At 39.4% G+C, this 72089-nt stretch overlaps 1 protein-coding gene and 1 non-coding gene across 5 annotated transcripts; both read right to left on the bottom strand.

Annotated features, from left to right (window-relative positions):
* Window positions 1-18902: 18902 nt before the first annotated feature.
* OSTM1 (osteoclastogenesis associated transmembrane protein 1) lies at window positions 18903-71845 on the bottom strand. Of its 4 annotated transcripts, XR_007470524.1 has the most exons (8): window positions 71346-71845; window positions 57180-57294; window positions 45598-45695; window positions 40658-40825; window positions 38435-38600; window positions 34471-34707; window positions 30499-30741; window positions 18903-23931 (listed from the first exon to the last, which is right to left on the bottom strand). XR_007470524.1 is itself a non-coding variant. In XM_004264753.3 (6 exons), the coding sequence occupies exons 1-6, from the start codon at window positions 71748-71750 to the stop codon at window positions 34652-34654; spliced, it is 1008 nt and encodes a 335-aa protein (XP_004264801.1). In that variant the 5' UTR covers window positions 71751-71845; the 3' UTR covers window positions 32615-34651. The 4 variants fall into 4 exon arrangements, 2 of the variants coding, with proteins under 2 accessions (XP_004264801.1, XP_049551272.1); XR_007470523.1 differs by lacking the exon at window positions 18903-23931 and having other exon boundaries at window positions 27471-30741; XM_004264753.3 differs by lacking the exons at window positions 18903-23931; window positions 30499-30741 and having other exon boundaries at window positions 32615-34707.
* LOC117199409 (U6 spliceosomal RNA) lies at window positions 52723-52829 on the bottom strand. The gene has a single exon (XR_004480642.1). It is a non-coding gene; the product is annotated as a U6 spliceosomal RNA (small nuclear RNA).
* Window positions 71846-72089: the final 244 nt, after the last annotated feature.

Genomic DNA, 72089 nt, shown 5'->3' with positions numbered 1-72089 from the left:
GTGAGCAGGGGCAACTCTTCATTGTGGTGCACAGCCTTCTCACTGCAGTGGCTTCTCTTGCTGCAGAGCATGGGCTCTAGGTGTGGGCTTCAGTAGTTGCAGCACTGTGGGCTCAGTAGTCGTGGCTCATGGGCTCTAGAGCGCAGGCTCAGTAGTTGTGGCGCATGGGCTTAGTTGCTCCGCGGCATGTGGGATCTTCCCGGACCAGGGATCGAACATGTGTCCCCTGCATTGGCAGGCGGATTCTTAACCACTGCACCACCAGGGAAGCCCCCTACTAGTTGCGGTTTTGATTTGCATGTTCCCGATGACTAATGATGTCGATCATCTTGTCATATGCTTATAGGCCATATGTATGCCCTCTTTAGAGACAAGTTGATCCAGATCTTTTGCCCTTTTTAAAATGGAGTTATTTGTCTTATTATTGTTAAGTTGTAAAATGTCTTTACTCTGGTACAAGTCCCATATTAGATATAGGATTTACAAATATTTTCTCCCTTTCTGTGGGTTGTCTTTTCACTTTTTTGATGGTGTCCTTTGAAACACAAAGGTTTATAGCTTTGATGAAGTCTGGTTTATCTATTTTGAATTCACTTTTGAAATTTCTTCTCTTTAAGACCAAAGACGATTGATCTTTGTCCTATTGCCCCAAGAGCTGGCATGTCATTCTTGTCAGGAGCTGCTGTGATATAGGCAGTATGACTATATATTCAGCCTATTTCTTATGTTCTGTGCCATGACATGTGCTGCTTTCTTACTTGAAATTCCATCTCTGCCTCTATCTTCTCTGCCTAGCCAGGTCTTTATTGCCCTTGAAGACTTAGCTCAGACATTTTCTCCTCCTCTTTGGGGATCCCCGGTCCCCCCACTTCAGCAGAGGGAGCCATGTCCCATTCCTCACCGCAGATGGTGTGCAGCTCTGTCTTCCCTCATAGAAGTCATCAAAGGCAGGAATTTGGGTTTATTGTTTTTGTTATTTGGGAGTGGAGTCTAAGCGGGTCTGCATTTGAATTTCAGCCCCATAATTAGCTGTATAAATCTGGGCAATGCAATATTTCTGATCCTTGGTCATTTTTATAAAATGAAAATAATTTCTAAAATAGGATAATTGTAAGATTATAGATATAGTAATAAAGTTAAACTATTTAGTTTGCTGGATTCTTAATAAGTCCCAGCTACTGTTTTTAGCATTATTATTATTATTTCTTTTTAATGTGGGAGCTAACAGTATCAGGCACATGGTAAGTTCTCAAGAAATGTTAGTTTTCTTATTTTCTAATTCCAGCTCCAATAATGGACGTCTGGTGGCAAAGAGAACCACTATAGGCCTGTCATATCTCCTGTGTGGGCACCTCAGCTACACTCCTTTCAAAGTTTCCAGGGAGCTGTTTCCTGATGCATCTTGGAGTATGTGATGAAAACAATGAACCATACCCCCATAAAATGCACGTTACCCAATAGTTTGTGTATTATTTTGGTGGGATTTCTGAATGCCTGAAGCCCATCATGGGTCCAGGGACTAAAGGTTAAGTAGATTTTAACAGATTTTACAGCCAGTACTGCTCACTTAGTCCTCTTAAAAATGAGCAACCTTTACCATACCATCCAACAATGGCACTCCTTGGTATTTACACAAATAAGTTGAAAACTTATGTCTACACAAAAACCTGAACACGAATGTTTAGAGCAGCTTTATTCATAATTGTCAAAACTTGGAAGCAACCAAGATTTACTAGATGAATGGATAAATAAACTGTGCTACATCCGCACAATGGAATATTATCCAATGTTAAAAAGAAATGAGCTAGCAAGACATGAAAAGACAAAGAGGAAACTCAGATGCATACTACTAAGTGAAAGAAGCTAACCTGGAAAGGTTACATACTGTGTGATTCCAACTAAATGACATTCTGGAAAAGGCAAAACTATGGAGACGGTAAAACAATCAGTGGTTGCCAGGGGTTAGGGAGGGATGAACAGATGGAGCACAGGGGATTTTTAGGGCAGTGAAACTATTCTGTATGATACTACAGTGGTGGATACATGTCATTATACATTTGCCAGAATCCATAGATCTTACAACACAAAGAGTGAACCCGAATGTAAACTATTTATCTCTTTGGGTGACGAAGATGCGTCAATATAAGTTCATTGATTGTAACAATACTACTCTGGTGCCAGATGTTGGCAGCGGGGGAAGCTGTGCACGTGTGAGGGCAGGAAGCACATAGGAACTCTCTGTAAACTCCACTCGATCACTCAGTTTTGCTGTGAACCTAAAATTACTCTAAACAATAAAGTCTTTTTTGTTTTTTAAACAAGCGCCTGGCCCTGTAGAGTGATGCCCGGTAGCTGTGCAACCATCTTCCCAGGAAACAACAACACAACGTACAAATATATTTTTTTGAGAGATACATTCTCTGGAACTTTGGCATGACTCTCTGGTCTCACCGTGGGCATGAAAAATACCGTTCTCTTTGGGGTTTCGAGAACTACTTAAACCAAGCAATAACCAGATTGTTGCAATCTTCCTGGGAATTTTTATTTTCTAGTACAGAGGATTACCAGCAGATGGCAATCAAAGAATATGAAACCTGAGTTTATCCTATTCAAGATATTTGACAAGTGGTTGAAGAATGATAAGATGATAGATTGAAGGTGGGCAGACCACTGCATTCGACCGGTTTTGTTTGTTTGTTTGTTTGCGGTACGTGGGCCTCTCACTGTCGTGGCCTTTCCCGTCGCGGAGCACAGGCTCCGGACACGCAGGCTCAGCGGCCATGGCTCACGGGCCCAGCCGCTCCGCGGCATGTGGGATCTTCCCGGACCGGGGCACGAACCCGTGTCCCCTGCATCGGCAGGCAGACTCTCAACCACTGCGCCACCAGGGAAGCCCTGCATTCGACCTCTTGAATACCAGTTCTCCATAGAGCCACAGTTTCTTATGCTCCAAACAAACAAGTCTTCTTCCACCAGGAATTGAAATAATGTCTAGCCACAGAAGAGACACCAGGGACAAACTCCTAGATTTTTTTAGTTAATCAAATGGGGACTCTGTGTGAAAATGAATTAGAAGAGCTTGTTGTTTTTATTTAGACATTGCATTTCCTTTAGATTTCCTGCTTACATTGTGAGCCAGGGTAAATGTTCTTTGGTATAAAACTGAACATTTGTGTAAATGAGTTCCTAATGATAGAAAATAGACAGCTGTAGTAGAATAGAGCTGCAAAATCACCAGAGGGAAGGAATTTGCTCAAAACCGTCCGGTGTGTGTGCGTGGGAATGGGAGTGAGAAGGGTTCGTGAGGGTGTTCTTACCAAACTTAGGATTTTACAACCGATTTTACAAAAATAGGAATTTCTTCTTTCCTCCTTTTGCTTCTGGAGATGTACTAGTAAGTAGATTCTCAATTAAATCAAGCATTCTCAATAATGTGTCTATTAAGCATGGAAGACTTTGTCCCTGTTGGGTAAATTCTGGTATTTATGCTTTCCATTTGCTAAACTCACCGTGAGTCCAGAGAGAGAGCTGCAGTATAGCAGAGCCTACAGAATATGAATATTGCTAATTTGTCTATTGAGACAAAGAAAATTTTGGTTTATAGTTTACAGTTCGGGCATATTTGATGGCATAAGAGAACCCCGTTATACATGGCATGTGGATCATCGCAGAAAATGATTGATCTGTTTTGTTTTGTTTATTGACAATATCTTTATGAAAAAAGCCTCATAAAGCACTTGAAAAAAATAGACCTGGAGAGTTTGGGGAATATTCAATGTTTAAGAGAAGCAATGAACAGTAAATAATATTTTTTGGACTCCTACTATGTATTAGGCAATATTATCTCAAGACAGATAAATTATTTAGCCACATATTTACAGATTACGAAACTAAGGTTCAAAGAGATTCATAATTTGCCAAAGTTACATAGCTAGGAAGTAGCTGAGCTGGCATTTGAACCCAGGCCTGTTTAGGTAAATGTAAGTACTTCCCTACATTGTAATTTTTTATCTTATTCTGACAGGTGATGTTAAGCGTTTGAAACCTAGCTAATTCAGAAATTTAACCAAATCAGCTGGGTAACTGTGAAAGAATCAGAGTCCCAGGTCATTCCCACAGAGGTTCTAATTCAGAAGATTCAGATGGGGCCCAGGAATCTGAGTTTTTAACACGCTTCCCCTGCCCTCCCAGTGGTTCTGCAGCAGGTAATCTTCTGACCTCAAACAATTGAAGAAAACACAGGCCCGACTCAGTGGACCAACTTTTCATGATCAAAGAATCCTCTGAGGACCTGATGAAAGCCCTGAACGATTTTTTGAGAAAAATGCACATTTTACACCCAAAACTTTGCATACAACTTTAGGGAGTTCACAGATACTCTGAAGCCATGGACCCTTGGTCTCCTACATGTCCCAATTAAAAGTGGCCTAATAAGAAGCCCCTTCCATCTCCCCACCGAAAGATGTCACTCTTCAGCCTCAAACAGCCTCAAACAGCCGCCTCAAACAGCCTCAAAAAGCCACCCCAAAAGTTGCCAGTGTTTTTATTTTTTTCCTTTCTCATCAACTACAAAGGGAAGAGTTTCCCAGGAAAATGAGTTTACTGTTTGTAAAGGAGCTTCCCCTGTAAATAGAGCAGACTCTGGTTCGGTGCTTCAAAAAATTAGGTTGAAACAAATGATAATATTTTCTGCAATCACGATGAAAGCTGATCTGGAAATTAAGGTGTTGCGATTAAAACCAACAGTAGGGACCACAGATTAATATGGGCACAACCAGAATGAAGGATCATGAAGTTTACTTTCCCAAAAGCCCCTTCTCTAACTTCTTTTCAATCTCTAGGTTTTCTCTTAGGTCTCCGCCTTAAAGCTAGCTTTTGCATCATTAAGTAACTAAAGGCTTATGCAGCATATCTTTTGAAACATGTACATAAAAGACAGAGTCCTCAAAAATTTTTACCACTAATAGGTTCTGGATTCTGTAAAATAGGAAAAGCATAAGGAGAACATGTAGTTCTCTGTGTAGGACTGGCATCTTGATAAACCTATGGCTAGAAGTAAGAGGGGAAGTGTCTGCAAACACCCTGATTTGTACATAAATGTCATATGTTTACTATCTTTTCTGGGGAAAGAGTCCATGGCTCTCATCAAATTCTTAAAGGAATCTTGAACTAAAATTTAAAATGTAATCATTTGTAGGAGGAGTCTTGTCTCACAAGACCAAGACAAGCAAACAGGGTGACAGAGCCACGTGGTATGGGCTTGGTGACCATCTTCTTCAAACATAAAGCAATAGTCAACACTGTATATGAAGTATGGACACAGCATTGTCAGAGCACGTGTCCTGATTTTGGTGCCCTTCTTCACCACTCTACCGGAAGGTCCACTTTTCCAGAAACATGTTTTCCTTGGTATGAGAACAGAAGCATGTATTTTGGATCAGGAAGACTTTTATCAGTGACAACGCAGATTATACGTACCTCTCTGACACCGAATGTACTTGTAAATCAAGAATAATCATTCCTAATTCATCAGGTTACTGGGAGGCAGAAATGAAATAGCATATGTAAAGCTCCCGGCACAGTGTCTGCACAGAGGAGGCACTCAGAAATGTTTGTTTTTGTCCCTCTTGCCCACCACCACACTAAGATTTCCCCCATGACAGGAACGCTGAGCTCACACTATCTACTGCTCAGCTAGGGCTGCACCTAACGGCCTGAAGGAAATCAGGTTTCCTTAGGAATTCCCACTTTCCAGTCTCCCCTCTGTCACTATTGTAAAGGTAAGCGAGGACCTCAGGCACAGAACATGCCTGAGGCTAACAGGAAGTCACAAGGGATGAAAAGACATCATCCCTCTCCTTGGAGTTGCCAGACCCTAATAGGGCAGACAGTGCCAAAAATTAGTTAGCAGAAGCCACAGGGCATGGAATGCTAACAACACACATATAAGCACCAATATTCTACACACATGAAAACAAGTTGTCATAGAAAGGACAAAGCCATGTGGAGTTGATTTAGGAAACTGTCACAAAGAAAATAATTATTGAGCAATATTTTTTAAAGTAGGGGAAGGGATATAATTTGAGACAAAGAAAGAGGAGGGGAAAAAGCTAAGAAAGGAGGCTAGAGTGCCATAGGGGCGGGCTTAGGAAGGAGGTGGGCATGGAGCAGATTTGCGGGGCAGCAGGAGAAGCCAGACTTGAGGGCCTGTGAAAAGCTGACAGCAGTTCTGTGTGGGGGAAGGCAGGCAGCTAATTGGTAGAGACCCTTGAAACCCATGATTAGGAGTTTTAATTTAATTCAAGAGGCAATTGGAGCTATTGTAGGCTTCTAAGAAGGGGAGTGATATGATCAAAACGATGCTTGAGGACAATGGTTCTTGCCGCTGTGAGCAGGGTGGATTAGATGAAGGAGACTCTCAGGCCGGGAGGCTGATCTGAGGTTATTCCAGGAATGCAGGGTTACAGGCACATGGCCTAGAGCAGGGCTCTGGGCGTGGGATGGAAGGAGCAGAACCGAAATATATTACGGAGGGTAAACATTCATTCTTTCTTTTTAGAACCACACACTGGGTTAGGTGCTGTGATAATATGGGGAACAGGCACAGAAGCTGGGATGGGGAGAGACAATTAGGCAATTATAATATGGTGAGAAAAGTGCTGTGACCATTGAACCAGAGACATATAAGAGTGCATAGCAGGAGCAGCACTTAACAGTCACGGGGAGGGATACAGGTGGTCAGGGAAGCCTTCCCTGAGGAAGTAGAGTTTACCCTGGCAATTTAATGAAGGATCGGAAATTAACTGACTGAAAAATCACTGGGGGAAATGTTCTAGGCAGGAAGCCTCAAGATGAAAGGGTAGGAGTGGAGCCATGAAGGAAAGGAAAGAATGCTTTCTAGAAAGGCTCAAAGGAGCAAGAAGGGTGGGACCAGACCAGGAAGGGCCTTGGGTCTGCAATATGAACTGTGGACTTTGTCCTTAGGGCAGTGAAAGGCCAGGAGAGAGACATGGTTCATTTTTCATCTTAGAAAAATCTCTCCGGCAATTGTGGGAGAAAAGGATTGGTGATGATTAGGATAGGAGACTTGCATAGTCTAGGCAGAGATGATTGGGAAATAGAGACGGAGACGTAGATATTTAGGATAGAGAATTTATGGGATGAGAAAGAGATTGAGAGGAAGAGAGTATTAGCAGGATGTCATTAGCCCAGTGAGGGAAGGTCATTCACTAGGGTCATACAGCCAACCTGTGGAAGCATCAATGTTAGAATCCAAGTCTCCCATTCTTTTTGGTTTTTTGATTGTTTGTTTGTTTGTTTGTTTTTTGGCCACACCGCAAGGCTTGTGGGATCTTAGTTCCCCCACCAGGGATCAAACCCTGGGCCCCCTGCAGTGGAAGCATGGAGTCCTAACCACTGGACTGCCAGGGAATTCCCACCTGATTCTTTTTAAAATAAGTATCTTTCATACCTCTCCTCATCATGCTCATGTTTTCCTTTACATTGTCCAATACACCTGTATGATTTGTAATGGATGTTTTAAGCTCTTTGTCTGCTAATTCCATTACCTCTGTCATTTCTGGATCTGTCTCTACTGGTTGATTTTTCTCCTTGGTGTGGGTCATATTTTCCTGCTTCTTTGTATGGCTGGTAATTTTTATCAGATGCCAGACATTGTGCATTTTACATTGTTGGACACTAGATTTTGTTGTATTCTCAAGGAGTCTGGGACTTTGTTCTGACGTGCAGCTAAGTTATTTGAGTTTGATCCTGTCAATGCTTTCTTTTAAGCTTCTTTAGGGCAAATTTAGAGGAGACTTTAGGACTTCTGCTTCCAGCCATGATGGAGTAAACAGGGACTGGATCTACTCTCCCACCTGAAACAATAATAATGAACCAGATTAAATGTATGAAACATTGGTCATCAGGCAATGAAGGACAGTGATCCCTGAGAGACAGATGAGGTGAGTCCTATGACTGCCCCAGCTTTCTGCCTTGAAACGTTCCCAGGCCATAGCACAGAAAAGTCGAACTCGTGTGGATCCTGCTGGACTCGTGAATCGAGGAGATGGAGCTGAGAGTCTGGGGAGATAAAGGCAGCTAAAGTTCACAGGACAGAGTGCCAGAGAAGAGAGAGCTGAACAAAGAAAGAACTCCAGAGATTTTCAGAAAATCACCTTCAAATATTCAAGAGTATTTGTCAGCACAAGCATGTGGAAAAATGATCCAAGGCTGAAGAAAGAACGATCTAACAGGATCAGAGAGAATACTACCTGGCACTTGCTCAGGGCTAAGAATAATGTCTGTTCCCCACCAGCCAGCATAGAAAACCTCATAATTCATGGAGCATTGGTAGAGTCCTCAGAAGGTCTTGCCTCAATAATGGGGAATGATTATTAGTCCTGGACTAAACACTGCTCTAGTTTACTCTAAAATATCATAAATGCGAGGGCCCAAAAGAGCAAATGATTTCTAAGTAACTCAACTGCATTTCAGAACAATGTTGAAGAATATTTATAAAAATTCAAAAATACCCATCATCCAACAAGGTAAAATTTCTAATGCCGGTCATCCAATCAAAGATTACCAGGTATGTAAAGAAACAAGAAAATATGCTCTATTTTGACGAGAAAAAAAATCAATTAATTGAAACCAATCCAGAACTAGAGGAAATGTTAGAATTAACAGAAAATATTAAAACTGTATTTTCCGTATGTTCAAAAAGTTACATAGAGACATGGAAGGTATTTTAAAAGACCCAAATCTAGAGATTAAACCTGAGATAAATTATACACTGCATGAGATTAGTAGCAGATTAGACATCACAAATTAGTGAGATCAAAGAAAATATTCAAAATGAAATATAGAGAGAAAAAAGAAATTAAAAAAATGAACAGAGCATCAGTGATCTGTGGCACAACTTCAAGCAGACTATATGCACATAATTAAAGCCTCCAAAGAAAGGGAATGGGTACAGAAAAATATTTGGAGAAATAATTTCCAAACTTTGATGAAAACCACAAGCTCACAGATCCAAGGAGCTCTAAAAACAAAACAAAACAAAACAAAAAAACCCAAGCATGAGAAACATAAAGAAAACTACTCCAAGGCATACCATCATCAAATTGCTGAAAATCAGTGATAAAGAGAAAATCATAGAAGCAGGAGAGGAGAAAAAATATACATTATATACAAAGGAACAATTAAAATGACAGCAGATTTTTCATTGGCAGTTAAACAATGGAACAACACTTTAAAGTACCGAGAAAAAAAAAAACCCAACAAACTGTCAGCCTAGAATTCTACATGCAGCAAAAATATCTTTGAGCAAACCACAAAAAAAAATGTTTTCAGACAGACAAAAGCTGGAAAAATTCATTACCAGCAGAACTGCACTACATAGGACTCATTATTGTAGAGTTAATTTTGCCCCTCTACAAGAGCAAGCACTCTATCTAAGGTCTCTATTCTGACTGGATGAAATACAGCTACTCCTAACCCTGTGTGGGCTTTGAGCATTGATCATCCTTACCGTTTTCGCAAGGCCGTTATTCCCAGGCCTTGCGGGGTTTCCTCTTAATACATGTTCAGATCAGTACTCAGCCAAACACTCAAAGGGGGCTCCCCTGGAGCTCTCTTTTTGTTTACCTCCCTCCACTCTGGTACTGTATGCCACAAATTCCCCAGACTCTGATCTCTGTCTTTCAACTTGGCAAGACTATCAGGTTGTTTAGATTCCTTCTTCTTGCATGCAGACAATGAGCTAGAGTGCTGATAAGGCATTCCTTGTTTCGTTCCCTTTTCTCAGGGATTACAGTTCATAACCCGTTGTCCAATGTCAGGAAACTGTTTCAAATATCTTGTCTGGTTTTCCAGTTGTTTATGGTAAAAGGAAATTCCTGTAGTATTTAATCCTTCATAGACTGCAACAAAAATCTTTCAGGTTAATTTTAACTCTTTCAATTGTCACTGAGCTCACTGTCTTTGGGATTCAAACTCTGCCAAGTAAAAGGCGGCTCCAGTCCAGATTATAGGGGAAATTTGGGGTGGGTGGGGGGAATGTTTACCTGGAGGGGGACCTGAATGAATGAGGGGCAGAAAGAAAGCAGAGAAAGAAGTCAGGATGATGTCCAAGCCTCTGACTTGGGTGTTGAGGGGGTGGTGGTGCTATTAAAATAGCATGAGTAGAATCTGGGCATGTTGACATTGAAGTTTTGATAGACGATAACTGAAATCTTGGGAAAAGAGATCTGGGCTGGGCTGGAAAAACAGATTCCAGTGTTATCATTGTACAGGTGACCATTCAAGCTTGGGAATAAATGTAATTAGGAAGAGAGATATAAAGGAAAAGAAAAGTAAGTCAAGGGCAGAATCTTGAGTAATGACATTTTGGAGGATAACAGATAAAGAGAGAGGTGTACAAAAAAGAGACTGAGAAAGAGCTTTGGGAGAATTGGAAGAAAACCTGGAAGAGAAAAGGATGATCAGCTCTATGAATGAAACAAAGATAGTACTGAAAATTGACCATTTGCCTTGGCAGTTATGAGTTCAGTGGGTTCAGGGGGTTACAATCAGGTGAGTCATGGGCACAAGAGAGGTTTGGTGCAAATGCTGGGAGAGTGGAAGAGGGAAATATTTGATTTTCATGAGTGGGGGAAGTTAGAGAAGATGTTGTGCAAGAGGAAGTCTTCAAGTTGGGTCTCAAAAAATGGGTAGAATTTTGAAGGCAAAGACTGGAAAGGGCACTGAGATGATAGCTTTTCAATTTCACCATCTCTACCATCACTTACACAACTTTTGATGGAGTTGCTAATGAGTTGAGAAATAGTTCTTTCTATACCGAAAAATAAAATTTTTAAAAAGAGAGTGTGGGACACAGAAAAGCAGAAAGGAAGAGTCAGGATAATTCACTATCTGGATAATTTGGAGAACAAGTGAATCACGCCAATAAGATTTTAAGAAAACAGGGACAAATCACTTCCTTGATCAGATGTGTCACAAAGGGAACAAAAACAAAAATCATCCAAGCGAGTAACTCTGCTGACTCCTGGACTTCGACCTGGGATTTGAAGATCCTGGATAAGCAGGATTCCTACATAAAGGCTGGCAGTCATGCTGGCTTGCAGAGCTTGCCTACATTTTAAATAAAACTGTCAGATTAAGCAATGCCTGGCTGAAGTATATTATTAATACAAATTCTTAACTGTCAATTAGTTAACTCGCTAGTAAAAAGAACCTGGTTTATAAGATTGCTGCTAATGAATATAATGCTTTGTTCTCAGGCAAAACATCTGCTTTGGATATGTAATTAGAGGAAAGGCCCCCTCCCACACTCCCCATAGGGAGAACATGTGCCGCTTTATTCAAAGGAGCTTATTATACCTGTGAGGGGTCAAAGTCTGTGGATTTGTGGCTTATGGTATTATGACAGATTACAAAATCACTCCATTATGCTAGTCAATCTGTTTCCAAGCACCTAGCGGGGAGCTAGCCGGCGGCACTGGATGCTCTGAAACAAGATTCCCATTGGTTTACTTCCTAAGGTCTTATGATAGGTCAGCTGTTGTTGACATCACCCGACAGCTCACATGTCAGAGCCTTTCTGTCTGACTTCTGCCACTGTTACTGCCAAGCTCTCCTCTGAGAGCCGGCCTGTGCCTCAGGCCACAACCAGGCCCTAAGAAGAGCTTAAGTGGATTTGAAATCCACGGGTAGCCCGATCATTTGCGCTAATGACAAGGAAAAGGAAGCAGAACACTTAAACCCTATGTGTCCTTTGTTTCTGACTCTTCCTCTCTCCTACCCTTCCCCCATCCCCCCTCTTTTTATTTTCTATTATTTCCCTAGTTCCTCATCCCACTCCTCCCATAGGCATATGCCTTCTTATGAAACATATTTAGAGAGGAGAGCAGCTAGTTCCAAAAGCCTTTGTTTCGAAGTCAATTGTCACATGTACCTACAAAACCATTTCAAACTCAAGAGGTTGAAAGATATTTGATATTTGCCTGATACTCCAAAGAAGTGGTTTGAAGGAAAGTCAATGTTATTTCCTCAGCAGAGTAATAATTACTTTTAAAGGGTTTTCTCCCTCATAGTCTACTTTTCCAGCAGTGCCTTGCTATGGGCTGGATAGTGTGTGCAGGAAGGGAGGGGGTGACTGTCTTCATTCCTGCCAACTATGCCCTCCCTGTCTAATTTCTGCAATTGTCCAAAGAACCCAGAGTTTACGAAGGTGAAATTGACTGGGGCATGTGACATGCCAAATCATAATATTTATAAGACTTAATAAGCTGGAATAAAACCACAATTTTCAAGTAGTAACATCTGAAAGAAAAAAATAAAAACCATATCCACAGGGGCTAGGAGGAATGGAACTGCTTCCCTGAGATGGAGGAAGAGTTTGGCTCCAGTGGGAAACCAGCACTCACTGTTGCCAGCCGTTGGGGAAGTCACACCCCTTGGAAGACACAGCTGCTTTTCATCAATGAATACTATTTAGGTGACCATTAGGAACTGAAAATACCTATGCTAAGACAAGACATGAGAGAAACCTGAATGGACCTAGGGGATAAATGGTGTCACCCAGAAGGGCTCTGCAGTTATCAAAGTGGGAACAGAAGCTGAGCCGATTAAGGGTCTTGTATCAGTCACGTCTGTAATTAATAGTTTAGTGTTATTTTTGCCCCGTGTCTTCTACGTATCCTTAGAGCTCCTGCAGCCTTATTCAATGGTTCCATTAGTACAGTGTGCCATTGGACTGCACCCTCTTTGTAAGGAAGACTGCCTGGATCTACAGGGCTTTTACCTGGTGTGTATAAGATGTTCTCTAACACGTATAGAGAAGGGAAGTTAGGAAGAGATCCACTGTAGGTGAAAAATGGAGGAACTGGGTCCTGGAATATTTGAAACAAGAGCCTGTGGTATAGTGCAAGGAACATGGGCTCTGGCACTAGAAACACTGGGATCTGATTCATGGCTTTCACTTACTAGTTGTGTAACCTCGAACCAGCTACTGAATTTTCCTGAGTCTCGGTCTCATCATACGTAAAAATGAGTTTAATATAATTGGAACTACCTTGGGAGAAAAACAATGTAAAAAATGCCCAGGGGGGGCTTCCCTGGTGGTGCAGTGGTTGAGAGTCCGCCTGCCGATGCAGGGGACACAGGTTCGTGCCCCGGTCCGGGAAGATCCCACATGCCGCGGAGCAGCTGGTCTCGTGAGCCACGGCCGCTGAGCCTGCGCGTCCGGAGCCTGTGCTCCGCAACGGGAGAGGCCACAACAGTGAGAGGCCCGCGTACCGCAAAAAAAAAAAAAAAAAAAAGCCCAGGGTAGGGTCTAGCACATAACAGGAGCTCAGTAATGGGTAGCATTTTTTTTTCAAAAAATCATTATTTGTTTTGAAACACTGGGCACTTTTGTGGAGTCCAAAGGATCCTAGGCTTTGAAAGGTGAAGGATTCAGGAACCATTTCAAAATCTCATATTGTAGAAGAACACTCCTGAGACTGCTTCATGTACTAATGAAAATTCTGTGGTCTGGGCAATTTACAAAAGACAAAGCCCCTTATGTCTTTACTCCCTTAGAGTACAAGATCTCTCAGGAAAGGGATGGAGGCTTTCTCATCTCTGTGTCTCTAGAACCTCCCAATACTGCTTGGATATTCTCTTATTGAGGAATTCAGACTGATATGTCTTGGGAAACATTACAAGGGACTGTTAGAATGCAGCCTAGTTTTAGGAAAATTCCAATTAGAAGAAATTGCCTTGGGGGTGGGGGGCAGGATGAATTGGCAGACTGGGATTGACATAAACATACTACTATGTATAAATAGATAACTAATGAGAACCTGCTGTATAGCCCAGGGAACTCTACTCAGTGATCTGTGGTGACCTAAATGGGAAGGAAATCCAAAAAAGAGGAGATATATGTATACATATAGCTGATTCACTTTGCTGTACGGCAGAAACTAACACAACATTGTAAAGCAACTATACTCCAATAAAAATTAATAAAATAAATAAATGAAGTTGGATAGAAGAATGCCAAAAAAAAAGAAAAGAAAGAAATTGCCTTGGGCCGATGAGTCTGTGTTTTCCTGTCCACATCGATATTCTTGGAGACTTCATTCCTGGCAGGCAATTCTGGATCCAGTTGACATCATAATTGCACAGCTCATCGCTATTTGAACAATAATCTACTATCCTCCAGCTTGTTTTATTTGTTACTTCGTATATTCAACAAATACTTATCAAGCATCTACACTGTGCCAGGTAGAGATGCTGGGGCTATGTACGGTGAACAAGACAAGAAAATTCTTACAGAATTTACCTTCTGGGGAGAGAGGAGAGGGCAGACAAACAGTAAAAAATTAACTCAATTTCAGATTACGGCAGGTCTATGAAGGAAACAAATAGGATCATGGCCTGGAGACTGAGTGGATAGAGGTGGTGCCTGCTTCAGGTAAAGTGCCTCAGAAAGGCTTCCCTTGGGATGAGCAGCCAGTCCTAGGAAGGAAAAGCGTTCTAGGTCAAGGTATCAGGTGAGGACAGGGGCAGGGCCTGGAAGTGTGGAACAGCAGCTGGAATTTCAGGAACACAATAGAAAACAGCTGGGCTGGAGCATGGTGAACAAGGGGAGAGCGGTCAGCAATGAGCCTGGGCGAAGCAGGTGGGGTCAGTTCACGAGGACAATGCAGGCTAAACAAAGTGAGGGGTTTGGGTTGACTGCGTGATTCTCTCATAGACGGTTTGGAGGATGCTTTCCATTTGCGTACACTGGCTCCTCTGCAGGCTACCAAGAGGGCAGTCTGGATCTCTATAAACCCCAGTATACTATAAGCATTATTAAGTCAGTCTTTGTCTACCCCATGAGCCACAGATCCTAATGAATTGGGAGCAGCCCTCCCTAGGAATATTTTTATTAAGGATAATCTATTTGATATTTTATTTTTGTTTCAACTTTAATTTTTAATGGTGCACCTGAATAAAGAGACATTGAATAGGTACCTTTCAAACATTTGGGAAGTAGTCAACAAAATCCATGAAAAGAAAGTAAAGAAACAAGTAAGGCATGTGAGAGAGTTCTAAGCCTCTTGCATTAGTCTAGGGCTAAGCGTCCCCGTGGCTCAATAGAGTATGATTAGAAGGACATTATCAGAGTTTTGAACTTAAGAACTACTGGGCAGCTAACTAGTGAACTGGAGAAACAAATCAGAGCTCTAATGATAAACTTCTACTCAAAGTATTTTTATTTTCTCATTTAATGAGGATTTCTCTTTTGTTTTGTGACCTGAGTTTAACTCTTTAACTCAGGAAATTAATATTTTGAAAGCACAAATTCATGTTATATTATTTTTTTTCAAATAAAAGAAAAATAAACTTTTTTTTTCCTGCCAGTACTGGAGACTTCTTTCTTCTTGCTATTCTCTTAGAGAAAGAAGCAAGGCAGCAGTACATAGTGGGACAAATTAGCGGTCATCAATGAAAAACTGGTCTCCAACTTCTGTGGGCAAATCATTTCAAGTCTCTGAGCCTAGGTTTTCGCCTCAGGGGATGTTAAGCCAGATACTAGAGAGTCTATTGAGTCCCTTCCAGCTCTAAGAGCTGTGATTTTAGAAAGCAAGATGTTTCTGAGGAAGGATGAAGAAAATATAATGAAAGATGAGGGAGGCAAGAAGAGACAGAATATGAGAAAAATAAAGTGAAGGTAGCTTTCCCTCCTTACCCGACAAATTGACCCTGAAGTCCAAAAGATTAAAAGGGATCTCTACTCTGCCTGGGCTTCTCCCAACAACCTTAATTCAAAAGTATCCTGGTTGCTTAAATTATCCAGAATCGCCTCTTAAGCCCTTTGCAGTGCACTTCATCAAGGATTTCGACATGACAAAAAAGCCCTGAAGATTCTTTGATAGGTGAAGCTTAGAAAAGTTTCTTGGTTCTAAATCAAGTCTTATATTTTACTGTCTAAACTGATTAGGATTCATTCCAGGTCAAGTTGTCCTTCGAAATATATCTGTGGGTTTTTTTTCTGTTTGTTTTTAGCATCCAGAGGCCAGCCCTAGGGAAAGAATATTCTCGTTGAGTATACTAAGTAAAATTCCCAACTTCCTGTCTCCAGCAGTGACTTAGAAAATAGTGTCACTCAGATTCACTCATCTATTCGATACACCAGGCCCTGAGCTTGTGTGAGAGGAGGCAGGTGAGTAAACAGCAATTACAGCTCATGGCCAGGGGACGGTACAGGTGCTGAGGGGCTCATAGGAGGGCATTGCCAATGAGCTATGAGGGAGGCTTGCGCTAGGATGGTGCAGGCGAAAGGGAGAGAAGTAGATAGACTTGAGATACGTTGGAGGAAAAACTGACAAGAAGTGGCGATGGACTGCATGAGGAATACAGGGAAAGGGTGTGATTTTAATTTAAGCAACCGTGTGGGCATTGGTACTCGTTTACCAAGATGGGAAATCATCTCAGTTTTTGACATGTTATCTGATAAACTATAACTCCTAAATTAAGCTATAACTCCTCCAAGGAGTATACGATTTTACAAAAGAAAGCTCTCAAGAATCAAAAACGGTGGGGACTTCCCAGGTGGCACAGTGTTTAAGAATCCGCCTGCCAACGCGGGGGACATGGGTTCGACCCCTGGTCCGGGAAAATCCCACATGCCGTGGAGCAGCTAAGCCCGTTACACCACAACTACTCAGTCTGCACTCTAGAGCCAGTGGGCCACAACTACTGAAGCCTATGCACCTAGAGCCCGTGCCCCGAAACAAAGAGAAGCCATCACAATGAGAAGCCTGTGCACCGCGACGAAGAGTAGCCCCGGTTCTCTGTAACTAGAGAAAGCCCGCGTGCAGCAACAAAGACCCAATGCAGCCAAAAATAAATAAATAAATTTATAAAAAACAAACAATCAAAAAGGGTGAAGCTAGAGTGGTAGATGGGTGGGCAGTTGCATTGACTGTTGTTTGTTTTTTGTTTGGGGGATGTTTTTGTTTTTTAATTTAGATATAATTGACATATTACATTAGTTTTTTAGGTGTATGACATAATATTCCAATATTTATATATATTACAAAATGATCCCCACAATAAGTCTAGTTAACATCACCATCACCATACATAGTTAAAATTTTTTTTCTTGTGATGAGCACTTTTTTTTTTTTTCGCGGTACGTGGGCCTCTCACTGTTGTGGCCTCTCCCATTGCAGAGCACAGGCTCCGGACGTGCAGGTTCAGCGGCCATGGCTCACGGGCCTAGCCGCTCCGCGGCATGTGGGATCTTCCCAGACCGGGGCACGAACCCGTGTCCCCTGCATCGGCAGGCGGACTCTCAACCACTGCACCACCAGGGAAGCCCTGATGAGTACTTTTGAGATCTACTTTCTTAGCAAGTGTCAAATATGCAATACAGTACTATTATCTATAGTCACTGTGCTGTACATTACATCCCAGGACTTATTCATGGGCTGTCATTTTTGAATCAAGGGCCTATGGGTAAGGGTACTTGGGGCATAATGACCATATTTTATGGAGGTGAGCACTTCCTCCTCTAAGTCCTCTAGTCTAGACACACACCCTCCTTTAAAAAAAAAAAAAAAAAAAGGGCTTCCCTGGTGGCGCAGTGGTTGAGAGTCCGCCTGCTGATGCAGGGGACACGGGTTCGTGCCCTGGTCCGGGAAGATCCCACATGCCGTGGAGCGGCTGGGCCCATGAGCCATGGTCACTGAGCCTGCGCGTCCGGAGCCTGTGCTCTGCAACGGGAGAGGCCACAACGGTGAGAGGCCCGCGTACCGCAAAAAAACAAAACAAAACAAAAAGATTTTGTTCTGGTGCTAGGAACCTGAGGTTTGGTGGAGAATTTTCCCTGAGTTGCTCCTGACTATATCTTGACCTAAAAGCCTGTATAAAATCTGTCTCACACAAAATGGCTTGTGGAAATGACCACCATTCCCCCCTCAAAAGCAGCACCTCACCTCCAGCCCCTAAGCCCACCACCTTGAGGGAGGGAACAGCTGAAGCTTCCAAAAAGCTGCCAGTCCCTGTGTCTGGAAAAGGAGAAGTTGGGATAGGTAGAATTTCATATTCACAGAGAGCAAGGAAGAGAAAGAGACCATTGTCTGCCTGAAGCCAGGTTTTCTGATCCGATTCCCAGAAACCTCACTCTTCTCCAAATACCCAAGCCCAGCAGTTCCTTCCAAACCCATCCTGAGGAGCACCTTTAAAAAAATCACAATCATCAGTTCAAAAGAATTTGTACCTAAAAATGTTCTTCATAAAAAATTTTTGTCTTGGGCTTCCCTGGTGGCGCAGTGGTTAAGAATCCGCCTGCCAATGCAAGGGACACGGGTTCGAGCCCTGGTCCGGGAAGATCCCACATGCCGCGGAGCAACTAAGCCCGTGCGCCACAACTACTGAGACTGCGCTCTAGAGCCCGCAAGCCACAACTACTGAGCCCGCGTGCCACAACTACTGAAGCCCGCGCACCTAGAGCCCGTGCTCCACAACAAGAGAAGCCACCACAATGAGAAGCCCACACACCACAACGAAGAGTAGCCCCTGCTCGCCGCAACTAGAGAAAGCCTGCGTGCAGCAACGAAGACCCAAGGCAGCCAAAAATAAATACATAAATAAAAAAGAAAGATTCTTAAAAAAAAAAAAAAAATTTTGTCTCTACATATGTGAACACCTACCATTCACTTAGCACTTAAAAGTTTTGGGTTATAACACCAGTCCTGAAGAAGATTTTAACTGGTCTCTACTTATTTTACTGAAATTAGAATATGCAGCCACCAAGTAAACTTGTTTACCCTTATATTATCCATAAAATCGGTTAATCTAGAGGGAAATCATCATGCGTTTATAGCCAACTTTGCTTTTCATATAAAATTAAAACACCCAAAGAAACAAAAACCACTTTATTGAAAAGGATATACAATTTTAAATTTTAAATAAAATATAATTGCCTATTATGACTAAATTACAGTCTCCCTGCTCTTTATTAGTTAGTAATCCCTGGTTTTCTTACCTAGGACCTGCCTGGTTCCTGACATTGGCATTCTCATTAGATCAAGAACTCTGTGAGCTCAGGCTCATGTCTGTCTGGGTCACCGCAGGAGCCCCAGGGCTTGGCACACTGCCTGCCTCACCTTAGGGGGCCAGAAATATCCCTTCAAAGATTGAGTGAGTGGACACAATCTAGCACCAGGGCTTTAGAATAAGCTGAATATGGTTGGATTATTTCTGGAGTGTCTGGAAGGAGACAGATAGAATTTAAGTGATAAATGTGAATCAGAGCAGAGGAAGGGAGCTAAGACCAAAGGATTATCAAATGTGTTTTGGTTTTTGTCTCCCCAAGCCCTCCCTAGGGGATTTTTATGAGGCCAAAAATAAGAGATAAGGGGAAAGTTCAGGCAGAGGACGTCAGGAACTTCTCAGGAACTCAGGTGTGAATAGGGCAAAGAACAAAGCAAGGGTCTTGGATGTCATTCTTGCTGGTGCCTGGGGATGTGACATAAAGACCAGTTCTCCTACTTAAAGATTCGATTTGGTTCATTGAAATCAGACTCTTCCTGGGATGGCTTAAAAATTTCAAAACAATTTGACAACAAAAATCTTTACAGTGAGTTATACTGTAGTTAGGGGAACTTCAGTTCAAGGCCACATTCCCCAAAGTATATTTTTTGTTTTTTTTTTAATAATTTCAATGGGGAATTATAGGGTTTTGTGGAAGGAAAAATAATGGTAAAACAAATGTTAAGCAGATTACTTTCTTGCAGTAATTCTCAGAGCCTTTAATATGTTAATGTACATTATGAGTCAGAGAGAGAGAGAGAGAGAGAGAGAGAGAGAGAGAGGGAGAGTAGCATCTCTTTGGGGGGGAAAATATTGACTTAGTAATTCCACCTTCCTCTTAAGCACTCTTTGCTAAAAGAAATTCCCCATCTATGTCAACACTTTTCAGAGGGCTTCATTTTCTTTTTTTGTGGCATGGCAAAAGCCCAAATGAAAATGTAAAGACCAGAAGTATATATTTTTTCAGTAAGAAAGAAATATTCTTTTCTCCTAAATTTTGCCTATTGAAGCCAGAACTGGTATGATTACTTTATATAAATATAATAGCTGTTCAGTGATCATGACAAACAAAAATATGACAAAACTGCTTTGTGAAAGAACACAAAGTTAGAAAAATGATTTACCAAAATATAACTTTAAAACATACTTTAAAAATAAAACTTGGGCTTCCCTGGTGGTGCAGTGGTTGAGAGTCCGCCTTCCGAGGCAGGGGACACGGGTTCGTGCCCCGGTCTGGGAGGATCCCACATGCCGCGTGAGCCACGGCCGCTGAGCCTGCGCGTCCGGAGCCTGTGCTCCGCAACGGGAGAGGCCACAACAGTGAGAGGCCCACGTACCGGAAAAAATAAATAAATAAATCAATAAATAAAACTTAACCATAAAAACAGAGATATAATGTGGTTTTATTACCAAGTATTTGAAAAGTAGAATGACTCATTATTTCTGTAATTCCTAAGGGTACCATTTTATAATTTGCCCAAGGATTTGATTTGATATTCTAGTGGCCCCAAAGGTGGCAACATCTGCTTATAAAAGACCTGATTTGGACTGTGTGGGCTGCTGAAGTTTTTTCAGGCTTTTTCTCATTAAAACAAGATTGTACGGTAGACTGGCAGTGTCACTTTCTCACTCATGCTTCCCAGAGGCTTAAGCGGTCAGAATTTACCTTTTCCTTTCTTTGTAATACCAATTTTGTTTTGTAGTTAATGGGTGTAAAATATCCTCTGGGGAGAAGCTACAGAGTTTAGAATTTTTCCTTTTTCAGAAGGCAAAAGACAATAGATTATCAATTTATTTATCCTTCATTTCCTACAAAATATTTTCTCACAGATTCCCTGCACCGCTCTTACCTCCTTTTAACAAAAAATTCATGAATAATATGAAGTAAACACAACTGATAGTGGTACGGGCCTTGGCCCATCATTGCTTACCATTTAAGAGGTGTCTACTGCAGTTGGAAACTAATTTTTGGGTCCTGCGGATATAATATCCATGGATTTTCCAAAAATAAATGACTAGACTGGGCCCAAGTAAAAAATATGTCTTAATCATTGAAGCAGCTTTTTGTCTGACCATCATCTACTCACTTCTTTACTCTGACAGCTGCCTCTCCTCCTGTGGCATGAAAGGATACAGCACTAAAGGTGGAGACTGTCCTAAAGGATGGCTGGAGAGGCTACATGGAGGAAAAGAGAACCCTGGGATTGCAGGGCTGAACTGCCTATGCTCCCCTGAAGATTCCCTGCAGCAGGGTTATCCTTGCAAAGCAGGGTAAGAAAGGGAGTGGATCCTGAGCTCTGAGAGCTGCTCTCAGTCCTGTGGGATTTTTCCCTCAAAGAATTGCCCAAAGAGTATGTTTTCTAGAAAAGTCTGAATGATGGCTGAATTACAGAGCTCTTGTAGCTCAGAGATGGACGGTGCTGGCTGTAATTCCTCTGCTTGCCTTCCTGACCCATTCTCCATCTTTCCCAGCCCTGCTCTGTGCCCAAGGAGACTGACCCCTTCTGATGAGAGGGCAAGAGGAGAGAGGGGTCAGGCTTTATTCTTTGCCCTCCCTCCTTAGTAGCTGCATCTCTGTTGATAGCTGTGATGTTCCACACCTATGGCTCCCCTCAGGGAGCTCCAGCTCTCTCCAGGCTCCAAGACCACTTTTTCTTCTCCTTCAGCCCTAGGGGAATTAATGGCTTCCTGCTGGTGCCAGACTCTGGGTGCCTCAAAATCCTTCATTCATTTCCTTAACCCTGCCCACACCTCTGGAGGCAGTCCCTTTATTACAGTCTCCCCATTGTACTAAAAGTCTTACCTGTTGGGATAAATTCTGTTTCCTGTGGGGAACCTGGCTGTTACAACAACTGACGCTCATTTTAATATGAAATTGTTAAAAGAGATCTCGATTTTGTAGAATATATTTCTTCACAACTTCAGTCAGAGTATTGCTTAGGAGTATGGGTGTTGGGGTCATGCAGATCTGTTATTAACTGTGTGAATCTAGGTATGCTTAATCTTTCTCTCCAAGTGTCAGTTAAGTATCTCTATGTATCTCATCCAGAAAATGGAGCTAACAACAGTATTTAATTCATTTAGCACATAAATTGTTGTTAGGATTAAATGAGATAATGTTTATAAAGTACTTAGCCTAGCACAGCGCTTAAAAGACTGTCGATAAGTTGGAGTGCTTCTTTCTTATTACTATTTAAGTATATTTCAATTTTCAAACTGTTATACTGCAATTTCTCTCTATTAATTGTTCAGTGTTTCTTACTTGTGAAACTAAAAGCCAAACACATTATAAAACATTATTATTAGTTTACCAATATGGACGTTGAATGCTCAAGGGATTTGCACTGGTTTAAGATTAAGGACCAATAGCAGAGAAAGAAGGGAGTTCAAAAGCCTTGGCCTTGGTTACTTTTAGGAAGTAGCATTGTTCCTACCAACCCCCCAAAACGACTGCCCAGCTTTTCACGCTTTTCACTCCAGGCTATCACACACCCAGCCCTTCCTGGGTGATATGACACTTTCCCTTGTCCTTTAGTACAAAATAGAATTCCTCTGCTCATCTGCTCCACCTGAAATATACTAAATCAATTGGTATTGGTTTAAGTGTGAATGACCAAAATCTCAAGACAACAGTAGCTTAAGCAACATGGAAGTTTATTCCTCCTTCACATAAAATCTGAGGGGGCAGGCCTGAGTTGGTAGGGTGCTCCATGGTGTCAAGGACTCAGGCTTGTTACTCTGCTATGCATGGCCCTTGTCCTTTTCTTTCAAGATGGAGCTCCAGCCATCACAGCCACTTTCCAAGCAGCAGGATGGAGAAAGGGGAGAAAGATAAAGGGCCTTGTGAAATAATAGAAAATATATATTGGTCTCTGCCTCCCAGGTCCAGGCACAGAGATCCTAAAACCCTTGTAATTTCCTAAGTGATAAGGGCACTAGGAGCATCTTTTGTTCTAATATTTGGCCTTTGACCCCAGTTCCTGACACAGAGCTCCTAAAGCCCTTGGAATTTTGGATGATAGGAATTTTGTTATTCTAATGAGGCAACTCTTGGTGGGCTCTTGAATAGCTTCAGGATGGGGGCTGGTAACCAGAAAGACCAATCCATGATTAGAAGCTTGGAACTTCAATCCCACCCCTATCCTCTGGGAAGGTCTGGAAAGGGGCTGATGATTGAGTTAATAATTGATCACACAAAGCCTTTATAAAAATCCCCAAAGTATCAGGGGTTTGGAGAATTTCCAGGTTGGTAAACACATCCACATGTGGGGAGGGTGACAGACCCCAACTCCACAGAGACAGAAGCTCCTGCTGCAGTCAGGACCCGTCTGGACCTCTCCTCGTCATCTGGCTGTTCATCCGTATCCTCTACCACATCCTTAATTATATAATAAACTGGTAACTGTGTTTCCCTGAGTTCTTTGAGCCATTCACAAGGAGAGAGTCATGGGAACCCCAATTATAGCCAGTCAGTCAGAAGTATGGGTGAAAAGCTGAAACTTGTGATTGACATCTGAAGTGGGGGTGGGACCTGAGGCTATCTCCAGGTAGTGTCAGAGTGGAGTTAGATTGTAGGACACCCAGCCGGTGCCAGAGAGTTGCTCGATGTGTCAAACCCCACACACCTGGCAGCAGAAGTGAAGTGTAGTAGTAGTGTGAGAGGAAAGGAGGAACGTGGGAACTCACCTACACCAGTTCTCTCTTAAAACAAACGTCCTAGAAGTTGCCATTCAACACTCCTGCTGTGAGCCCGTGGGCCACTAACCTCAGTTGGATGCTGCTCCTCTCCCCCACATCAGGGAGGCTGGGAAATGTCTTTATCCTGAGAAGTCAGGCATCCAGTGCAAACTTCTATAGCTATGGAAGAAATGAAGAGCAACCACTGAGGGCAACAAGCAACCTCTGTTAAAGACGTCTTCCTCTCTACCGCTCTCCTTCCTCACCACAGTCAATAGGAAAAGAAGGCAAGGAGATTTTTTTAAAAAAACCAGTGCCATTTTGACAGTAGAAGAGGGCATTTTATAGTGGTTTTCAGCTTCTCAGAAGAGGTACGGTGTGAAACTAAAAGAAAACCAGAGGGACTTCCCCGGTGGTCCAGTGGTTAAGACTCCACGCTTCGACTGCAGGGGCCACGGGTTTGCTCCCTGGTCGAGGAACTAAGATCCTGCATGCTGCTGTGGTGAGGCCAGAAAAAACAACAAAAACGAAACAGAAAGCTGTACTGTCTCATTCTGCCCCACCTTGAACTCTGCTCAGAGCCTGGTTTCCAAACATGAGCAATCAGTAGACTTTGTCTTAGACTGTTGCCACTGCCCAAACATACCAAGCAGTCAGAACACAAATCTGGGTAAAGATAGCATTGACTGTAACTGGAATTACAGAATACATTTCATATCTGAGAGGTGGAGACAGCCTACCACACGGCATGCAGGACCTTAGCTCCCCAACCAGGGATGGCCCAGCCAATCATAGCACCTCATTCTCCTGGGCACAGTGATTGGTCCAGGGAAGGGCATGTGCCCCAGTCTGGGCCAATTAGAGCCCTCTTCTGAGACCAGTTTGGGGCTGGAGGAGAAGGGGTCTTGCTTTTTGGAAGTATGTCAGTGGGGACTGCCGGCAGCCATATTTTTTTTCACTACATGAAGAACACCTGTCTGCAGTAGGAAAGAATGAAGACAATATAGACAAATGGGTAGAGGGCACAGGTGGCAACCTCCCTGCAGTTCCTCAGTCCAGTCAAACCCGAAGCTAGATCAATTTCTGGACTTCCCAGTTAGGTAATCCAATAAATCTCCTTTAATGCTTAAGCTAGTCTGAGTTGGATTTCTGTCACTTGTACAAGTCTGAACTAAAAAAAAAAGTAAAAGAAAAGTTAAACAACATGCTCTTTCTATTAGAAATACACTTAATAAACTTCTATGAGTCCACAGTAAATTCAACGAGAGGAATGCTTAAGCAGGTTGGTATCTAAGAAATATTCGTTAGCATACTACGGACAAATCAAAGGTGTTTAGGAGAATGTTGAGGAAGTCAGTTTTGCTCATTTTTGCTGTCTTCCTTCTTACACTGGCAGTTTTTGCTTTTGAAATTGTAAGAAGAAAAACAATGAGTCAGTCAAGAGAGAAGGGATAGAGAGGTAGTAAAAGGAGGTATGGGAACAGAGTGATGGAGAAGGGAATAGTGAGAGATGGCACGGAGTATCAGAGCTCCAGCCTGGGAGTCAGGGGACCTGGGTCACAGCCCTGGCTCTGCCACTACTGCTCCATCTGCTTGGGTGAGCCACTTTGACTAGTTGTAATTTCTACACCTGAGAAATAAGGAGGCCTGGAATAGCGGTGATTAAGGTCCATCTTGGCTCTAATAGTCGATCCTTCTAGTATATCCTTATTTCTAGCAGGAAAATGAAGGACGCAAGGGAGTAGGGTGCATCACTGTTGGATTCACTGCTGTCAAGAGCATGACCTCAGGTTTCCCAAGAGGTCTAGCTCAGAAGGCAGCTGTTCCAATACCCCCAAACCAGCCTCAGATCATCCCAGGAAATTGAGGCACTGGCTTTTCCCTGGAAGGGTCAAAACTTGGTCAACAATTATTGGGCTGGGGGTAGAGGTATATCCAAGACAGAGCTCCTTGTTTATAATTCATTAAAGAATTCATCAGACGCCCTGGGCAGACAGGGCAGAACCCACCTAATTGCCTTCTTCCCTCCCCACCCTCTTCCTGCCCACTGAGGAATCCTGATCCATATTAGATCCTATCCAGAGGAGCATGCTGGAACTCATCCAACATAGCAAGTGCAGCCTGCCCAGCAGAGACCTGAGCAAACCAGTTTCACACAGGAAAATTCAATTGCCTGCTATTGTCACAGCCAGGGAGGCAGGGGAGGAGCACTCCTACCCATCACAGCAATTTTTTTTTTTTTTTTTTTTGCGGTACGCGGGCCTCTCACTGTTGTGGCCTCTCCTGCTGTGGAGCACAGGCTCCGGACGCGCAGGCTCAGCGGCCATGGCTCACGCACCCAGCTGCTCCGCGGCATGTGGGATCTTCCCGGACCGGGGCACGAACCCGTGTCCCCTGCATCGGCAGGCGGACTCTCAACCACTGCGCCACCAGGGAAGCCCCCCATCACAGCAATTTAAGTAGGAGGAGAGATGAGAATGGGAAGAAGTGATGAATAAACACGGGGAAAGAAAGCTCTACAGAAGTGTGCTCCTGCTCAAAAGTTGGGGTTGAAGGGTAGTGTCTGAGAAGAAAGGAGTTTTCGTCTAGCTCTTTTAAACCGTTTTCCCCATTTCAGCCAAAATAGCCAGCAAGAAGTTTCTCAGTTCTTACAGTGCTGACGAGTAAGACTTAGCACACGCCAGGTGCTTAATAAATCTTTATTGAATGAATAAGTAAGTGAATGGACGGAAAAATCTGTTGGTCACCATACTGACTCTCTTTGACGAACCACAAAAATGGAATATACTCCACGGAAGAGAAGGCATGACGAGGATGGGGCTCCTTGCAGGCTTAGCTGAGGCTAATGGTCCCCTCTCCAGACTATCCAGGCAGAGTCTGATGGGTCTGATGGGTCACATCACACAGAGGTTATTTCCTTCAGTCAAGGAGCAATTACTGGGCCCTTCTTTTGGGTTCAGGACCATATAGACATTAGTCCCTGACTTCTGAGACCTTGCAGTCTAACTGAAGAGATAGTCTTAGCCCATATAGAACAATGATATGAATCATATAAATCACTAAATAAGCGGTCTTAAGTAATGTAGGGAGAACTATAATTGCAATTAGAGTCCAAAGAAAAGAGAGATGAGTGGGGCTCGAACAGTCTAGAAAGATCCATTGAAGTGGGATTTGACCTTGATGCAGAGAACAGACAAATGTGCATTCACTTGGGGAAAACTTGGGTTAATTTTCTGGACTCTGATTCCACCTGAGTCACAATGCTATTTTCCAGATGCATAGTCAAGTCCCCTTCCAACTTCCCTTCCACAGTCTGCATGGCAGGAGAGGTTTTCATCACCATTAGAGCAGAGGGGGGCTTCACAAAGAGCAGTGTAATCTGAGTGCTGATGAGGCCAACAGGTTTGATTCTGAAGATTGTTATTGCTGCCAGGCTATAACCTAGACATATAAATGTACTGCTTCAAATGTTCCATCAGGAGAATCGGCTGGGGAGCACTAATCCTAAGTGAAACCATCTTGATTACAAAGGAAGGAATGACAACACCATATTGCTTAACTGCTGAACCTTACAATGAAACACAAAGTGGCATTAACGTTCTCTGCCTGTAATGCTGCAGTTTAAGCAGTTAATCTTATTTTAGCTGAATGGCATGTTCATTACAGCAAATAAGTAGGTAATGTGTGGGATTACTGAAAGGAAAGATAAATTAAACCAGTTATGGTTGTAATGTTGATTTTATTTTAACTGTCTGATTTAACTTGGTATTTTTCAAGAGTCAGATCTAATATACACTCATTTAGCAGAGATTAAGCAGATGGGACTCTTGCCCAGAAACGGTATTATATGCAACTTAAGACGCTACTTTTAAGGGCAGCAATCCAGGACACTCGATACTGGCTCTAGCCTGGAATCTTCAGTGCTTAAACTGGAGGGGTCCTGAATGGTAAGATAGCACTTCTCTCTTTCCATTAAATAGTTATGTTTTCACCATTTATGCTTTTCAAGGGCAGCTGAAGGACTTTTCTTCAAGGTCTCAAACATCCTTCTGTGTGGACCTGCTACAAAACAGTGTGTAGCTCAGGAATGTATTTTATCTTGTTTACACGTGCTTTCTTCAAACAAGTGTTACCCTGACTCCAAAAACCCTTCATCGAACTACAGGTACAAGAGGAAAAAGAGATATAGTCCCTGAACTGGAAAGGATTACAATCTAGTCAGGAGAGGAGGGATAATAATCTCAAACATAAGGAACCTAGGAGACAATGTGAGAGGGTGTCTAATCAAGTGCCGAATTGCATAGTGCAATTGAGCAGAGTATGAAGTACTAGATACTGGGCGCTGCACTGGAGGCTCTTCATATACCTAATCTCATTTAATTTGCACAATAATCTTGTGAGGCCAGTATTATTACCTCCTATTTGTCCAAGGAAGGGGAAGTAAATTGCCTGTCCAAGGAAGGGAAAAAGCAGGAGTTTAAACCCAGGTCTAATTCTAAAGGCCTCGTTTTTTCCTTTATGACAAGTTGCTTTCTTAAATATGAAGAGTCAAGAGCAGAAGAAAATCATAAAAGATGTCATGAAAGGAGTGGAATTGGATCTGAGTCAGAATACACCTTCAATCCAACTTAAAAACAAAAAAATTCTTTACCAGTACCCACTTGACAATCAATTTTACTTCCAGAAACAGCCTAAAGAAATAACCTTCTTTCCACATAACACAACGACCTTAAAACATTTTAACTCCAAGAATCCTCTTTTGATTTTTATGCCATTGTTGTGTTTTCATTATATATATGTTAATCCCACAGGGCATTATTGTTGTATAGTCAATAATTATTCAGATTTATTTATCTATTTTATCCTTCTTGTGCCTTTGGGTTTCCACCTAAGTTCATTTTATTTCTGCCTGAAGAACGATCTTTAGTATTCCCTTTAATGCAGGCCTTGCTTGTGATAATTCTCTCAGACTTTATGCCCAGATATGCCTTATTCCCCTTTCAATTTGAAGAACACATTTTTGCTGGGCATAGAATTCTAGATTGTCAGTTACTTTCTTTCAGCACTTTGAAAATACTCCGTTTACCTTCCTGCTTGCATTATTTCTCTTGAGAAACTAACAATAAGTTTAATTATTGCTCTCATGAAGGTAATGTCTTTTTTCTCTAGCTGTATGTATGTATGATTCTGTCCTTGGTTTTCATTTACTATGAATGTGACTAGGTTTTTGGGTTTGTTTTAAATCCTTTTTGGGCTTCTTAATTTGTGACAATGTTTTTCACCAGTTTGGGAATATTCTCAGCTATTATCTTTTCAAAAATTGTTTCTGTTCCATTTTTCTCTCTCCTTTGCTTCAGGGACTCTAAATACACTTATATTAAATCTTCTCACGATATCCCCTATATTTCTTACACACCCCACCCCCATTTGTATTTACAAACTTTTTTCTCTGCAGGTTTCCTTCTGGAGATATTCTTCTAATTTATTCTTAATCATCTCTTCAACCATGTCTTATTGGTTATAAAACCCTTCCACTGAGTTCATTTCAGCTACTATATTTTTTGGTTTGGTATTTAGTTCCTATTTATGTTTTCCATCATTATCAACCTTGCTTTTTTTGTTTCATCTCTTTACCCATTAAACAAATTGCACAGCAATTTGCTGTCAAGAAAAAACTTGACAACAGAGAAGCAATCAATGAGCTCCAGTCCCACTTAGGATATAGAAAAACAAGAAGTTCTGCTCCAACAAACTGTGTTTCTTTGGGCAGAGTACAGAAGGAAGAGTAGCAGCCAAAACAGTAAGAGGAAAAACCCAAAATTTTAACAAATGCTTAAAGACAAAGTATGGGCCAGTGTGACAGCTTAGAAACTCCAGGAGCCACAGATACAAGAAGAGTCTGCCCTCACTTGCCAGCTCTTTTCTCTAGACCTCCACTGGGTGTTCATAAGAAAAATGGGGGATAGATCAGGAAAACTGAAAGAGCCACCCTTTGGTGACACAGGCATGCAGATAACAACCATCTGGCGCTGGGGTAAAGGCATGAAACCCATGTTCTTTTATACAAAGAAAGAGCCATTTGCCACTAGTGGAGTGGTACAAAACCTTCCTGTTCCCTGGTTCCAGGAAAAGGCTGTGGTAGAGAAGTTGAAGGAAAAAGCATCAGATGCTAGAGGGGGGTAGGAAACCCACCTGTGACCAGGATCCTGCCCTAATGCAAAGCATTAGGTCTGCTGCCAGTGAGAGAGGGACAGGAAACTTACTCTCATTTAAGAACCGTCCCCCCCCCCCATTACAATGCAGAGTCTGACTGCCATGGGGAGAAGGAGGTGCACCTATAAAGCTCAAGAGCCCGGGGCCTGCATGAGACTGAGGCTAGCGGGGAAAACACTGCCTGCCCCAACCACAAAACTTGCTCAAAGAAACAAGCAACAGATCCCTAGAGCTAAGGGAGGGGCAGGACTTGTAGAGATTCCACTTGTAGTACAGTTGTGCAGTCTGCTGAAAGCAAGAGGGTGAAGCAGGGTCACTGAGAAAAACTCCCTGGCATTCTAGGCCACTCACTAAACACAAAGTAGCAGCAGTTCACCACTGGATGAATTTTAAAGCTGTGGTATATTGAAGGTTACAATATCAACAATAAAACCCAAGCCCAGATCAACTACTACTGAGAGTTACTTGGTACCCCCACACTAATGGCCCAAGAGAAGGAGAGGTGTGCCCAGTGTACGTATAAATACTATTTACCTCAGTTTCTACTGTTCTTTTACATGCAATGTCTGACATTCAATCAAAAATTATAAGGGCTTCCCTGGTGGCACAGTGGTTGAGAGTCCGCCTGCCGATGCAGGGGACACAGGTTCGTGCCCCAGTCCGGGAGGATCCACGTGCTGTGGAGCGGCTGGGCCCGAGAGCCATGGCCACTGAGCCTGCGCGTCCGGAGCCTGTGCTCCACAGCGGGAGAGGCCACAGCGGTGAGGGGCCCGTGTACTGCAAAAAAAAAAAAATTATAAGACATTAAAAAGCAAGAGAAAAAAATGACAATGATCCACTGTCAAGAGATAAAGTAGTTAACAGAACTAAATCCAGAGATGACCTAGATATTGACACTATCCAACAGGAATTTAAAATAACTGTGATTAAAATGCTAAGGGATCTAGTGGAATGAGTGGACAGCATACAAAAACAGAGAATTTCAGCAGAGAGATAGAAACTATAAAAAAGAGTTAAATGGAAACCCTGGGAATAAAAATACAGTATCAAGAGATGAAGAATCATTTTGACAGGCTTATTAGTAGACTGGACACAGCACAAGAAAGAATCAGTGAACCTAAAGTAGGTCAATAGAAATGATGCACATTGAAACATAAAAGTAAAAGAGAGTGAATAAAACAGAAGAGTGCATCCAACAGAGCTGTGGGACAATATCAAATGGTCTAACATAAATCTAATTGGAGTCCCAGAAGGAGAAGAGAGAGAGAGTACAGGACAGAAGAATATTTGATGGTATAATGGATGAGAATTTTCCAAAATTAATGATATACAACCAAAAAATCCAAGAGGCTCAGAGAATCCCAAGCAGAATAAATACAAAGATAAACATACCAAGACACATCATAGTAAAACTGTTGAAAATTGAAAGTTAAGAGGAAATCTTGAAGGCAGTCAGAAAATAAAAATGTTACATAGAGAAGAACAAATATAAGAATCACAGCAGACCTGCCATCAGAAAATTTGCAAGCCAGAAGGCAATAGTGATTTCTTTAAGGTACAGTTGACCCTTGAACAACATGTCTTTGAAATGTGCAGGTCTACTCATACACAGATTCTTTTTCAACATATATACAAAAATATATGTGTAGAACATCATGTGCAAGACTTGTATTGAAGTGGATAGCCTATCCCTACATAGGCACAGGGTGAGTGATATTTAACATAACGTTAATGATATTAGTTTTCTTACTGTTTTATAACTTTGCTTTCAAAGAATTACGTAACTGTACAGTATGCCTCTCTCTTTCATAATTGGAGAAACTGTGTATCAGCCTATCATCACAGGGAAGTGTTTTTTAAAAATATATAATTATGTTTCCAATACTGTATCATGAATATGACTGCAATAATGCATGCCATAAAAATTTTATGCATGCCATAAAAATTTTATAACAATTCATTCATTAGTGAGCAGGCTAGGCTACCATGAAGCAATTGTATTGATTATCCTAGGCTACCATAAAGCAATCATATAGCTGCTTCTTCATTATCAATGCATGAATTGTTATACCTGTAAATAAACTGAATTTCTTTTTCACGTTATCTCTTCATTTCTGATGTCTAGTGTTAGTAATACGTATAACATCTACAGTATTTTGCATCATATAAGACAATACTGATGAAGGTACTGACAGACAATTCATCTTGTAAACAGATGACATAAACTTATAATATCGATAAATACAGTACAGTACTGTAAACATATTTTTCTTCCTTATGATTTTCTTAATAACATTTTTTCTGTAGCTTACTTTATTGTAAGAATACAGCAATATGGACTTCCCTGGTGGCGCAGTGGTTAAGAATCCACCTGCCAATGCAGGGGACATGGGTTCGAGCCCTGGTCCAGGAAGATCCCACATGCCGCAGAGCAACTAAGCCCATGCGCCACAGCTACTGAGCCTGCACTCTAGAGCCCACGTGCCACAACTGAAGCCCACGCGCCTAGAGCCCATGCTCTGAAACAAAGAGAAGCCACCGCAATGAGAAGCCCGCGCACCTCAACGAAGAGTAGCCTCCACTCGCCACGACTAGAGAAAGCCTGCATGCAGCAACAAAGCCCCAATGCAGCCAATAAATAAATAAATAATAAAAATAAAATATAGCACTTTAATTTCCTTAAGCTACTTTGTTTATTTCAAAGTGCCAAAAAACTAAAGGTGTTCTGGTGCACACACATATGCTGTGAATCTAAGAATTCAGAACTATGCAAAGAACTTTTCAATACGACTTTACAAGTGAAATATTTACACACTTTACTGGTAGTGCTTAATGCTTATTTTTGAAATCTATTGCTGATGCTCCTCTAAAGAGCAATGACTCAACCAGAAAAATATTAAAGGCTGCCTTTTCTTTTGTAAAGTGCTTATTAGCAACCATATCCAAAAGCAATGGTTTTCAGAAATACATGATATTAAAAGGTGCTCAAAGAGTCACCTCTTACAGAATCAAATATGCCATTTTGTAACTTTGTACATGTAAACTGATTTTATCTGCATTAATGAAAGATTGCTTTCAATGGCCCTCAACCATATGCTTCAAATCAAGACAGTGCTATTAGCATCAGCAGCATGAACAGTAACAGCAGAATAAACCCCAGCACATTTTAAATGGATCACAGCAGACTAGAAAAACTGTAACAGCTTTTGGATATGTTGCATATCCAAGGATGAGGCTTCTCTTTCACTCTGCATATATGGTAAACATTTTAAAAAATAATAAAAACACTTTCTTGTCTCTCTGTAAGAGCATTTTACAGTGTATAAAAGGATTCAGATTCTTGTACCAATTAAGCAAACTGTTTTTCTATATAAAGTAGGCTTTATATTAAAGAAAGAAAGAAGGAAAGAAAGAGAAAAGAAAGCCTATTTCCACCAAGACAGCTAGAAGGAATTAACAAGTGAAACACCTAATGCTAAAAACCTGAGGGAAAAAAATGTGAACAATTCTGAAATGAAGCTTTTTTGAAAGGTTGATATAAACATTCCAAAAAGGAATTTGTTTTCGAGTGTGAAGTATCTGACTTCATTTCAATCATATATCACTTTTATCTGATTTAAATAATTTAGAAAAAAAATAAGCATCATCTTAACTGAACTACTTTCTGTATCAGATTCTCTTTCTGACTCATGCCCCCCAGTACGAACCATTCAATACTCTTATAGTGAGCATCCCTTCAGGTCCCTGTCTATTTTCTGAATCTTAAAAGCTTTTTTACTCCTCCTTTTTTTTCCCCTCCAAAACTCCCCATATATCCCAAGAGAAAATTCCTATTAAAAAATCATAATTTAAATACATTGTGACAATGTTACATTTGATTTAAAGTGGTAATAAATTATAAATTGCCAAATAATATAATTCACAATGCAAATCCCTGGTATAAAAAGAATCCATCTTGCCCTGAATATAATAAAGCAGTCCAGTGATTTCAAATTACTTATGAAATAAAGGCAAAAATAAGGTGTAAAACACTATTTATAAAAGTTAAGTAAGAAACCAGTTACCATAAATCTTTTTACAAAGATAAATGTAATGGGCCTTTCCATTTCTAAAAATTTGGGGGGAGGTTTATAACTAGTGGTTTCAAAAATGACTTTAAGGAAACCAGAGATTGAATTACATATTATTTGTAATATATGACATATTAAATATATGTGACAATAATACTGCAATGGTGAGAAACTTAAATTAATCTTTGGACTTGCTACTTTTCGGCAAGTAAATTTTTTTCAAAGTCTTTGCTATAACTGATTAATTTTTAAATGTTAGTTCTCAAAAACTTTGCTACTAGAGATACTATGTTAACTAAGGAGATACTGGAAGTCTCAAATAGTAACAATATGCCTACAAAATAAAACAAGATTGTTCTTGCATCTTTTGTTAGTATAACAAATACACTTTAAAATAGACAACATTGCTATGCCTGTAAATTAAAAATACCCAAACCTTTAAAAAGGGGGTGGAACAGGAAAGAAAAATTGAAAATTCTTATTTAAAAATAAATCTGAAGTCCTTGCATTTCTTAAGAACTTGACTTGTCAAATCACAGTTTATCTTCTTTTGGACCAAGCTGTGTCTTCCACCATTCATCCATGGGATATGATGTCAATTCTCCATTCTGTAGGTTTCAGTGTGAATTTTCTTGAATGTTTGCAAAGCTGGTACTGGACTTGAGACGTTTGGCTAAATAAATCAAAAGTATTATATTTTAACTTAAATTTAATTCTCTAAACATAATTATTCATTATTTTATGTAAACTATAGTATTCATCTATTAATTCCATGTTTGAATCTGAATAGATTCAATCTTATAAGAATTAAACCTAAATCTATTTTTTTCTACCAACCTCAAAAGATATAACTTTGCTTGAAGCTGCACATGATTTTGTTAGAAGCAGTGCCAAATAAAACAGATGTAATTTATATCATCCTGAACAATACAGTCTTAAATATGTAATAAAAATGAAAGTACTCTACTTTAAAAATGGAAGTGCTGTAAAGTATAATAATAAAATTATATATTTGAAAGTCTAATCTAGAAATCCAAATCTAAATTTCTCTTAAAAGAATTCAGTAAAAGAACTCTGTAATGTTTAAAAAAAAAAACAAACATTCAAATGGCTTACAAAGAAAAGTGAGTTGATATTACACACATGTGCACAAACATATATGGCAGCTAATAAAATATGTACAGTTTTGATCATGATGCTAAAGGGACTGAGTCATTAGAGTTAATAAAGAAAATCATGGCTATTTGGCTTGGTAATATGTTTTGTTCTTTAGTTAAACATGAATGTTTCTCATGTTCCAGAAATTAAAAACAATCATGCCATAGTGAAAGTATCTTACATTGGATAACTAGGAATCTCTCTACTTCAGAGGTTCTCAACACTAGAATAGAGGTTATGATTTAGAAGGTCTGCAATGGGATTCAGACATTTAATTTTTGTTTTTGTGTTTTGAAAGCTCTGCAGACAATTCTGATATGTGGCCAAGGATGAGAACCACTGTTCTAGTTTCTATCAGGGTCTCCCCTGACAACTGTAAGTAGAAGATGACAACATGGCTTCCTGGACCAGTGCATTGTTTCAGCCTAAACTTAAAAAGCAACTTAAACTAAAAAACAGCCTAAACTGAAAGTCTACTTCTTAAGCCTTCAGTGGATCTGGGAAGCAAACTAAATCAAAAGGGTTTTTTGTTTTAAACGGTGTTTAAAACTATTAAAAGTAATCTAGTTTCTAATTACCAAATTCATTAAACTAACCAGGTAGCGATACAACTTCCTTGCTTCCTTATTCTCTATCTGATAAATCCCTACATCCTCCAAAATTCTACTCCAGGGATCTTCTAATGGTGAATTCCAACACCCCAAATGCAGAGTTCGTCTTCTATGCCTCTGTGGTCCAACCACACTGTATGCACTTCTACTACATTTGTTGTAATGATTGGATTATGGTCGGTATGTTCTTTGAGGGCATCTATTGTGCTTTGTTCCTTTTTAAATCCCTAATTCCTACCATAGGACTTGATGAATGGTAGCATAAAGAAAATGGTAGCATAAAGAAAAGTAAATTAAAATTTCCATGAGGTATCAGCACAAGAACTATTTGCTTACACTAGCACTTCCTTAAGTTCATCATTTAATTCGTAAACAATGCTTCTATGAAACATTAATAGGTATTATGCAAAGGTCCTATTGTCAAGTTTGGGGGATGTAATCTTAGAGGCCTTAATTTATATTCAGGTACATTACGAAGCTCATGAAAAGGAATTTCACAGGACTAGTATTTTAAGGAACTCACTCTAGGAGTTGCTAACATTAAGTACAATGTTCTTTTATTCAACGAATATTTTGGAGTATCTACTATGGGCCAGGTACTTTCTAGATGCTGGTGATATAGTGGTGAGCAACATAAACAAAATCCTTTTTCTGATGGAACTTACAGTTGAGTCAGGGTAGACAAACAAATGAGGTAGAAAATAAGTGGAAAAGTTAATTGGAATAGACTAAATAGTGATTAAATGCTATTAAAGAAAGATGATACAGAAGAATTTTAAAAAGGGTGTATTCTTAGGTTGGGGGGGTCATAAAAGTTCTCTTTGTGTCAGTAACCTTTGACCTAAGACCTGGATGACAAGGAGCCAGTCAAGGAAAGCAGGGAGGGAAAAATACAAGAAAGAGGGCAGTGTGAATGAGCTTGGCGTTTGAGAGGAGCAGAAAGAAGGCCGGACTGCCTACATACAGCATCATGAGAAAGGAGAGGGGTAGACACAGGAGTTTAGGAAGGCAGATGGGGACCAGGTCACATGCAGCTTGGAGAGCAGACCTTGGAATAAGTCTGTATTTTATTCTAGGTGCGACGGGTACACGGGAAGGGTTTCAAATGGGAGAGGAGCACGTGGTAAAATTTGTGTTTAAAAATTTACTCTAGCCACTATACGGACAATGGATTGTAGTGGGTCAAGAAGTAGAAGTAGGGATACCAGTTAAGGGACCTCTGCCTTAGTGCTGGTAAGAGACGGTGATGGCCTGGGCTAAGGTATTACCAGTGGGGATAGAGAAAAGATAATTTAAGATATATTTTTGGAAATAGAGCTGGCAGTACTTGCTGATGAATTGAAAAGGGGTAGGGGAGGGAATAAGGGAATGGGGAAAGAAAAGAAAAGAAAAAGTTAAGAAATTGAAAGATATTAAAAGAAATTAAACGACAAAAGGATTTGTGGCTTATACAAGCAGATGGATGGTAATGACTTTTATTGTGAAAACAAACGAACAAAAACACTGATCAGAAGTACTATATATCTTCTGTAGAGTTAAATAGATTTGCAAAGCAAATAAGATGCTAAACTTTAAAAGTACACCAAGCCCTGAAAAATAAAGTTTCTCAACAGTGAGGTCCCTGCAATATTTTGTTATCACCCTAAAGAAGCACTTTTAGGCCCGAGTTATTACATATTTACAGAATGCTGGCAATCTTCAAAATACTTTACTAAATACACCCATGATAAAGACTCTCTCCTCTAGTAGCTAGCTTTTTGAGGTGACAAGACATTACAAATTCAATGTAAACTGATCTACAAGCAATCTGTTTTTTTTTTAAGTTAGATATATTAGACGTGAAGTTAGATAAATCATGAAAAAATGCCAGAAAGAAATTTACAAGGGAAAGAATTTTTATATCATAGGTTCCTAAACTAGGAATAATATTTAAGAGAAAAAAAGCCTGACTTTTTTTTTCTCCTGAAAACATTCTTTTTTTAAAAAACTAAAATTACTAAGGGATAAGCCCATACTTTCATTCTGATAATAAACAAGAAACCTATGAGATTTGGAGGTCACTTTTCTTTGGCTAGTTGGGACCTTCTAGTTAGTGTTTTTTTCTGCTCTGCCCTATTTGATGGGGAGAAAGGAAAGGAATGAACACATACTGAGCACATGCTATATGTCAAGTAACTTTCTTGCAACTACAATTCCAATTTGTTCATAAACAAATTGTCTGTGTGTAAGCTACAGTTTCTCCCTGCCTGCTACTTGTTTGGTGGTTCTGTCATGGGTGGTTCTGCCAATGGGCCTAAGAGTTCTCTACTATTTATCTCCCTATTATGGCCATTTCAGGTCTCCAAAGCCTTTGTTGCTATTCCTTTGTTGTTGTCAACCTTATTCCAGGGAATCTAGCTTTCTCAATTAAAGCTTCTGAAAGATACTGTATGTTAAAGTTTGATTATAAAGTCACTTAACTTACACATCTCTTCTGGTAGTGAGCACAGTTGTAAAATTTGAAGAAGAGAGCTGTTTTAGGCTAATATACTTTGAGTTCTCAGACTATATATTATTTCTAAAACAGGCTTAGATTTTTTTAAATACAGGTTTTTAATCTAAGTAAATAAACAAGCATAAAAAGAAACTTACGTAGAATGAGTTTGCGTTTCTTTTGCTCTGAGTGAAGAAAACTACTAAGGTAGAAGACAACAGGTAGAAAGAGAATGAACACAGAAACAGCAATTACAGGCACTGTGTCACTGCAAGGGACTGAACAGTTGAAAGTTCGACTCCAAAGTTTTCGAGTAATATTCATCTGAAACAATAACAAATAATGTTACTCTATTTTATATTTAATTTGTCTTCAATTTCATAAAATTATTTTGTCAGTAACAAGAACCCCAAATTTAGACTAAATACACATCCCTAAAAAATCTATTAATAGTTGAGGACAATTTCTTCTGTCAGGGAAATAAGCTGGTTCACGATTAGTCATTGTATAAATTTATATCCATACAGAAATTTCATATTGTAAATTTATAATACTGTCCAAAGAATGTCAGCTTTTCACAGACTTCAAACACAGAACTTGTATCAATAGAAATATACTGTGCTTCATTCATCAAAAAAGATTTAAAAGGGTAACTATGTGAGGTGATGAATGTCAATAATTAGACTGTGGGAATCCTTTTGCAATATGTATGTATATCAAATCATCACACTGTACACTTTAAATATATTATAATTTTATTTGTCAAGTACACCTCAATAAAACTGGGGGGGAGGGGAAGTCTCACAAAACAAACAAACAAAATATTTTCTTTCATATGTTACCTACGTAATCTCACTGAGCTTGTTGTAATATTTTTAGAATGGAGATAAAAATATCAGCTTTATAGGGCTTCCCTTCAAGAGATGATATCTATGAAATGCTTAATAGCTTATCTAAGATATTATGAAAGATTCATACAGCAAATAATTTTTTAAGTATATAATATCTAATGAGTCATGGAAACTTTATTAGACAATACTAATATCTTATTTAGCCCCTAGATACACTTAGGGGCTGCAGTACCTCACTTTCATTGAGCTCATGATTTCTGTCAAACAGGCTAAATGATGTAAGGAAACTATCAAATTTAGCTTTTAAAACTGTTCTTGCCTGGATTTTGTTTAATTGAGATATGGTTTACAAATGGTGCACTGTACGTCTGTCGTAATTTTTGCTTATTGCAAGATGGATGTTCTAAAATAGGTTGGTCATGTTGATTTCCTGTGTAATCCAACTTGTGTCATAGAACCAATATTCATTTTTCTTTATTTTAAAAAAAAGAAAGAGACTATTATTCTTTAAAAAGATGTTATTATTTATTGGGAACCTACTAGAAGCCAGGTACTACTCTAAACATTAGTAACAGAGCAGTAACAAACAAAAATCCCCATGGTGTGTCCATTTTAAGTGCTTTTTACCATTCTGAATATTACAGATCCACTATGTTCACTCTGAGCTGCTATAATTCACACTCATCATTCTCAAACATTAAGTTTACCAATTTTGACCACAAGTTCTCTGCTTTTTGACAATAAATTTTCAGTTTCCTCTAATGCCTCAATAGTCAGGCATCGTATTCCCATAAAAAGGCATGATTGCCATCTAGTGGTGCCCCATGTAAAGGCAGGCTATTCAACGGAGGAAAAAAGAGTTTTTGTTGACTATTCATTCAATCAATACATGTTACTAAGGGCCCACTATTTGCTAGGCGCTGTTCTAGATACTGAACAGTGAACAAAAAAGGACAATGATGTCCTTGTCTTCATATGGCTTATATTTTAGTAAGGGGAGAAAGACTACAAATAAGTAAACAAAACTTTTCAGATGGTAATAGATATAAAGAAATAAAGCAACAGGATAGGAAGTAACTGAGGAATGGCTTCAGAAACATATTGTAGCAAAACCTAGAGACTTCTTGAATTAGCAACAAGTGCACAAGAAACTGAAATGAAAACATTTAACAATATACCCACACCTCTGAAAATGACACACATTATCAAACTTAAAAAAACAAAATGTATAAATGGAGTATAATCTATAAAAATATTAAATCACTATGTTGTATATCTGAAACTAATATAATATTGTAAATCAACTATACTTTAATAAAAAGAAGTCAAATATACCAAATTATCAACTTACTTATGAAGTATCTGATTAATTTCCATTTTAGTTTGACACATCAGGATATTCTAAAACTTTACTACTTAGCAACTAGTTATTTCTGGTTGAAGACACCATATGCAAATTCCAATAATAATACTGAAGGCACATTCAACAACACTGCAAAACACGTGTTGTATCAGGAGCAAAGTACTTACTGCATCTTCCACATCAATGCATAAGTGCATTCCAGATTCAGCCTTATTTTCAAGTTCATTCATTTTTTGCATTTCACTGTACAGACTACTCAGAGTTTTGTATGCGTCATGACAGTTTTTGCATACTTCTGAATAATTTCTTAACTGAAGAAGACTGTGTGCGCTCCCCTAAAAGTCAAAGGCACATAAAATACACGCAATAAACATTACATTTTTTAAACTTATTTGCCCTCCTGGAGGAAATAATAGAGTATGTTAAAAGTGCTGAGCTGTGGTGTGGGGCAGGTTGCCAAACCACTCTGAGCCTCGGTTTTATCTATAAAATAGGGATACCCTTACCTGTATTACAGGTCCCAAGGAATAGAGACTGGTATGTAGCACACAGCAAAATATTTGGTACTTTCTAGTCGCCCCTAAATTTTGAAAACCACTGCACTAGCCACTGTTAACTGAGGGCAACACTAGCTCATATACCAAATTATTGATACCTAAATACCAAAAATTTACTAAGTTATCTTGTCATTTATACATCTGCCCTTATCTATCCTACACTCACCAAATAAATAAAGTATACCCTTGCCTGTGCTGACTTGAACCCTGAAGTCTGCCTTATTGAGACAGAGAAGACTTTATAATGAGTTAGGAAAAGGCACCCAAACTACATCCCTCCCCCAGCCCTCTTACCCCAATGCTTTTAATCCAGGCCTTTCAAGTCAACAAAAAGGGACTAATACCAATGAATTGTATAACCTAAAATATAACCTCAGGTACTGGATATAAGACATTATGTTAGTGAATCTCAATCTTTTCCACTTCTGGGACTGACGTTTGTATTTCAAGAACAAGTTTGCTAAACATTCAATTCAGACTTTTGTTTTCTATTCCCTTTATTCTTTACCTTATAGCCTGGAGAAATAATATTAACTGACTATCAGAATGAAAGAGAAAAGGAAAAATTAAAGGAATTAAGCTGATGTAGCCCCTACAACATTACCCTTACTATCTACTTGACAGAGAAACTCAAGACTCTCTTTAGTTCTGCCACAAGAAATAGCCCATTGCCTGTTTTTCACAGAACAATTGTACGTTCAGCTAAATGTGTTCGATCAAAAATGGAGAACAGTACCTTGATGGGGGAGTATAATTTAGTCATTTATATTAAAACTTAAAATGTACATATCATTTGACATTGCAATTTCACTTCTAGGAATCTACCAGACAGATAAAGATACAAATACCTGCAAAAGACTGTCCATATTTGTGATAGTAAAATACTGAACCAAACAAAATTCTCCATTGATACAGGGACTGACTGACTAAATGGTGGCATAGTCAAACAACAAAAAGCCCTGCAATGTTTAAAGCAAATGAGAAAGTAGGATTCTGGGAAAATGATGACATCAGCACGTGCCATTCCTGATTTCTTTCCTGAAGAGACTCAAGAACAGAAGAGTAAACCCAGGCCCTTGATAGCACTGTTAATTATAGAGGCATGACACGCACATTTCATCACAGGAAGGTTGTATGACAGCTGTCATACCACTCCCAGAGAAACTAGCCGGAACCACAGTCTCTTGTGACCCTCTATCCCCTGCAACCACCTACTGTCCTCTGGAGATGCGAGGGGCTGGAATAATAGCCCCACCCTACCTGCGGGACCACCCACAAAAAGCAGTCTCCACAGTCACCCAGACAGTCCAGGTTCCCAGAGAAGCCACCTGCAAACACATACTACATAAGGTGGAGCTGGTCTGGAACCTAAACCCACATCTCTGCCTCATCACTGAGGCAGAAGGCACTGCCACAGCCAATACCATTAATTTCACTGCTACCACCTATCTCTTTAGCTGGTTCTCCTCCGTTTTCAAACACACACACACACACACACACACACACACACACACACAACCTATAAAACGTTGGCATTGCCCAGAACTCAGTCCTTGGGGCCTCTTCATCATCTCTATCTCCACTCACTCACATCCAAGTCTCCAGGCTTGATACCATCTGTACCTGATGACTCTCAAATCTACAGCTCCAGCTCATACCTCTCCCCTGATAATAAACAAACTAACTAATTAGCTAATTAATTTTTAAAAACCATTCAATTTAAGGAAATAGAAAAATGACAAAACCAAAAGAATATAGGAGGAATTAATAAATGCAAAAGCATAACTTAACACATTAAGAAAAATAAAACAGAAACTGATAAATAAAGCCAAAGGTGGGTTTTCAAAAAGGTCAATAAATATAAATGTATCTTCAACAAGCCTAAAGAAAATTCAAGGGAAAAAAGGACTCACAAGTATAGCATTTGGAAATAGAAAGGAAATGTAGCTATATATATGATAGAAATTTTAAGGAGTAACCAATTACTAAATGCAATGCATTATCCTGGAATGAATCCTGAAACAGAAAAGGACATTAGTAGAAAAACTGGTGAAATCAGAATGAAGTCTGGCATTTAGTTAATGGTTATATACCAATGTTCATTTCTTATTTTTGACTAATGTACCTTGGTAACATAAGGTGAACATTAGGGGAAACTAGGTCAGGGATATACAGGAATTCTCTATATTAGCTTTGCAACTTTTCTGTAAGTCTAAAATTATTCCAAAAAAAAAAAAAAACCATTTAAAAATAGGCAGTTAAAATCTGTAGTGGGGCCTTTTTGTCCGACATCTTAGGGAGGTGAGGTGATAGCAGTTGCTCTCCCGGCTTCGCTATGCCGCCCAAGGATGACAAGAAGAAGAAAGATGCCGGAAAGTCGGCCAAGAAAGACAAAGACCCAGTGAACAAATCTGGGGGCAAGGCCAAAAAGAAGAAGTGGTCCAAAGGCAAAGTTCGGGACAAGCTCAATAACCTAGTCTTGTTTGACAAAGCAACGTATGACAAACTCTGTAAAGAAGTTCCCAACTATAAGCTTATAACTCCAGCTGTCGTCTCTGAGAGACTGTCGTGGCTCCCTGGCCAGGGCAGCCCTGCAGGAGCTGCTTAGTAAACTGGTTTCAAAGCACAGAGCTCAAGTAATTTACACCAGAAATACCAAGGGTGGAGATGCTCCAGCTGCTGGTGAAGATGCATTAACAGGTCCCACCAGCTGTATATTTTGAAAAATAAAGCTTTATTAAATCAAAAAATAAAAAATCTGTAGTGGGGGAAGAAAAGATATCGTTCATAAGGGCACCAAACACTATGTAGTACCTTGAAATAGACTTAAGAAATGTATAAACCTATAGGAAATTTAAATAAATAAGTAAAACTGTGCTAGAGAACATTAAAAAATAAAGAATAATGGTGGTTACCAGGGGCTAGAGAAAGAGGAAATGGGGAGTTATTACTTAATGTGTACAGAGTTTCAGTTTGGGAAGATGAAACATTCTGGAGATGGATGGTGGTAGAGTTGTACAACAATGTGAGTGTACTTAATGCCACTGAACTGTACACTTAAAAGTTGTAATGTGGTAAATTTTATATTCTATTTTACTGAAATAAAAAATAGTGAATATATACTGTACTCCTAGATAGGAAAGCTTAATATCATAACAGGTCAATTTTTCCCAAATGATGACTCTAAAATGTACTGCAATTCTAATAAAATATCAAAATGATTGATTATTTTGAACTTGGTTCTAAAATTCATTTCATGGATTTATTTAGTAAATCATGTTTTGAAAGTCAAGAAGCCAACAGGAAAAAAAGGTTGGCGCTAAACCTTACGTCTTACACCAAAATAAATTTCAAACAGATAAAATGATGCTTAAATGTACAAAACAAAACCATGAGTCCTAAAACAATCACAGGAGAAATTTTTTAAATAATCTCAAAGTGGGAAAAGGCCTTCTAGTGTGACACAAAATCCACAAGCCATTAAATTAATTTTGGTAAATCTAACAACATAAAAATTAAAATTTTCTTCATATCAAAAAGAGAAGCACGATAAAGAGACAAACAACAAATGAGGAAAAAATATTTGCAACTAACATCCCAGGAAAAATGCTAATTTCCCTAAAGTACATTCATCAGAACTAGTGTCTTTGGTCTCTAAAACCAGAGTTCCTAGTCAAATAGTCTTGGTAAATGCTGTATACAAAGTTACCATTTGAAGTTCTATATAATGTACATTAGTCCACTAAAGTTCTGCAGTCCTGTATTAAAGCATTTCTTACCCTTATTAAGAACATTACACCTTTTTTATGGGCTATCTATTAAAATCTTGCAGAACATATTTTGGGAAATGTTCATCTAATAGTTTTTATTATACTCAGGGAAATTCATATACTATGTTATCACATTTATTAAAGAGAAAGTTATACATACCTATATCCTAAATATATTTCTATCTATTTGTGGGGATTACCTACTTGTTAAAAAGCAAGTTTCAAAACTAGGATTTTACCAGAATTCCAATTTCACCCCTCACCACTACCAGGAACATTCCAATACTAACATTCAAGGGTCAGAGGTGGAGAAAACAAAACCCAATAAAGTAGGTTTCTTAAAGGCTACCTTTTATATTATAATTCAAAAATTTTATATTATAAATTCAAAATTTATAGACAGAATCATACTGAATTGCAAAATACATTATTGCATAAAGTCAAGAAAAATTATTGTCTGATAGAACAACACTGTGTTTTAATTAAACAATCACATGCCTCAGTTAATATGTTCACACTCATTAACTCATTGGATCCTGACTACAAAATACTGGAAGGTAGGCACGTTAGATCTTACTATTCCCAACCTACAAATTAAAAAACTGAAGTTTTGATGATTTGCCTAAGGGCTAGTAATAGAAGAATTTAGCAGAAATCCAGGTCTACCTCTACACTGTGTATGTAGATAAATATCAACAATTAATGCTATAAAAATTGGAATTATTTATTATTCACTTGGACAAGACAGCATTTTAATTTCAAGTGTCATATATAAAATACCTGAAGGTTATTCTCAAAGCAGGTCAAGGTGTGATTAAACAGATTCAGGAAGTATACTGTGCTATTTGATAATTCTTCACTTTTGTTCGTTAAACAATCTGTCAAGAAACCAAAAAGCAGATTAATATATCTCAAGCAACAATTATATATAGTCATTTATCTCTCAAGCTGTTATCTTCTGTTTCACACTATCGTAATCCTTTATTCAGACAAGCATGAAGTGTTCCACATTAAGAGAATTTTCCAAATACATGAAGCTTACCCCTTTTAGTTTCCAAAAGGTTTTTTTTACATCATAACCATTTAAATGAAAATATTAAAATAGTCACATATTTTTCTCTCTTTGTAAAAACCATATACCAAGTAAAATTGAAATTGATTTTTGATGGTACAAAGTCTTAATCATGAATATCAGTTATCAAATGCCGCCTTAATAGGAGTACTCTTAGTGCTGTTTAGGCATAAGACTATTTATCCTGCATTAATTTTAGCTAAATTCATATGCTGTTTGATTGTTTTCTGTGTTACATTTAGTAGTTCTGGGTCTCTTCCATCTTCACTAGTGGGTCAGTTATTGCATCTAAGAGGTTAATCTTTTAAAATCTGCTCTTTCTAATCTATTGTGAGTTGGGAGACCAGAGAAACAAGCTGGTGAGAATCTTGCATAAAATACTGATAAAGGGACTTCAAGTAAAATCTGGAAATAAATACACTTGTTTTATGTTTTTCTAAAAATCTTACATAAATGATATTCCTCTGCAACTTGCTACTCTCACTTAGCAAGTTCATTCCTTTGAATTGTTTTCTATTTCTATGTATGAACATAGCACAATTTTTAAATCTATTCTCCCTTCTTGGATGAACTTATTCTTTAACCTCAGTTTGCTTTTACCTCTCCCTGTGCTCTCAGCTTACCCTCTGGGATCTAGGTTCAAGTGCCTGGCACCATATCCTGGAACTCAGAGTCAACCATTTCAACCTCACTTTCCTAGAATCCTTGCCCTTTTTACATTCCACATACTCACAAATATTTAAAACCTTCATTAACTTTCTCTACTCCCAATTGTGGTTGTAGAACACTATTATAGAAAATTCTAAAGTTATAATGAGGGGACTCAATTCAAACTAGTTTCAGGGCCACAAAACAATCCTTGTAGATGCCCTACCAATTACTCCACAAGGGATGTTCAAATACTTTCTATTCTCTAGTACTCAACCATACTCTTGTTCTTCTTAAATTTAACTGAGAGCTGTATATTATACACACTCAGGGCCATCTATTATGATCTTTCAACTGGGAGGGGAGAGACAGAATAGAAGGCTGTTGCAGTTATCCAGGAGAAAGGTGGCAATGCAAACAGAAAGAAATCAATGGATAAGAGATACACAGACTAGGTAGTGAAGAGTACCAGAATATGCCAACTCAAAATATGCCTCTTTGGCATATGGATTATTCTGAGCTAAAGGCCTTTAAGGACTTCCCTGGTGGCGCAGTGGTTAAGAATCTGCGTGCCAATGCAGGGGACGTGGGTTCGAGCCCTGGTTGGGAAAGATCCCACATGCTGCACGGCAACTAAGCCCGTGTGCCACAGCTACTGAGTCTGCGCTCTAGAGCCCATTAGCCACAACTACTGAGCCCGCGTGCCACAACTACTGAAGCCTGCGCGCCTAGAGCCCATTCTCCACTACAAGAGGAGCCACTGCAGGGAGAAGCCCGCGCACCGCAAAGAAGAGTAGCCCCCGCGCGCCGCAACTAGAGAAAGCCTGCGCACAGCAACGAAGACCCAACGCAGCCAAAAATAAATAAATTTTAAAACAGTAAAGGCCTTTAAGAACCAACAGATTCAGGAAAAACTCTAAAAACAGGGCACAAGTTTTTATTTTGTAGATAAAATTTACACTTGTAAAGGAAATTTCCATTTGTAAAGATGTCTCTCTCTCTCAAGAAAAAGAAAAGGGAGGACTCTTAACAACTAACTCTTACCAATGGAGATGGTTCTAACTTAAATCTATGTAACAAACCTTACTAAAAATCCCGTTTACCATACTTTTCCTGGTCACTTTCCCATAACTTGCCTCCTTCATCCAGAAGACCAAAACCCTTTCTCCTCTGATTATCCTAAGATGGTATATAAACCCAAATTCTAACCATCCATTTGGGTTACTCATCACTGGGTGCTCCCGTGTGTACACGTGCAATGCACTTGTTAATAAACTTCTGTTTGTTTTCTCTTGTTACTCCGTCTTTGGCCAGTCTAATTAGAGAGTTCCAGCCAGAGAACCTAAAATGGATAGAGGAAAAAGATTTTTTCCCTCCCTTAGAGTAGACATTAGGATATGACACACTATATGATGCATGCACTATTATAAACAACAATCACTACAATGAAAGCTAATGTTAACTGAGTAGTTGCCATGTTCCAAGTGCCATGCTTGTACTTTAAACACATTTATTCAATTCTTACAACAATCCTATGAGGCAAGAACTATCATCTCCATTTTCTAAATAAGGAACAAAGGCAGAGAGGAATTAAGAAGTTACCCAAGGTCATAAAACTGGAAGTAAAAACCTGGAATTTCTACTCAGTCTGATTCCTGAGCCTGCACTTGCAAACACTACAAATATAAAATATCTACACTCTAGACAATTAAAGTTCAATACTGGGAATCAATAAATACATGCCACTGCTCCTCCCTCCACCACCCATAGATTTCTTACACCATGCAGGGATTCAGGCAGTCGCTACCAACTGATCAGTGCTGGCAACTGAGATGAAGCCTAAAACTGGTAAACAGGGCAGCAACTAGCACATAAAGACTCCTTTGTGCAAACTGGAAAAAGACATTCCGTCCAGGTAGATTATTTACAAAAAAGTGCTCCTACCTCCAGAAGCTGAGCTGGAATCCAGCCCCACTCACCCCCTTACATGGCCCCTAGTGTAGGACTTGGCCTGCACCTGGCATACCTGGGGCTCTGCTGATGAACCTATTCCAAGAGTCTTTCCCTCTCTGAACTCACACACTCTACATTCTCTGCAGCTTTATCTTCTCCAGCATGTAAGTCCTGTTCTGACTGTTCACCTTATCATTTAAAAATCTGAGGGATCACTTCACAAATTAGGAAACAGCTAGAGAAATAAAGTGATATACTGAGGATCATACATCAAGTTAGTAAGGCATTGAAATACAAAATATACTTTCCAGGCTCTTGATTAAGTATTATCCTAATTATACCATTTTTCCTTTACTATTTAAAAATGTTACTCTCTCTGTTGGCTTTCAAAAAGTTCACACACTAAATTCTTAAAAAAAAAAAATAACATAAGTCTCTCTTAATCCTGGTTTAACATCATCACAAAGTAGCCTTGAATCTTTTTACACGAGGTAGAGTATATATAAATAAAAACAAAGTTACAAATATGCATAATATTATTATATTGTGCTAACGAGATTGAAGAAGTTTTCAGTTTTTGTAGTTGACATTTTGGAGGGAAGTACAGGGAATACAATTTCATCCACAACAACTGTACATCTGTGTACAATGAGCCGCATCATGGCAAATGACATGCACAATATGGGGGTGTGTGTGTCCCTGGATTGTCTTACAAAAGCAGTATAAAGCATCAATGTGAGTGATTCATACTTTATAATTTCTTTATAAAAAAGTAATTTAGAAAGAAAAAGACAAATACTGTATGCTAACACATATATATGGAATTTAAGAAAAAAAAAATGTCATGAAGAACCTAGGGGTAAGGCAGGAATAAAGACGCAGACCTCCTAGAGAACAGACTTGAGGCTATGGGGAGGGGGAAGGGTGAGCTGTGACAGGGCAAGAGAGAGTCATGGACATATACACACTAACAAACGTAGTAAGGTAGATAGCTAGTTGGAAGCAGCCGCATGGCACAGGGAGATTGGCTTGGTGCTTTGTGACAGCCTGGAGGGGTGGGATAGGGAGGGTGGGAGGGAGGGAGACGCAAGAGGGAAGAGATATGGGAACATATGTATATGTATAACTGATTCACTTTGTTATAAAGCAGAAACTAACACACCACTGTAAAGCAATTATACCCCAATAAAGATGTTAAAAAAAAAAAAAAAAAGTAATTTATATGGGGCTTCCCTGGTGGCGCAGTGGTTGAGAGTCCGCCTGCCGATGCAGGGAACACGGGTTCGTGCCCCGGTCCGGGAAGATCCCACATGCCGTGGAGCAGCTGGGCCCGTGACCCATGGCCGCTGAGCCTGCGCGTCCGGAGCCTGTGCTCCGCAACGGGAGAGGCCACAGCAGTGAGAGGCCCGCGTACCGCAAAAAAAAAAAGAAACATTAGTAGTAATAAAGCTTCCTATAAGCACTAAGTGAAGTGGTCATTATGAATTTTCCTCATCTCAGATAATCAATGCAGCCTCATCAAGGACAGATTAGCATAGCTTCTTTCTCAGTGAGGGCTCAAGCATCAGCTCAAGAGGCATTCTTAAAGGTGTTAAGGATTCAAGTTAAGACCTTACATAGAAACCCACTAAATATCATAACAGGAATTATGTATGCATCTTCAGATAAAGTATTTGGCATCTATTAGGAGCTTGTATAAGGATCTCTGCTGTTTTTCAAAACTAATTCTATAGAGAACAACAGAGACAATTATCAATTTCTGAAAAGCAGGGCAAGCTTCAGAAAACATAGTATTAAACTATGGGAACTTTGTACTTAAACAACATAATTAAGTTTAATAAGTATGAAAACTAGGACATTTTAAGTTATAAGATATAAATGAGTCCAATGCTTAGTATGTTACCATTTAGATAAAATATGGGAAAGATGGGTTCTGATTAATTGATCTTCTGGTTAACTATCAAGTTTTATTATTGATTTTCAAAGAATCAAGACATGAAAAGTGAAGAGTGGCAGAATATTTGCCATATGGATTATTCTGAGCTGACGGCACTTGGAAAATAGCCAAGGCAGAGAGAAGCTTTCTGTGAATTCCCCTTATCTGCTTGAAGACAGAGCTTCCAAAAGAAAATCAGTTGTCATAAATCCCTTCTCCAGGAGTTTCATCAACTAGGGAATATTTTCTCCTATCAGAGGAAAGTAGACCAATTAAACAGAATGGAGAGTCCAGAAATAAATTCCTGCATATACAGTCAACTATGAGCTGAACTCCTAGAAACAGAGAGCAGAATGGTGATTGCCAAAGGCTGGGGGGTGGGAGAAATGGGGAGATACTTGTCAAAGGGCACAAACCTCCAGCTGTAAGATAAGTTCTGGGGATCAAATGTACAGTATAGTGATTTTAGTTAGCAATACTGTATTCTATACTTGAAAGTTGCTAAGAGAATAAATCTTAAATGATCTCACCACACACACACACACATACAAAAAGGTAATTATGTGACATGACGGAGGTGTTACCTAACACTATGGTGGTAATCATTCTGCAATATTAAGTGTATCAAATCAACACACTGTACACCTTAAACAATGTTATATGTCAATTATATATCAATAAAGTTGAAAAAAGAACAAAAACAAAGTACCAAAACACTTTACCATAAAGCAATTCATAGTCTCATCAAATCTGGTCACTCTACTAATTATTCACCTGTCATATGCATAAGATAACCAAGAAGCATCTCAATAACCAGGCTATCCCTATGTCAACAATACACTTCTTTTTTAAAAAAAAAACTTTTTTTTTTCAAACACATAGACATTTTTTAATTTTTTTTTTACACAGCAGGTCCTTATTAGTTATCCATTTTATACATATTAGTGTATATATGTCAATCCCAATCTCCCAATTCATCACACCACCACCCCCCGCCCCGCCACTTTACCCCCCGTGGTGTCCATACATTTGTTCTCTGCATCTGTGTCTCTATTTCTGCCCTGCAAACCCGTTCATCTGTACCATTTTTCTAGGTTCCACATATATGCGTTAACAATACACTTCTGATAACAGCTTTAAAATTGTGAAGAGGAGAAATCCTTGATATATTTTCTTTACTTCTTAACAGTCACTCTCCACAAGAATTAATTTCCATGTTATTTGTAATATGAATTGGAAGAGTTGTGTACACTCCTTTTGAGTTTCAATCAGTTTCCAAAAACTCATTTCTGATGAAGACTAATATCATTCAAAGACACAGAAATTCTAAAGATAAAATAGATGGTAGTGGTAACGGATGGCACTCTTTTTTTTATATATTGGAGTATACTTGATTAACAATGTTGTATCAGGATGGCACTCTCTTTCATTGAGTGTCTAGCCTTCCTTTCATCAAGTAATAATGGCAAAGACTACGTGCCAACCCACAGCTAGATCAAGTAGAAAGGTGATTTTTTTTGGCAATGTATTACTTTTAAAAGTATTCTTTTAAACAATATTTTAGCTTTTATAGCTTTACATGTTTATATTTTTAATAATATTATTTTTAAAAATTTTAATAGCCCCTTAAATTAACTTTAAAAGATATCTATAGAGTTTCCCTGGTGGCGCAGTGGTTGACAGTCCGCCTACCGATGCAGGGGACACGGGTTCGTGCCCCAGTCCAGGAAGATCCCACATGCCGCAGAGCGGCTGGGCCCGTGAGCCACGGCCACTGAGCCTGCGCGTCTGGAGCCTGTGCTCCACAACGGGAGAGGCCACAAGAGTGAGAGGACCACGTACCGCAAAAAAAAAAAAGATATTTATATAATTATAGTTTTGCATTTTCTAGCACAGAGGATGAAAAAGGAATAGTCATTTTATATCAAAATATATATTCTTACAAAATGGATCACATATTGGTTTAAGTCTCAATTAAAAACAAATTTTAAAAACACCTCAGTAGTTTTTGTTCTTCCTTCGTAATTTTTTTCCTTCCCATTTTATCTTTTAGGTGTCAGACTGAATAGACTCCAGATTATTTACCATTAAAGAGTTCTATTGCTGGCATCACTTATCAGCTCTGTATTTGCAAATTTAATAACTAGATCACCACAAAAAGTTAACTGAGACAAAAGGGTTCATAGCTTGTATTTAACAGTTTTACATAAGTTCTGAGAAAACTGACCAGTCTTTTTTTTATGTCTATTTTTTTTATTTTTTATTTTTTTAACATCTTTCTTGGAGTATAATTGCTAAAAATATGGAACACTTCACGAATTTGCGTGTCATCCTTGCGCGGGGGCCGTGCTAATCTTCTCTGTATCGTTCCAATTTTAGTATATGTGCTGCCGAAGCAAGCACGACCAGTCTTTCTATGTTTAAATAAAAAAGCAAATAATCTAGATTTTGGGGGGAATATTTATACTGTGTTTTCATGTATATACGGTAGGGGAGGAAACATAATTTTCCCTCTACCTTGTAAGTTCTCAGTTGGGTCCCCTGTAACAAAAGACAGATCAATAGGAGAAAAACAAACAGAAGTTTGTTAACTTGTATATCTTCCGCATATACACAGAAGATACAAAGGGAAATTGAGTAACTCAAAGGGGTGGCTTAGAAGTCAGACTTGAATATCATCTTCAGGTAAAAGCAAAGATGGGTGTGGGGGAGGTCAGTTATGGGGAAATGACCAGGAAAAGTGAGGTAAACAAGCATAAGGTTATGCAGATTATGTCCCTGCCTTCTCCATTCACAAGATTCTCTAGTGATTTAAAGTCATCCTTTTCTTCCTGGTACAGAGAGGGAGACACCCTTACCAGTGGAGATTTCCTTAATAAATATAAATTTCTCATATAAAATGGTTATTTCTACTCTGTTTTCAGAGCTTCTCCTGTGTCTGCGGTTTCTCAAAATAATCAGCTCAAAATAATCCTTATGCCAAAGAGGCATATTTTGGGATGGCACATTTTGGTCTCCTACAATACAAAATGACAACATCCTAGGCAAACTTATCAGGCACAAATTCATTTAAAATTATAGTGTGATATGATTGCTTTCTTCCATTTTATTAAAAGAGTAAATATCCTTTGTATTCATTCTTTTACCTATTTCTAAAGGCCAAAGATTTTTAAAAAACAATGACTGGATAGGTAACAAATGGATTATCCTTTAAGTAAAAGGAAAAGAGAAGCCTTTAGCATTATTTATTAAGAAAATAAAAGAGTGAGGATTCCATGAAATCAGTGGTTTAATAGATCTGGTTGCTAGAGATGCGATTGTCTCAGAACCTGATGCCTGATTCCTGATCATTGCTGACCATTAACATTAGAAAATGTGCAACCCTATTAAAAACTTTTTTTTCACATTATCTAGTTTTAATTTTATGTAGTACTGATACGTCTTTAGAAAAAAAAGAGTATTTTACATTTATATCTTTAGTAAAAGACTAGGTTTTCCATGATATCAAACATGTATATAGCATAGATATTAAACTTTGTAGGGCTAAAGTGCAGGGCTAATATTTCTTAAAATGGAGACTGTGCAATGAATTTGTCAAATAGCACTTTAAAAACAAAATTAAGCCTTAACTCATGAACACTGTCTATTCAGATGAACAATCTTAAAGCCCTCCGATTTTAGTTCTAGGCTCTTGATCTGCAGTTCATTTACACTTTCTGAGCCCCCATTCTACCTCACAGGGCTTGGCTTGTTGTGAAGTTCAAATGAACCAAGGGCCATGACATTGAGAAATATTATTTAATTTAATTGCTGACTTGCTATTCACCTTGTTTAGCTCATTTTCTCCTTCCTTCAAATTTCTTTTCTCACTGCTTTGTAACAGAAGACTATGTTGCTCAAGTAAGAATGCTTTATTAAATTTTGGTAAAAATTGCAAAGTTTTTTGAACAATTCTTTAAATTTTTCAGAAAATGTTCATGTTATCTTTATTACAGAGATTTGTAGAAAACATAATTAGAAGTGTTTCCAGGTAATTTGGTAAAGATTATTCATTTCTAGGTAAGGTGATTATTTTATTTTATTTTATTATTTTATTTAAAGATGTTTTTTGATGTGGACCATTTTTTTTAAAGTCTTTATTGAATTTGTTACAATATTGTTTCTGTTTTATGTTTTAGTTTTTTGGTTTCGAGGCATGTGGAATCTTACCTCCCCAACCAGGGATCGAATCCACATCCCCTGCATTGGAAGGCAAAGTCTTAACCACTGTACCACCAGGGAAGTCCTAGATGATTACTTTAGAATGAATACCCAAGGGAAAACATCTGAGGAGCACAAATTTATAAAACTATTTTATTTCCATATAAAATACAGAATATAAATTATGATAAATTTTAAAATGTGAATGAAACAATGAATGGAAGATAACTTTTTTAAAATGCATAATCTGGAAAAAGAAAATAGCCAATCTCTCTGATTACATCTAACATATGAATAATCATGGCAGATTTGGACAGTCCATCAAGTTTTAAAAATCTTTATGTATTTTTGAATAGGTATTAAATGCTATGGTATACAATCCAAAGGGTACAAATGTAAGCAGAATGAAAACTAAGTCTTCCTGTCTTTCCTGCCCACTCAGCTATCTAATTCTCCAAAAGATGTCATATTTCTCTGCACCTTGCTTGGTCATATATTTTGGCCAAATTAATTTTAATTAGGAAGTAAACATTTCATTTTTTCTTCAGAAGAAGTTCAATCAAGGAATATTTTCAAGATAGGATGCCTCACTGAAAAACAAAAGTACCCTAAGAATTTATTCTAAAGAGTTTTAAATCTACCATACTGAGTAAATATGCAGCAAAATGTTTTCTTTCCTTTTTATTTTTTTTTTAAATAGCCAGAGAAGAAAGCTATTTTAAATTAGTAAATTCATTACAAAATACCTTTTAAAGAAAAGATGCTTTACCTCTCAAGTATGTAAATTAAGTAACATCAGTCGAAAGAAGTGAATCCCAACACATACCCCACTTATTCTAATTAACTGATTTTAAATTATTTGCAATTAACATATTTTTTCCTATATCAATGGATTTTTCGGAAGGGCTTAAGAATAATTAAAAACTTCCGTATAAGTTAAGCAAACTCTGTTCAATCATATTTACACTAAAAAGTTTTACTCCAAAAAAGTAAAGATTTGCTTTAAAAAAAAGTTAGCTGTCAGTCAAGCCTCTGTTCAAATTACCAGAAATTTTGAATTAATAGAGACAAAATTAAAAGAGTTAATATTCAATATCCATGGTATACTACAAAGGAAAAGAAACTTAGCAGGGAGTCTTTTTCCCATTTACAGTTTTTCTTCATATGAACTAAACAAAAAGACAAAGTCCTTAAAAAGTTAAGCTCCTTAATGACTTACAGATACACAGATTTTTAATTCACTCTATCCTTTCTATTTCCACAGCCCATGCCCTACTTAATGTTTTCTTTGCTTCTTGCCTAAACCATTGTAAGAATTTCCTCACTGGTCTCTCTCTTCCAATGGGGTTCCACAAAAAAAAAAGAAAAAGAAAGGGTCTTTGTAGTTTAAAAAAAAAAAAAAGCTCAGAAAGTGCTAGGTTAAATGATGTTTAAAAGTTTTTTTTAACCTATAGTCCTTCTCACTGCTTTTAATATTCTATGTGTATTGTAAATTCCCAAGATACTATAGTATATAACCATTTCTTAATACTATGCTGGTGTTCTAGGCAGTATGAAAAATGTTGGCATAAGGGATAAACTACTATATAGGTCAAGGTCTTACCTTCCCTTTCCAAGTTTACCTCCCATTGTGCTTCCAGCATCCTGTAACGTCTACTACTCTTTTATACCTCTGTGCCTCTGTTCACGATGCCTCCCTATCTGCAATGTCCTTCCTCTCATCTCTACTTATTGAAATCATGTCCAGTCACAAAAGTGTAGGATCAAAAGGTACCTCCTCCAGGAAGTATTTCAAATTCTCTCCAATCTGATTTATTTTCAGCTTCCCCAAGACTCTATAACTTTATTATAGCAGTTATTTGTCTGCTTTAGGTTATATTGTAACTATAACTTCCTTCCTCAAACATTATAAGGAATAGAAAATAAGAATTTCCTAGTACATAGTTGGTATTCAAAACACTTATGAATTGAAATAGTGATTTTAATTTTCCTAAAGAATGCTTGAAAATAGATCTCATTTCATTATACAAATACATACAAGCCTGCAAAACTGGTAGAACAGACGTTATCACCTCCCCCATCACAGATTATTATAAACATCATAATTACTATTATATTAAGCAGCTAACATTCCTTGAACATTAACTATATGCCAGATACTAAGCTAAGTGCTTTACACAGTTTATTTCATTTACTCCTCAAAACAATCATATAAAGTAGGTTCCATTATTACCACCAATTTACGGATGAGGAAACTGAAGCTCCAAGAGGTAAAAATCACATGCCCAAGGTCTCACAGTAGTAGGTTAGGGCTAATAAATGGCAGAGCTTAGAATAAATTCCAGATCTGTCTGACTGCAAAGCTCACTGTTAACTGCTACACTTTTCTGCCTTTCAGTATTTGCCCAAGCATTTCTCACTAATAAACCGTGATGCTAATCACAGTTCATTTAAACTTAGTAACAAAAAATATTCAAAATTTTCAGATTCAAATAAAATGACATCTATACTGTTGAACCATGACAGCAACATGAAAATGAAAGAATTACTTACTTGCACAATTTGCCTTCTGCCATGTGGAATTGAAAAACTCAGACAGAATCACAACTATTTGCATTCTATCTGCCATTAAGAGACTTCTGGCACAACTATGACTCTCTGAGGAATTCTATAACGACAAAAGAAAAAGAAAGAAAAATACACTCTGAATATTTTTAGACTTCCCAAACAACTACTTGAGGCAAAAAACCTTATAAAAATAATTCAAATATTTATTATAAGCATTTAATTTTTTTGCTATAATCAAATAATGATGTCATTAATAATAACAACTGTAATAAAACAATAGCAGCTAACATTTATTGGTACCAGGTTCACTTGCAAGGGAAGAAAATCTTTGCTTCTTAAATAAATAAGTACTTGCTTCTATGGTACAATCTCAACTGCTTAGGCCCACATGTAATATTTCTTACTCCTTACGCACAGGAAAAGATTCTGGAAAGCTATTCACCAAAATGTAGCAGTAGTTATCTCTGAATAATGGAAATAGAGCAATTTTCAATTTCTTTTTTGCCTCTTTTACACTAAATTTTTCTACAATGAACATATATTATTTACACATTTTTAAAAACCTGGTGGATAAATGATCACAAAACATTGTTTCAGGGCTTCCCTGGTGGCGCAGTGGTTGAGAGTCCGCCTGCTGATGCAGGGGACACAGGTTCGTGCCCCGGTCCGGGAAGATCCCACATGCCGCAGAGCGGCTAGGCCCGTGAGCCATGGCCGCTGAGCCTGCATGTCCGGAACCTGCGTGTCCGGAGCCTGTGCTCCGCAACGGGAGAGGCCACAACAGTGAGAAGCCCGCATACCACAAAAAACAAAAAACAAAAAACAAACAAAAAAAATTGTTTCATCTTCTGGACATTTTTTGGCTCAAAATCTTAAAACCCACAAGAAAATGTGATACATCTAGTTTGTACCGAAATAGTTTGTACCCAGATAGAAGAACATGCTTTCCACAGATCGTTTTAATAATGAAACTCACACTATGCAAATAATAAATTCAAGTTCCTAAATTATTGGATCCTTATCTATTTCCTTTCCTTTTTGCCCCAAGCAAAGAACTAAGTCCTGCTGACTCTTCATTCTTTCAAAGTTATTTAACTCCTACTATTTACCCGGCACTATAAGAATCTTGGAGTTCTGAGTATACAAAGAGTATAAAGGAATGCCATCAACACTGGGTCTTCAAAACCTCCCCAGAGACATACAGATAAGGAATTAAATAGTGTCATTAGTAATAAAAGAGAGAATATGTTAACTCTAGAAAAGAACTGATCAGCCATGTGGGATAAGAAAAGAGGGAAGGAGGGCTTAACAGCAGAATTCTTGTTTTAAAATATTTCTGAAGATCATTTTGGGATGATTACCCTTTCTGTGGCTTAGTTTTGTTTTCTCATTAAAACATGCAGCCAAATGAATGCTTGCCTTTAAAATAGTAAATTGAATAAAACATTTTACTTTTTTTTTTTTTTCTGTAGTACGCGGGCCCCTCACTGTTGTGGCCTCTCCCGTTCGGAGCACAGGCTCCGGACGCGCAGGCTCAGCGGCCATGGCTCCTGGGCCTAGCCGCTCCGTGGCATGTGGGATCTTCCCGGACCGGGGCACGAACCTGTGTCCCCCACATCGGCAGGTGGACTCTCAACCACTGCACCACCAGGGAAGCCCTGAATAAAACATTTTAAAAAGCCCTTTTCTTGGAATTGCTTTCAGAGCAATATCAGCTATAGAAGAAGATTTCATAAAAGATCAAACAATGGTTTGTGATAATTTACCCACCAGATTAAAGTAGAGCATGGCCTAAAGAGTCAGACAAACCTGGATTACTAGCTGGTAATCTTGGACAGCTGAGGTAAACTCTCTGAGGCTCAGTTTCATGATCATGAGTCCTACAGGTACAGCATTAAATGAAATACCATATGTTAATCACTTAGCACAATGTCTGGCACCTAGTAAGTAACTGATATATGCTATTTCACCTAGCTACCTGTTGCCAACAAGAAGTGCTCTAAGTGGGTGTAGCTGGCTAAGTATAACCAGTTACTTAAGTAGAGTCTTATAAGTAGATGATTGGATATTTTAAAAATCAATACAGATAGAAACTAGGGGCCTGAACCAAGATGGTGGAGTAGAAGGATGTGCTCTCGCTCCCTCTTGTGAGAACACCAGAATCACAACTAGCTGCTGGACAATCATCGACAGGAAGGCACTGGAACTCACCAAAAAAAGACACCCCACATCCAAAGACAAAGGAGAAGCCACAATGAGACGGTAGGGGCACAATCACAGCAAAATCAAATCCCATAACTGCTGGGTGGGTGATTCACAGACTGGAGAACAATTATACCACAGAAGTCCACCCACTGGAGTGAAGGTTCTGAGCCCCACATCAGGCTTCCCAACCTGGGGGTCCGGCAACGGGAGGAGGAATTCCTAGAGAATCAGACTTTGAAGACTAGTGGGATCTGATTGCAGGACTTCGACAGGACTGGGGGAAACAGAGACTCCACTCTTGGAGGGTACACACAAAGTAGTATGTGCGTCGGGACCCAGGGGAAGGAGCAGTGAACCCAGGGGAGACTGAACCAGACCTACCTGCTAGTAGTTGGAGGGTCTCCTGCAGAGGCGGGGGGTGGCTGTGGCTCACCATGGGGACAAGGACACTGGCAGCAGAAGTTCTGGGAAGTACTCCTTGGCGTGAGCCCTCCCAGAGTCGGCCATTAGCCCCACCAAAGAGCCCAGGTAGGCTCCAGTGTTGGGTTGCCTCAGGTCAAACAACCAAAAGGGAGGGAACCCAGCCCCACCCATCAGCAGTCAAGTGGATTAAAGTTTTACTGAGCTCTGCCCACCAGAGCAACACCCAGCTCTACCCACCACCAGTCCCTCCCATCAGGAAACCTGCACAAGCCTCTTAGATAGCCTCACCCACCAGAGGGCACACAGCAAGAGCAAGAAGAACTACAATACTGTGGGAAAAAACCCACAGCCTGTGGAACAAAAACCACATTCACAGAAAGACAGACAAGATGAAAAGGAAGAGGGCTATGTACCAGATGAAGGAACAAGATAAAACCCCGGAAAAACAACTAAATGAAGTGGAGATAGACAACCTTCCAGAAAAAGAATTCAGAATAATAATATGAAGATGATCCAGGACCTCGGAAAAACAACAGAGGAAAAGATCGAGAAGATGCAAGAAATGTTTAACAAAGACCTAGAAGAATTAAAGAACAAACAAACAGAGATGAACAATACAATAACTGAAATGAAAACTACACTAGAAGGAATCAATAGCAGAATAACTGAGGCAGAAGAACGGATAAGTGACCTGGAAGACAGAATGGTGGAATTCACTGCTGTGGAACAGAATAAAGAAAAAAGAATGAAAAGAAATGAAGACAGCCTAAGAGACCTCTGGGACAACATTAAATGCAACAACATTCGCATTATAGGGGTCCCAGAAGGAGAAGAGAGAGAGAAAGGACCTGAGAAGATATTTGAAGAGATTATAGTCGAAAACTTCCCTAATATGGGAAATGAAATAGCCATCCAAGTCCAGGAAGTGCAGCGAGTTCCATACAGGATAAACCCAAGGAGAAAAACGCCAAGACACATACTAATCAAATTGGCAAAAATTAAAGACAAAGAAAAATTATTGAAAGCAGCAAGGGAAAAATGACAAATAACATACAAGGGAACTCCCATAAGTTTAACAGCTGATTTCTCAGCAGACACTCTATAAGCCAGAAGGGAGTGGCATGATATACTTAAAGTAATGAAAGGGAAGAACCTACAGCCAAGATTATTCTACCTGGCAAGGATCTCATTCAGATTCGATGGAGAAATCAAAAGCTTTACAGACAAGCAAAAGCTAAGAGAATTCAGCACCACCAAACCAGCTCTACAACAAATGCTAAAGGAACATCTCTAAGTGGGAAACACAAGAGAAGAAAAGGACCTACAAAAACAAACCCAAAACAATTAAGAAAATGGTCAGAGGAACATACATATCGATAATTACCTCAAACGTGAATGGATTAAATGCTCCAAGCAAAAGACACAGGCTTGCTGAATGGATAGAAAAACAAGACCCATATATATGCTGTCTACAAGAGACCCACTTCAGACCTAGGGAAACATAGATACTAAAAGTGATGGGATGGAAAAAGATATTCCATGCAAATGGAAATCAAAAGAAATCTGGAGTAGCAATACTCATATCAGATAAAATAGACTTTAAAATAAACAATGTTACAAGAGACAAGGAAGGACACTACATAATGATCAAGGGATCAATCCAAGAAGATATAACAATTATAAATATATATGCACCCAACATAGAAGCACCTCAATACATAAGGCAACTGCTAACAGATGTAAAAGAGGAAATCGACAGTAACACAAAATAGTTGGGGACTTTAACACCTCACTTACACCAATGGACAGATCATCCAAAATGAAAATAAATAAGGAAACAGAAGCTTTAAATGACACAAATAGACCAGATAGATTTAATTGATATTTATAGGACATTCCATCCAAAAACGGCAGATTACACTGTCTTCTCAAGTGTGCACAGAACATTCTCCAGGACAGATCACATCTTGGGTCACAAATTAAGCCTCAGTAAATTTAAGAAAACTGAAATCATATCAAGCATCTTTTTAGACCACAACGCTATGAGATTAGAAATGAATTACAGGGGAAAAACGTAAAAAACACAAACACATGGAGGCTAAACACTACGTTACTAAAACCAAGAGATCACTGAAGAAATCAAAGAGGAAATCAAAAATACCTAGAGACAAATGACAATAAAAACACGACAATCCAAAACCTACGGGATGCAGCAAAAGCAGTTCTAAGAGGGAAGTTTATAGCTATACAAGCCTACCTCAAGAAACAAGAAAAATCTCAAATAAATAATCTAACCTTACACCTAAAGGAACTAGAGAAAGAACAAACAAAACCCAGTTAGCAGAAGGAAAGAAATCATAAAGATCAGAGCAGAAATAAATGAAATAGAAACAAAGAAAACAATAGCAAAGATCAATAAAACTAAAAGCTGGTTCTTTGAGAAGATAAACAAAATTGATAAACCATTAGCCAGACTCATTAACAAAAAGGGAGAGGACTCAAATCAATAAAAATAGAAATGAAAAGGGAGAAGTTACAACAGACACCACAGAAATACAAAGCATCCTAAGAGACTACTACAAGCAACTCTATGCCAATAAAATGGACAACCTGGAAGAAATGGACAAATTCTTAGAAAGGTATAACCTTCCAAGACTGAACCAGAAAGAAATAGAAAATATGAACAGACCAATCACAAGTAATGAAATTGAAACTGTGATTAAAAATCTTCCAACAAACAAAAGTCCAGGACCAGATGGCTTCACAGGTGAATTCTATCAAACACTTAGAGAAGAGCTAACATCCATCCTTCTCAAACTCTTCCAAAAAAATTGCAGAGGAAGGAACACTTCCAAACTCATTCTATGAGGCCACCATCACCCTGATACCAAAACCAGACAAAGATACTACAAAAATAGAAAATTACAGACCAATAGCACTGATAAATATAGATGCAAAATTCCTCAACAAAATACTAGCAAACAGAATCCAACAACACATTAAAAGGATCATACACCATGATCAAGTGGGATTTATCCCAGGGATGCAAGGATTCTTCAATATACACAAATCAATCAATGTGATACACCATATTAACAAATTGAAGAATAAAAACCATATGATCATCTCAATAGATGCAGAAAAAGCTTTTGACAATATTAAACACCCATTTATGATGAAAACTCTCCAGAAAGTGGGCATAGAGGGAACCTACCTCAACATAATAAAGGCCATATACGACAAACCCACAGTAAACATCATTCTCAATGGTGAAAAACTGAAAGCATTTCCTCTAAGATCAGGAAAAAGACAAGGATGTCCACAATCACCGCTATTATTCAACATAGTTTTGGAAGTCCTAGCCTCAGCAATCAGAGAAGAAAAACAAATAAAAGGAATACAAATTGGAAAAGAAGAAGTAAGGCTGTCACTGTTTGCAGATGACATGATACTATACATAGAGAATCCTAAAGATGCCACCAGAAAACTACTAGAGCTGATCAATGAATTTGGTAAAGTTGCAGGATATAAAATTAATGCACAGAAATCTCTTGCATTCCTATACACTAAGGATGAAAAATCAGAAAGAGAAATTAAGGAAACATTCCCATTTACCACTGCAATAAAAAGAATAAAATACCTAGGAATAAACCTACCTAGGGAGACAAAATACCTGAATGCAGAAAACTATAAGGCACTGATGAAAGAAATTAAGGATGATACCAACAGATGGAGAGATATTACATGTTCTTGGATTGGAAGAATCAATATTGTGAAAATGACTATACTACCCAAAGCAATCTACACATTCAATGCAATCTGTATCATGTTACCAATGCCATTTTTTATAGAACTAGGACAAAAAATCTTCAAATTTGTATGGAGACACAAAAGACCCCGAATAGGGCTTCCCTGGTGGTGCAGTGGTTGAGAGTCCGCCTGCCCATGCAGGGGACACGGGTTCATGCCCCAGTCTGGGAGGATCCTACATGCCGTGGAGCGGCTGGGCCCGTGAGCCATGGCCACTGAGCCTGCGCATCCGGAGCCTGTGCTCCGCGGCAGGAGAGGCCACAACAGTGAGAGGCCCGCGTACCGCAAAAAAAAAAAAAAAAAAGACCCCGAATAGCCAAAGCAGTCTTGAGGGAAAAAAACGGAGCTGGAGGAATCAGACTCTCTGAATTCAGACTATACTACAAACCTACAGTAATCAAGACAATATGGTACTGGCACAAAAACAGAAACATAGATCAATGGAACAAGATAGAAAGCCCAGAGGTAAACCCACACACCTATGGTCAACTAATCTATGACAAAGGAGGCAAGGATATACAATGGAAATAATTGTATTTTCAATAAGTGGTGCTGGGAAAACTGGACAGCTACATGTAAAAGAATGAAATTAGAACACTCCCGAACACCATACACAAAAATAAACTCAAAATGGATTTGAGACCTAAATGTAAGACTGGACACTATAAAACTCTTAGAGGAAAACATAGGAAGAACACTCTTTGACATAAATCACAGCAAAATCTTTTTTGATCCACCTCCTAGAGTAATGGAAATAAAACGAAAAATAAACAAATGGGACCTAATGAAACTTAAAAGCTTTTGCAAAGCAAAGGAAACCATAAACAAGACGAAAAGACAACTCTCAGAATGGGAGAAAATATTTGCAAATGAATCAACGGACAAAGGATTAATCTGCAAAATATATAAACAGCTCATGCAGCTCAATATTAAAAAACAAACAACCCAATCCAAAAATGGGCAGAAGACCTAAATAGACATTTCTCCAAAGAAGACATACAGATGGCCAAGAAGCACATGAAAAGCTGCTCAACATCACTAATTATTAGAGAAATGCAAATCAAAACTACAATGAGGTATCACCTCACACCAGTTAGAATGGGCATCATCAGAAAATCTACAAACAACAAATGCTGGAGAGGGTGTGGAGAAAAGGGAACCCTCTTGCACTGTTGATGGGAATGTAAACTGATACAGCCACTATGGAGAACAGTAGGGAGGTTCCTTAAAAAACTAAGAATAGAATTACCATATGATCCAGCAATCCCACTACTGGGCATATACCCAGAGAAAACCACAATTCAAAAAGACACATGCACCCCAATGTTCACTGCAGCACTATTTACAATAGCCAGGTCATGGAAGCAACCTAACTGCCCATCAACAGAAGAATGGATAAAGAAGATGTGGCACATAGATACAATGGAATATTACTCAGCCATAAAAAGGAATGAAACTGGGTCATTTGTTGAGACGTGGATGGATCTAGAGAGTGTCATACAGAGTGAAGTAAGTCAGAAAGAGAAAAACAAATATCGTATGTTAACGCATATATGTGGAACCTAGAAAAATGGTATAGATGAACAGGTTTGCAGGGCAGAAATTGAGACACAGATATAGAGAACAAACGTATGGACACCAAGGGGGGAAAGCTGCGGGGGGGTGGGTGTGGTGGGATGAACTGGGTGATTGGGATTGACATGTATACACTGATGTGTATAAAATTGATGACTAATAAGAACCTGCTGTACAAAGAAAAAATTAAAAATAAAAATAAATAAGTCAAAATCAAAATCAATACAGAATAACCTGTATGAGTGGTCAACGTGCGGAACAGTTCAGTTGAGGAAGACATCAGAGTAGTTGGGAGAAATAAGGAGAGTTCATGGAGGAAGCAGGATTTGAACTAAGCCCTATACTAAGAAAGGGAAGAAGGTTTTAAAATGGGGTAAATAAAATGATCAAGGGGTGAAAGTAGGAATGGTTATGCAGTATTCAGGGAGTATTCAGGAGACCAGTGGAAGGTACCTCTATGAAAGTAGAGGCAGTAGAGGGAGAAGTCAGGGCAAGGTAATGAAACGTCTTGAGGGTTATGAGAGTCACACAGTGGGAAACTTTTTAAGATTTTTGAGGAAGATGGCATGAAAAGCAGAGTTTGGAGAGCATAGATCTATGTCACAATATGTAGGGTGAAGCAGGAGACTAAATAGACTATTTCCATAGTTCATGTATAATGAGAAGATAGTAGCAACAGTGAGAATGGAAGGTTAGTGATGAATAATCCCAACAACGATGATGTACTTTTCAATACCTAATGGTTCTAAAAGCTCTAAATGTATAACTCACTTAATCCTTGTAACAACTCTATGAAATAGGCAGTAGTATCCTTTTGGATTCAAACCCAGCCTCTTTCACTGCATGGTCTTGGGTAAGTTACTTAATCACTCCGAGGCTCAGTTTCTTAAAGCATGATATCCACCTATATATGTCTAGGTTCCTTATTTGGACGAAAGTTCCTTTAGGATGGAAACTTTGTCTTATATCTTTGTATTCCCAACACCTAGCATATGACAAAAAACATTGGCCTTTGGTTTATATTTAGAACTTTTAGAACTCAAATCTGTCACAACCACTTAGCAGAAACCTAACCACAATGAATCCAACAATACACTTTCATCATGCCTATTTGGCTAAATGCAAACAACCAGACAGATTATTTCCACAATAAATCCATAATCCCAAACTGTACTCCTCACTTGCCTGTCTGCTCATTCTCCCCTGATTAACACCACTATTGCAATCTTCTCCACTCTCCCTTGAAACTCTGATATCCCTCTCACCCTTTACTCTCAAGTGAAGATCTAGCCTCCTGGTTGACAGTGAAAACAGAGACCATCAAGCTGAAACTCTGATCTGCCTACCCCTCTACACCCAACCTCTCCTTCTACCCTCCTGTTAAGAGTGCAGAACGTGCCTGCCCCTGTCAAAGGCTCATCTCTCTCTCTCTCTGTGGATGCCTTAGATCTCAACTACTCTGCCTTCTCAGGAAAACTGACCTTGTTTACTTTCCCACTGTTTCCTATATCTTCCCTCTCTCTATAGGATTCTTCCTATCAGCATTTGAACATGTTCAGGTCTCTCCCATCTTAAGAAAGGAAGAAGGGAAGTAGAGACAGAGGGATGGAGGGACAAAGGAACCGAAAGAAATTAAAAGAAAATCCCTGAGTCTCAATTCCTCTTTAGTGACCTTTCTTATCTCTTCCTTATGGCCAAACTTTTAGTTGTGTAACATCACTATTCCCACTTCCTCATCTTCCATTCATTATTTAATCTACTTTAATCTTACTCCCACCCCCAAGTGCTCCCTCAAAATGGCTCTTATGGCACCAAGAATGCCAATGTTGATAGATTCACTTCTGGTCCTCTCAGCTGGATTTGACACAAATAACCACCCCTTCCCTTTTCCCTGATTTATAGGACAGCACATTCTCCTGATTTTTCTTAATCTCTCCGACTCTTCTTTCTTGGTCTCTTTCAATATTTTATCTTCTAACCAAATCTTCAACCCAGCAGTTCTTATGTATTCTCACTTCTTACTCAAACTCATCATGCCATGGTTTCAAACACTACTTTTAAGCTGACTACTCCCAAACCTATTATCCCCAATCCACATCTCTAGACACACACATCCAACCACATATGCAATATCTCCACCTAGATGTCTCATAAACACCTCAGAATCAACAAGTTCAATATCAAGTTCATGATCTTCCCCCACCAAACAGGTTCCTCCCTCCATCTTAGTAAATAGCAACCCTATTCACTAAGCTGCTCTTATTAAAACCCTGGAAATCATCGTTCCTTTCCTTCATATTCCATATTCAATTAACTACCAAGTTTTGTCAGTTCTACCTCCTAAATATCTCTGAAATCTATCCATTTCTCCCCGTCACAATGGCCCCCATGTGGCCTAGCCACCACCATTTCTCACATCACTGTAAGAGTCTCTTAATTCATTTCCCCACACATACTATTCCCCTACCCTCCCCAGTCCCTGTCCCCTCCATTTTCTCTCATGTAGCCATAATGACCTTTTAAAGTACAAATCGGATCATATCATTCACAGAATTAAACCCTTCAGTAATATCACACTGCTTTAAAATCAAAGACTAAAACCCTTAGTAATACCCTACAGTTAATATGACCTGGCACCTGCCCACTTCCTCAGGCTCAGATCACTAGTCTCCTCCTGGCTCACGGTGCTTTGAGTTCTTTCTAGTCCTTAAACATACCAGACTCCCATTCAGAGTCTTCACACCTGCTACTTCGTAACATGTATACATTCTCTCTCCTCCCCAACCTTCTCAAATTTTAGGTGTCAGCTTTAATCACTGACCACTTCTATCTACTCTCAGCTGATCTTGAATGCTCAAGATCTGCATTCTTGTTATATGCTTTGGCAGCATCTGGGATTTTTTTCTCTGCAACACTTATCACACCTGAATTAAATAATTACTTTTATAACAATATGTTTAATGTCTGTTTCCCCTACCAGACTACAAGCTCTGCTCATTCACAGCTATATGCCTAGTTACTACCACTACCCTGCACATAACAGGTACTCAATAATTTTTTTTTTTAGTGAAAAAGAAGCACTACATTTTCTGATCTCCAATGAAAGAGACTAAAACTACACTAAAACTATGTTGAACACTTCCAGATACATACCTCCAATCATAGGTAATATATATATACATATCTATATGTCTATCTGCTTATATAAATTTTAAACAAACCAAGTATAATAAGATGAAGATTAGCAATTCAGAATTTGGGGGGCCAAAGCAACCTGGCAACCACTCTAGTGATGCTGAACAGCTCAATGAAACTACATCTCTTTTCAGTTTAAATTAAAGAAGAAACTATGACTCTAAGTAAGAGGGAATCCGTCAATTCTACTATTCAGGTTTCACAAATCACTGTATTCTTTACCTTGAGATAATAAAATGATATTATTTGTTTTATATTAGTTTTATATTATTAGTCCTTGACCCAGTAATTCCAAGAGGAAGTGACTAGAAAATAGAATTCTCATCAGATAACTCTATTACAGTTAAATGAATCAGCTTGCTGTACCACAGAAATAGCTTACTAATTTCTACCTTTGATTCTTTTTCTCCTTGTTATACTCCCCTCCTCTCTCAATCAATCCATGGACATTGATTCACCCTAAAGAGGTGAGAAAGAATGTCTTGTTCATAATTCCACTTGTAGGTATTCTCTGATTAACCCCACCTTGCTCTGTTCCCTCCTTTAATTCAGCATCTCCTTCACTCTTTTGTTCTAAAATCCTATTGTACAATTTATAACACTCACATTGATGATTTTTTCCCTTTTTCTTTTTCTCAGTATAGATTTATTTTTATTTCCCCAACTACACTGACAGTTTAAGGCCTGGACTTTACCCTCCTTTTCCTTCAAATACCCTTTAACCAGCCCAATATTTAAGAATAGCATGTGCTTGCTAATTAAGCTTATTTAAATGAAAGACTGAGTCTATGTGAGTCAAAGAAAATACATTACTCTCCAGAAACAATTCCCTGCCACACACACACAAAGGACAACTGATTCCTTTAAGTTCACTCCTAAGAAACTCAGACATAATTTTCCATAGGTTCATCATTACACATAATGGTTCAATTCCCAGACCAATCTGAAAAGGCCTATAAAATCCACGAAGTACCTCACAACTGCAGAAATCATGCTTTTGAGCTACCACATCCAGCTCTACTGAGGAAAGGGGATGGGGGGTAGGCAAGATCTAGGATGAGTTGGAGAGGAAATACGGATTGGGGAAAGGGGTTTCTGCCTCTTTTTATCTCTTTACCCCGTTCCTTCACACAACAGTGAGGCGAGCTGGGTGTGCAGGTCACTGGTAGAATCAGACACAAAGCAGAGGAAGCAAGTTTCTGCCGTCTCCACACTGGGAAGCCTCCTGTAGGCAGTAGGGAATTCATGTGGAAATTCATATACAAATATGCCCATAATTGGCCCACAGATGCCCATCACTGTGCCACCAGAGTTTGGGGTAATTTTTTAACCTCTTCTTAATTCCACAGAAACTACACAAATGAGGAATGTGTTTGCTGCCTCAAAAGATCCAAGCTTTGCTTCAGGACTCACGGTCATTCTGGCCACAGAACAATGCACCTAACTGCTTAAAACAGAATATGATGCCATATCATATCCTGCTGTAGTTGACAGGGACAAGTCTTTGGTGTTTTACTTTAAAATCATGGTGAGATATACTATATATATATATATATATATATGTATATATATACATACACACACACACATACACACACACACACATATATCCCTTGCTATACCCAGGAGAAGTATGCCTGAAAAATACTACATGTAGGTCTACATTTACTTAAAGTACCTTGAAAAGTAGCTCTTTACAGAGACTGGCCACAGAATTTATTTAATGCAAATAAATTCCCTATTTTTGTAAAAAATACATATTTATGTCAAGTAATATCAAGCTGACAAAGTAGGATGCAACTATATATGTTTATATTTTGTCAAATCAACTATGATTTATGAAATAATTCCAACCACATTTTCATGAGACTTTTTCTCCCAGTACAAGAGGAACTTTCCACTCCATAATCGCAAAGTCATTTCTCCTGTTTTTCCTTTACAAGGAATATCCAGCCCATACCTCATGACTCCCACCAGCCCTGACACTAATCCTTTCCTACTCTAGCCCCTTTAAGGTACTTAGGAACAAGGACATGTCTGTGCCTGCCTGTCTTCCTTCCTCCCTCCCTGCCTTCCTTTCTTTCTCTTTCTTTCTTTTAATTAAGACCCTCACAGCACCAACCACATGACCAGAGAGCTCGAAGAGTACCAAGAGTGGAAGGCAGATTTACCCTTTTGTAAAATTTTAGTTCCCATTTACTGAGAACTGTTACTATGTGTAGTAATAGTTTTCTAAGAGTTCCTCTCATCCCCATCTTACAGATGAGACAACAGTTACAGAGAATATAACTTGCCCAGAGTACACCTCTAATAAGCAGAGAACTGGTCTCCTGGCAGAATGGCTCCAGACTGTATTAATGACTAAAATGAACTCTCATGCATTATCTCTTTTTATTTTTTTAACAGTCACATCTGGCAGCAGTTTTTCTCCATTCTACAGAGGAGGAAACTCCAAGATAGACTCCAAGATAATTAATCCAAGGTCCAACTGCTAGAAAGTGGTGGATCTGAAAATGCCTGGCTACAGAGCTCAAGCTCCTTACCACCAGCACACTATAGTTTCCCCACTCCACCTGGGGTTTCAGTAAAGAGTCCTTCCTGGGAACTCCAGGTGGAGATGGGAAGAAGCTGTGGCAGACTGGGGGGAAAGAGGTGACGAAAGGTAGAGTTGGGGTGCAGAAGCCCCAAGAAAACTAGTCATACCTATCTGCAAATATGTACCCAAAGATGCCCAACAGCAGCCATGGAAGCAAAAATCCAAACCCCACGCCCCATAATGCCACCCACTTTTCTGATGCCCCTAACTCCACAGTCCCAATCCAACCTCTTTTTCTCACAAAAGGGGAAACTGAACACCCCCCCCCACCCCGAGTTAACCATCATTCCATCCTCCTCCCTTGCCAACAATCCACGCCAGAGGTCCCGGGTGTGCCTTCTACCCACCCCCACGGCTCGGCTGATGTTGTCCATCTTGCTGGCGACCTGTTGGAAGAGAGGATAGCAGGTCTGACAGAGGCGCACCGGCCGGGCGCCGCGCACTAGACACCCGGTCAGCTCTGCGCTGCTGTTGGCGAAGTCCAGCAGCAGCTCCCGGCACTCGGGATCCAGATCCGGCAAGTCTGGGGGTAGTGACAGTGGCCCCATGCTTCCGCCCTGCAGTAGAGCCAGGGACAAGTCCTCCACCTTCAGCAACTGCTCCTCCGACAAGAGGTCGTGGAGGACCCGGTGGGGACTGCTGCCCAAGGAGAAGGTGCCCAGAGCCTGCCCCGACCACAGCAGCGCCACCAGCAGCAGCCGCAGCAGCAGCAACGATGACCTCCGCCGCGCGACTGTCCGGTCCGGGTCCATCGCGGGGTTCACGAACCCCAAGGTACAGACCTCCACCTCTCCGCCCCAATCGGTGCTGCGGACAGCTGCCGCTTCCGGTTTCCTTGGGCGCAGGCCGCGAGCAGGGTCACGAGGCGCGCGCGTCACGGCCCCGCCTCCGGCGCGCGGCGCCCCGCCCCATTGGCTGCAGAGAGCCTCTCGCGCCGCAGGCCGGCGCGCGTGCGGGAGCGCGCACACAGCGGCGCTTTCGCGCTCCCAGCCTGTGGCAAGCGCCTGACCGAGGGGCGCGCGAGACCCGGTTGGCGTCAGCTGTGGAGGCCGGAGCTGAGGCTCGCCTGCCCTATGAATACAGGCGTCGGC

This window comes from Orcinus orca, chromosome 12 (assembly GCF_937001465.1).
Source record: "Orcinus orca chromosome 12, mOrcOrc1.1, whole genome shotgun sequence".
Classification (NCBI taxonomy): domain Eukaryota; kingdom Metazoa; phylum Chordata; class Mammalia; order Artiodactyla; family Delphinidae; genus Orcinus; species Orcinus orca.
This window is presented reverse-complemented; position numbering and strand designations above follow the sequence as displayed.

Excerpts from the sequence above, each read along its gene's own strand:
- OSTM1 (XM_004264753.3), bottom strand. The coding sequence starts at position 71,750 with ATGGACCCGGACCGGACAGTCGCGCGGCGGAGGTCATCGTTGCTGCTG. Across the intron at positions 57,295-71,345 it reads ACATCAGCCGAGCCGTGGGG|AATTCCTCAGAGAGTCATAG; the intron begins GTGGGTAGAAGG and ends TTGTCGTTATAG. Across the intron at positions 45,696-57,179 it reads GCAGAAGGCAAATTGTGCAA|ATTGTTTAACGAACAAAAGT; the intron begins GTAAGTAATTCT and ends GTTTCTTGACAG.